Source organism: Coptis chinensis, chromosome 9 (assembly GCF_015680905.1).
Source record: "Coptis chinensis isolate HL-2020 chromosome 9, ASM1568090v1, whole genome shotgun sequence".
Lineage (NCBI taxonomy): Eukaryota > Viridiplantae > Streptophyta > Magnoliopsida > Ranunculales > Ranunculaceae > Coptis > Coptis chinensis.
The window spans coordinates 63,405,018-63,477,106 of record NC_141464.1 but is presented as its reverse complement, the minus strand read 5'-3'; the positions used below and the strand labels follow the sequence as shown (position 1 = coordinate 63,477,106).

The following is a 72,089-nucleotide window of genomic DNA, read 5'->3' as shown; positions in this document are numbered from 1 at the left end:
TACTCACACCCAAACAAGTTAGTTTAGGTCAATTGTCAAATCGTCAGTTACCATTCTAAGCTAGTGATGTTAGTCTTATCAGTGTTCAATTCATCAACCTTTATTAGTTTAATTAATTTGTTTATTTTGAGAGCACTTGTACTTTTACTAGGTTGCAATGATGCAACTCCTTAACTAATTTCTTCTTCTTGTTACTTCCTCGAATTTCATGGGGTCAACTGGTGAAGGCGATTGTCTGTTGACCGATGTCTTTTGAGTTTTGAGCACGTGATAAATTTGGGTTGGAATAGTTTATGGTTTATAGATCCCCAAGTTTGAAAGACCAGAGTCCAAATCTTGCAATTTCAGAAGTTTACAAAATTAATGCTGTGTGCCACGTTGACATGCCGGCTGAGGACAAGTCAATAATTGGCATGAGACTTATGCCATGTCTGTCTGAACCACAGAAATGCCTCGTAGGAAACTTCTGAAAATGCCCTTATTCAGTTTTCGATGACTGTTGACCATTTCTCAAACGATTCCAATCTTCCATGTACCTAAAATGTTTGAAGAAACTTCTGTTTTGGAATTTATTGGACCTACCTACATCTAGAGCTGTCAATGGGTCGGATAATAACCGATATCTAATCCGGTCTGAATCAATAAAAGCGGGTCTATGAGAGGTAGTTAGCATATTAGATCGATTTTGGGTCTTAAAAATCAGAACCAAACTCTTATTAGATTGGTTTTGGATTAAATATGTACAAAACCGTTATAGGCCTGATCCGATTAAAATTTTTAATTTTATTATTCTTAATTTTCCTCCACTATATATTTCTATTACCGCAACATTGCAATATTTAAAGTTTCAAAATAAGATAGGCAAAATACATATGTAATATTACGATATGTTTTTTACATAATAAAAAGATGGTTTTTATCTAAAGGAAAATCCTCCCTTACAAATTTGGATTTCAAATCATTTATTATGCCTTTTGAATTTGTGTATCTTGTTTTTGTGTTTAGCAAAAAAAAAAATTATTTAATATTTATATAACGCAAATTATGATCCAATTATAAAAAAAACTCGGTTTATCGAGTTGAAATTGAGTTTATTGGTTCGAAACGGAACGAATCGGATCCGGAATAAAAAAAAAAATCAGTTCGGTTATGATTCTCTAACTCAAATATCCGTTCGGATCGGGTCCGATTCTGGGTCTGTATTGTTGAAAAGTAGATCGGTTTTGAATTTGTATATATCCGGACCGATCCAACCCATTGCCAACCCTACCTACACCACCCAAAAATGCCTACACCACCCAAAAATGATTCTTGGACTCCGGTCAAGGCAAAAAACGAGATAAGATCAAACGAGGACACTCGCCAAATGTTTGAGCACCAATATTGCGGTGAGTGAATTGAATTACTTTCCTCTCATCTTTTAAAAAAGAAAATTTAACGTTTAATGATAATGTTAAGACTTTGGATTATTATTTTCTTCGGTTATTCTATTCTTACTTATTTTTCCTACTTATCTTTTCTACCTACTTACTTTTGCTATTTTCTTCGGATGTATCATGTATGTCAATGCAAAATTATCGTCATAAAAACAAAGTATGTAGATGGGAAATTGGGTATAGATACCTTCGTGCTTGTTTTGTGCTAAATTGGATAGGAAGCTCTAGTGGATTGTGCCTAACTGCCATACCACCATTTGACTAAACTCTGTACCAATGATGGACCAAGCTATATGGGCTTGGGCCTTTGGTGGATAAGTGCATCTTAGTTGGGCAAACATGTAGGGGGTGTTTGTTTTTCATTACTTGTAAGTTGTAAGTGCTTAGTAGGGCTGTCAATGGATCGGTTTAGATCGGGTTTTGGAAAATCCGAAATCAAACCGATAAGATAATTGGGTACCGAAGTTGAACCGAACCGATAATATTATATTTCATCCGAAATCAAATCGAACCGATAAGATATATTGCAAACCAAATTTGAACCGACCAGAATCGAAAACTATAAAATCAATTAAATCTTAAGTCAAATTGACTAATTTTAGCCACACAATTGATAAAACATATACAAAATTAATCATAAATATTACTAAAATATTATCTTATCGGTTCAGGTTCATATCAGTTTGGTAGAGGGCAAACCCGAAACCAAACAATATCTTATCAGTTCGGTTTCGATTCAATAGAGGACAAACCAAATTACCAAAACTGTAAGACCACAAATTATTTTTACATTATTTCGTAACAATGTTTAGTATTTCAAAATTTGATATTTATTTCCTGGTCAATGTGCTATTAAATGTGGGTTTGACTTTTTGATAGAAAGAGAAAGGAGGGAAAGCAAGATGGTATTTTCAAAATTTTGATTAAAGGAATTTAGTGTTTTGAATTTTAAGTTTTTGTAAAGATTTTTAATATTCGGAAAGTTTTCAAATAAAAGTGAAACAAAATATTAATATAAGGTATATAATAAATATAGTACTTATAATAGAGAAAAATATTCTATAGTTAGGAATATAGATATTTGATAAAAGGATTTTTGACAAAAGTCACCCCTGAACTTGCCCCCGATAACCAGTTACACCCCTAATTAAACTTTTTTCTAAGCGAAAAAAACCCTGAAGTTGCTAATGCCAAACGCAACTGTTAGATTGTTTGACGCCATTAGCAACATATGACGTATTTCATTTTTTAGATGACGTCATATATAATTGTTATAAGGATTTTTGACAAAAGTTACCCCTGAACTTGCCCCCGATAACCAGTTACACCCCTAAACTTTTTTCTTAGCGAAAAAAACCTTGAAGTTGCTAATGGCAAACACAACTATTAGTTTTTAAGTTCATTTTATAATTGTTCTTTGTTTAGTTTGTTGTTTTTAAGTAATCTGAGTGATTTCAATGCAGCATCGTGCCTATGCTCTGCCTTTTTCATGGGTTTCATTAACAATGCGATTTCCTCTAATGATTACACCACCACCATTAGACAAATTCTAAACCTCTACCAGAAGAGCCTCCCAGATAGGTTACCTATGTCGCTCCAACTAAAATGAACGTTCATATATAAATCATTTTATAATTGTTCTTTGTTTAGTTTGTTGTTTACTTTTCAATGTTGTTGTTTTTTGGTTGGAACTTGCAATAAATGGATTATGGATGTGTACCATTTTATACTCTATTAAGTTGTTTCAGTGGTTATGAATCTGGGTTACCCATAAATATCATTTGTATTATTGAAAGATTTTAAAGTTGACATCTAATCCACTTTTCGTTCTTATTGGGTTGTTTGGTTTTGGTTATTTGGAGATCACGTACACCATGCAAAATGTAAGAAATGAACTTAAACTTTCTTGAAATTTTGGTTGTTAATTTCGGGTGTACACGCATGGGTTTGGCATTAGCAACTTAAAAACTAATAGTTGCGTTTGGCATTAGTAACTTCAGGGTTTTTTTCGCTTAGAATAAAGTTTAGAGGTGTAACTGGTTATCGGGGGAAAGTTTAGGGGTGACTTTTGTCAAAAAAACAAAAAATTATATATAACGTCATCTAAAAAATGAAATACGTCATATGTTGCTAACGGCGTTAAGCAAACTAACAGTTGCGTTTGGCATTAACAACTTCAAGGTTTTTTTTCGCTTAGAAAAAAGTTTAAGGGTGTAATTGGTTGTCGGGGGTAAGTTCAGGGGTGACTTTTGTCAAAAATCCTTGGTAAAATAGGAAGTTTCTAAAATGTTAAGCATAATATAAATTTTTTAGAATGGAATAGTTTATCATAAATTTAGGATTATTAAGAAAAATAAGTTTTTGCTTAGAATTAGACAAGTTAACTAAAAGAAAGAAGGAGAAATGATGGATTCATGCATCTTTTAGCTAGCTTGGGATTGGATTTCTGACGTAATATTCTCTATACTATTTTTCGCGATACGAGATACGAGAGGTGAGTAGTTATGTTTTTTCTATTTCACCGAAACGAAGAAAAAAAACTTTACTGTAAGAGTTTTTCTGCTCCGTTTTTGTTCTGCTTATTCTTCTTTCGATATTTCTCTTATACTGCCGAATTGTTAAACTAGTTAAATGTTATATATTGTTTTTCTTAATTATTGAAAATTTTGAAACTGTTGGAACTCTAAAGAAGTTAATGGTTGTGCAAGCCCAGATAACAAAGAAATCGACCTACATATTGTTTGAACCTTTATTATGTTTATAATGTTGTTGTTTTGGGTTGTTGGTTGATGTCGGGGGATTAAGGGATGTTGGTTGTTGGTTGTTGGTTGATTGGGTGGGTGCTGGTGAAGGTTGAAGGAGGCGTTAATGGCGTTGAACGCGATTTGTGAGGAGTGAGGATTTTTGGGTTTTGATTATACCCAAAGGTTTGGTTTTTGATGGGGATCAAAACCCAACCGTTTGGTGGTGGTTGTTGGTTGGCAGAGGTGATGTTGAAGCTCTGAAGACTCGTTAATGGCAGCACGATCGAGTTTTAGAGCAGCGAGGGTTTTGAGTTTTGATTGTATCAAAAGATTGGGTTTTTGGTGAGGGTTAAAACCGATGGGTTTAGAGGGGGCAAATGTGGGTAGTTGATGGTGGCTGATCGGTGGAGGGGTGAGCTGTTGAGGAAGAAGGAGGGGTGGCGATCCTATTTCTTTTTGGTTGGGCTTAGGCCGGAATAGCTTAGTTTGTTTCTTTGGGGCGAAACAAAATTAGTTTGTTTCTTTGGGCCGGTTTCTATTTTTGTTTTGGGCCAGGTCCATATGACTTTAAGTGGGTCAATTTGAGTCTTTAAGTTGTTTAGACTTTTGGGCTTTGGTTTTGGGTTTTGTTTTAGTTAGTTGGATTAGGACCATGGGTTGAAGTGTTTTACATACGGATTTGAGTCAGGACCCGTATGGATGAATACCGGTTTGGGACTATTGGGCTTGACCTGTTGACCAGTCAACCTTTTGACTGTTAACCGTTGACTTTGTTTATATTTTTTTATATATTAAATTTTATGGACTAATCCAATGGTAGAATCCTGTGGAAGTTTGTATAAATTTGGTTGTCATTATTTAAGAAAGATATGACATTGATTTTGTGCAATTTTTGACACGTGACGAGATTGAAATTTTAAGAGACATAATATTCCTAAAACGCTATAAAAATGTTATGCAGTACGTTTGGAGCAATGATGACATTATGTGGTATGTTGAAATTGTTGTTCTGTTAAATGATATGATATGTTAGGATATATATTAAATGAAATATCTTTGAGAAATAAATGTAAATGCTCCATCATTATATATGTGAGATGCTACTATGAGGTATTATAGTATTTGTGGATATTTCCAAAAGGATTGTGGTTTAGTGCAATATATTTTATTTGGCACGTGAAAGAATGAAAATAAAAGGTATTGTGATATTTCCAAATATGGTGGCTTAGTGCAATAATTTATTTGGCACGTGATAGAGTGAAATGGTTATGAGATACTAATGTATGATACCTGAATAAATTACGTAACAAAAATCCAATAACCTAACTACGATAACTCATGTGATTTGGCCCTTATGTAGGGCGTATGTGATATGATTTGGCCCTTGCGTAGGGTGTATGAGATGTTGATTGACCCTTGTGTAGGGCAATATAATCATAGCCGAATAGTAGTTTAATTTTCTCGTTCGCAAAATATATTAGAACGAGACGCGCGATATTTTATGTCGAATAGTGGCAGTACCCACCTAATGACGTTCGTGTGGGGGTTACCTGGTATGTGATATCCCGCTTAGGGTAACTATGCACGAAGTAGTTCATTACGTGAGGGGAGGCATGTGGATGTACATGTTCGGCATAGGAAAGCGATTGTGGTAACCAGGGAAACTAGGTAAAACATAGAGACGACGTGATTCTATAGACACTGGAAGAAACTCTAAACAATAATTGTGATGATATATCAAAGTGTACGTTAAATCTATAATAAATGATTGATTTTGGTGGTGAAATTGGTCATTGAGATTGTTCTTGTTAGTTCAATGAGATATTTGGAATTACGTATATGATATGTTTGTTTTATTGTAATTTATGTTGCATTCACAATGGTTTTGCAGAAGGGTGGGTTGAATTGATTATTTATGCGGGTGTAACCCACTCTGTGATTAGGCCTACACCAATGTAGGTATATAATAAGTTTTAGTTTTGTTATTTTATTATTAGATGTAGTTGATTTAGTACGGTTGGAAGCTAAGGCGCCTCGGGGGAGGAGCTAAATGTCTTATTATTATTGAATGGGAAGCTAAGGCGCCTCAGTGGAGAAACTACCTACCTTAATTATTGTACTTAAGAATATTGTATTATTCGTTGGATGTTAAGGCGCCTCAGTGGAGGAACTAACTGCCTTATTGATTGTGTATATATATGTATAAATATGTTTTTGTATTTTAGGGCTACTCATACCAGCATTGTTTATAATACTGACTCGATTTGCATGTTTGCTTATCGGGTGTGTTCATAAAATGAACATAGTTGATAAGTCTTGACATGATTAGTATTGAAGAAGGTTGGTTGCTGCTTGTGGTTAGCGTCTCATTACATGATATGTTTTGTTTTCCCTTAAGGTGCAATAGATTTTTGTTGAGACCATATGTTGTATTTTCAGTTGTAATTATAATTAAAGAGTTGTTGAAAGGAAATTTGTAACTTAATCATACTTGTGAATTTTTGTAATGAAGATGACTTTTGTTTATTTAAAAATTTTTATTGGTTTCAAATTATTGGAATAATTAAATAGATAATGGGTTTTTTGAAGTTGAGAGTGCATCACACCTCAAAAATCGAAGAGTCGGGAACAAATATTGTTTTTCTGATTCTGTCAAAATTTGGGGTGTGGCAAAAACCCAAATCATTTTTTATCGGTTTGGTTCGAATCGGTTATCGGGTTATCGAAACCCATTGACAACCCTAGTGCTTAGTGCTTACTTACTACTTACTCTTGGGCTAGGAGTGGTGGACCGATCACTTTTTTTAAAGTGTTTGTTTTTCATCTACTTATAAGTGATAGACTATTTATTTGGTATATTTTTGCTACTTATAAGTGCCAAAAATGTAAGGGGGAAAACTTGATTTACATAAACGTATAAGTACCAATAAACACTTATAAGTAGTAAGCAATTATAACTCTTATAAGTTATAAGTAGAGAAAAAAACACCCCTTTGCTTGCACTGATTTATGAGTCACTAGGGTATGCCCGTTTACGCCCCAAGAAGACCTGTATCGTGCTGCTTGCTACCTACGACAACTCGTCACACGCCCGGTTGCAAGGCGTATGTCACACCCCAAATTTCAACAAAATCGGAAAAACAATATTTGTTCCCGACTCTTTGATTTTCAAGGTGTGATGCGCTCTCAACTTCCAAAACTTATTATCCATTTAATTATTCAAATAATTTGAAACCGATAAAGATTTTAAATAAACAAAAGTCCTCTACATTACAAAAATTCACAATTATGATTAAGTTACAAATTTCCTTTCAACAACGCTTTAATTATAATTACAATTGAAAATACAAAATATTGTCTCAACTAAAAATCTATTGCACCTTAAGGGAAAACAAAACATAATATGAGACGCTAACGCAAACCACAAGCCGCAATCAACCTTCTTCAATACTAATCCTGTCAAGACTTATAGACTATGTTTATTTTATGAACACACCCGATAATCAAACATGCAAATCGGGTCAACATTATAAATAATGCTGGTATGAGTAGCCATAAAATACAAATCATACTTATACATATATATACACAATCAATAAGGCAGTTAGTTCCTCCACCGAGGCGCCTTAACTTCCAATGAATAATACAACATTCTTAAATACAATAATTAAGATAGGTAGTTTCTCCACTAAGGCGCCTTAGCTTCAAACCGTACTAGATCAACTGCATCTAATAATAAAATAACAAAACTAAAACTTATTCCATACTTAAACTGATGTAGGCCTGATCACATAGTGGGTCACACCTGCATAAATAATCAATTCAATCCACCCTTCTACAAAACCATTGTGAATGCAAAATAAATTACAATAAAACAAACCTATCATATACATAATTCCAATCATCTTATTGAACTAACAAGAACAATCTCAATGACCAATTTTACAACCATAATAAATCATTTATTATAGATTTAACGTACACTTTGATATATCATCACAATTGTTGTTTAGAGTTTCTTCAAGTGTCTCTAGAATCACGTCGTCTCTATGTTTTACCTAGTTTCCTTGGCTATCACAATCACTTCCCTTCGCTGAACATGTACATCCACATGCCTCCCCTCACATAATGAACCACTCCGTGCGTAATTATCCTAAGCGGGATATCGCATACCAGGTAACCTCATACGAATGCCATTAGGTGAGTACTGCCACTATTCGGCATAAAATATCGCGCGTCTCGTTCTAAATTTTGCAAACGAGATAATCAAGCTACTATTCGGCTACGATTGCCCTACACATGGGTCAATTAGACCATTGTATACTCCCTATACAAGGGTCAATCATATTACGAACGCCCTACACAAGGGCTAATCACATGAGTTGTGGTAGCTAGGTTCTAGGATTTTCGTTACGTAATTTATTCAAATGTCATTCATTTGTATCTCATAACTATTTCACTCTATCAGGTGCATGCCAAATAAATTATTGCACTAAGCCACAATATTTAGAAATATCTCAATACATCTCATAACAATTTTCATTCTTTCACGTGCCAAATAAATCATTGCACTAAACCACAAATCCTTAAGAAATATTGCAAATCTTTATAACCGCTACATAACTTTTAGTAACATCTCAAAAATATAACTGATCATTTATTTAATTATATAATTATCAAACAACAATATAACAGAGAATAATATTTAGTACATAAATTCCAACTTACAACAAAATGTCATAATCACGTCATAAAATATTGCACAATAATTTTATAGCATTTCAACAAGGTCATAATATTTCACCAAAGATATACTTACATTTTGATTCATGGCTAAATAATTTCTAATCCATTCTAAACACTTTTTAAACACCAAATACATGTCTTAACACTTAATACATTTCTCATTACAACATTTCTGCACATATCACGTGCTAACAAAATAAATATCATTTCCCATCCCATACGAAAACAACACCTAATGCATATATTGTAATAAATCTGAAAATCTATCATTTATTCATTTCATCGTTAAAACAAATCAGTTAACTACTACGTACACATTTTTTTTCTTCTCTTATCCTCTATTTTATACTAGCAAGGATGCAATCTTAGAGTATGTCATATAGGTTCAATGAACTGAAACATTTGTAACGAATAAATTAAAATTAACTGTGGTGCACTCAGTAGCTATATGCATCAATTACAATAATAAAATATTTAACTCGTGCATCAAGTCACATTCAAAAAAATTACTTGTCTACATATGGGTAGTTTCTAAATGCTACATGAAGCAAAGTGTTGAGACAACAAAGCCAGCTCCAATTTTCAGATTTTTATCTTACAAGCAATGAACTTCAGCAATTTGAACCTCCGGAAAAAAGTGTCCGCTCCCAAAATCCCAACAGATGTAGTAACTCCATTGCTATCACCTGTTACCTCACTGTATAGAGGACATCAATCTATAAATTGAATTCCATAAAAGTAATTTTGGGCTGTGAATTTGAATGTAGAGTATTCAAAGGCACATTCAACACAACCCCCTATATTGCAAAGAAGCATTTTGATTCCCATTAAAAACATAACTCCGAATTGTTTCAGTAGTCATGTACGTATTATTGCCAAGTTGTTTTGTATGATCTCAAAAAATTTACTCTTCCCTGCTACAGGTAAAACGTCTCATAAGAAGAAACTACTTTATAGGAAAATTACTTGATATCAATCGAGTCCTTTTACCTTGCTTAGGCTCATCCACATCAGCAAATGTGGAGGGTATTCCACTTCCCTTGGAAATTCAAACGGAATCGTAATAGAAGTTGAGTAGTTTCATACAAATGGTAAAATCTGTTACCATCTGAAATAATAATTTAAGTCTTACTGGGGCTATCTCCTATGCAAAGGAACAACCATTTTGAGCAGCAATGCCATGCTCAAAGCTCTGAATTGCATAATCATCCTGTAGGACTAACATATAGAAATGCAATTCAAAAAAATAAAAATCTACATCAAACTCGCCTGATGAACATACTATTGAAAGCAAGGTACCAATATATATGAACATCACTGAGGTCTACACGTACACAAAGCAAACAAAATTAAATATATGAGATATATGGTGCTCTACCTCGCTCAAAATCAAGTCAGTTAAATTAATATAGTTGATCATCATATCCAGTTATGTCCAAGACTCCAAGGTCTCAAATTAAATATGATATCAAGATATGCATTCAAATGCATTGAAATATATGACAAAGTCATCTGAGCTACTCATCTTAGCAAAATCAGTCTATATATTCCTACTTTATCGATACTCAAAATTCATAAGACCATTTCTATTTTATAGTGTACACTAAAGCATTCCATCTTCAACAAAATTCTACTGCAATTGATGCAAGCCCCGAGTTTCCACAGAGAAATAGCTTACTATTGTCGATCATGACTTAAACGAAAATGTTATACGGAGAAGAAAGAGTGAAGTAGTCAATAACTAACAAAAGGGAGATATACTAATATTTTATAAGTCCACAAAAAAAAGTTTAAGATTGATGTCGAGAAGTTGAAAAAGTGAAGGAATTATCCAAAGAAGGGTGAACATATACTGAACCATCAGGGATACTTTAATTCAATAAGAAAAAGTTCAGTCATGTTACCTATATTTCTTTGAACTCCAGCATTAATGGGTATTACGAATGACCTATTAATATACACTGCCCCGATTAAAAAAACAACTCGTAGTCATTCATTCGAAAAAGAACAACACATCAATAACATTCCTAAATATGATGTTTTAACTTGGCTTTGCAATGGGGTATCTAGTTCGTTTTGTTTTAGGTGTAGTAGCCTAAACTATCAATAAACCAAAAATACCTTGTTTGTATAATCACATAGGAATATGAAACTCTACTACTATGATCAAATAATGTAGTTTAAGGCAAAACTAATACTTGCAATCTTCAATAAGTTCTCTGTATGACGCTTACCTGCCAGAAATACAATCAAGACTTTATTTAAATTTGTTATAAGCAGCTCCAAAATTAAATTAAAGTTATAATATAGTCACTCAACATGGGTTTTTTCCTGGCGTAGCTAGAGAACTTTGATGATACATATGGTAGATCTGGACATATATAGTATTCAGTTTGTGTAGGTAGTTATCCGTTCCTTGCAGTGTGCTTAAAGAGACATTATAATAAGCAAAACTTGTATAATAGGAAGTTTAGTTATAACCCGTATGGTTGAACTCAGTCCCTAGCCTTAGCTTTCCCTACATTAGACCAACTAGATTCGGTGGCTATAAGGATAATGAATTTTGTCATGCAATCACACCAAGCACTTCTGGTACACTTTTGAATACCATAACAACATCGGGCTCAAAGCAAAAATGAAAGGAAGGCATATTTCACCTTTTTATTCCCATCACAAAAGCCAGTCTCTACTAAAAATATCTATCATATCATTCAATAACTATGGAATATACATTCCACTTCAAAAAACCATACAAACCATACCCGATTATTACCGTCTCAAACAAATCTTCATACAGATGTGTTTCTAATAGTTGAGAAAGCCCTACAAATGCATATATACCTTAAATTAAAAGAAACAAAAGATTTTGTCAAAACAAATCGTCTAAAGTACAATACAAAACACAAATAGGATTGGATAGAAAAAAAAAAAAAAAAAAAAAAAAAAAAAAAACCCCCCACTGCAAAATGGAGCTTGACCAGAAGCAGTGAGTTGGGACAAAAAAAAATGGCAACACAACCCACACCCTATCTATCTACACTTTGTAGATTCTCCTCAAGTCCAACTTATGCACATTAACTGGTTGTCATCTCACGTGTAATAGCAAATATATTAAATTAAGCTCTGAGGTGTGATCTGACAATGATCCAGAAGTTTCCAAATGCTATAGAAACTTTTAAGGCTCGATCGAGTATGAAATTATATAAAAAGACTTTTGCATATGTTTTTGCATAAGCACATATTCTGATGAGTTGGTTTTCGATATGGGGAAGAAAACGTGAGGAAGAATAGCAAGGCATTGAAGTTGGGGCGTTAATGAAAGAATAAACAATTCGAATAAAATTCTCACCTTAAATTGGTTGCTTTACCCCGACATCACAGTCTTCTTCATCTTGAGTTTGAGTCAAATATCTTTCTGTTTTCATGATTTATGTGTGGTGTATTATCTATGTGTGTTTAAGTTGTTTTATCATACGACCTGAACCAAAATATTTAAAAAAAAAAAAAATGAACAAAGAGAAAGAAGAGATGCGCACCTTGAAGAGATCTTCAATTAAAAATTCTACATAAAGCAATACTTAAAACCCCACTCAAAGAGACCTTCAATTATGATCGATTACCCCCACTCAAAGGTCTTAAGCAATACTATCCAGAGCAAATTAGGAGAGATTTGGGGAAGAGAAATGGGCGCATAAGAAGAAGAGAGAGACGGCTGGTTTCCTTGCATATAATTTCGGTATAAATGGTAATAATTTGGCAATTAATGTGAAGGCTACGTCGGGCGAACAATTGAATAGTGGCGTGTAGTTGATTTTCGACTTGAATTTACACATACATCTTTAAGGTACTATGTAATCTTAAGGGTATAGATTGTAGTAAATTTTGAAATGACGAAATAGTCCTTCTTAAAGGCATTGAATAATTTGTTAGAATATTTTATCAAGGGTATTTAGCGGTAGAAAAAAGGTTGGTCAATGTCCATGTTAATTATGGTGTACTCTACTAATTGAGATTATATAACGGTAGTAAGGACTATGAACTATTAATTATACACTAATCTTTAATATTTCAAGATACACAACATATATTTCTTTGTTTTCTAATTAATTGAATGTAATATATAGGAATCAACAACCAAATAATTGAAATGACTAATTAGTTAGGTCTACTCACTTTTTTTTGTTGTTGCCATCGAAAGAACAATTATAGAAAAGAATCCAGGCCACGTAAAATTCATATCACCAAGTAATATAAATACTCCCTTTATTCATTATATATATTTTTTTCCTTCTCCCTTATTCTTTGAAATCTTCTTTTGATTTCTTTTTCTCTTTTACATTTTTTTTCTTTATGTTTTGTTCTAAATGAAACCATATTCTTTAGATATAAAGAAATAAACTATGACAATTCAATAATTTTAAATTATCTACACATTAGTTTCCTTAACAACTAAAAACTTTCCATTACTTTCATTTGAATAAAAATTAACTTTCCATAACAATAAAATTCTCTACCATATTATCTCACTTTAATAAAGAAATTTTCTTTTTTACCAAATATCTCTATTCATATTCTCTATTAAAAGTACTCTATTTATTATATACATTATATTAACATCTCTTTTGAAAACTTTTCAAATATTAAAAATCTCTATAAAAACTTAAAATTCAAAACACTAAATTCCTTTAATACAAATTTCAAAAATATTCTCTTGTTTTCCCTCCTTTCTCTTTTTATAATAAAAGTCAAAAAAATTTCTAGCATATTGACCATGCATTAAATATCTAATCCAAAATTACTAAATATTGTAAAATATGCACAAAAAAATAGGGGCTATACAGCGTACGAGCGCCTTCGGCGCGAAACAACACGTCGTGTCTTAGGCGCAAGGCCATCCCAATTGCCCATTATCCATAAGTCCAATAACATCAATTGGGCCAGCCAATTATACAGTATCATGTCAAATTTGGAGGCCCAACAGTTTATGGGCTAGCCCAACAGTTTATAAGCCCAGCCGCATTTGTTGACTTTTGGCTGATTTTTGGATAGATCATATAGTATTGATTGCACTTAACAAAATTGGACAAACCCTTCAAACACTTGGATATGCCTAGGGCTGTCAATGGGTCGGGTAAGAACCGATATCCGATCCGGTCCAAACCAATAAAAGCGGGTCTGGGACAGTTAGTTAGCATATTAGATCGGTTTTGGGTCTTGAAAATCAGAACCAGACTCTTATTGGATTGGTTCTGGATTAAATATGTACCGAACCGTTATAGGCCTGATCCGATTAAAATTTTTAATCTTATTCTTCCTAATTTTCCTCCACCATATATTTCTATTACCGCAACATTGCAATATTTAAAGTTCCAAAATAAGATAGGCAAAATACATATGTAATATTACGATATGTTTTTTACATAATAAAAAGATGGTTTCTATCTAAAGGAAAATCCTCCCTTATAAATTTGGATTTCAAATCATTCATTATGCCTTTTGGATTTGTGTACCTTGTTTTTGTGTTTAGCAAAAAAAAATTATTTAATATTTATATAACGCAAATTATGATCAAATTATAAAAACTTCAGTTTATCGGGTTGAAATTGAGTTTATTGGTTCGAAACGGATCGGATCTGGAATCAAAAAAAAGTTTTCGGTTCGGTTTTGGTTCTCTAACTCAAATATCCGTTCGGATCAGGTCCGATTTTGGGTCTGTATTGTTGAAAAGCAGATTAGTTTTGGATTTGCATATATCCGGACCGATCCAATCCATTGCCAGCCCTAAACATGCCAATTCATATTTTGGTGAGAATGATTACCTACCATTGGATGGGGCTTTTTGGGCTCCACACTTCCCACTTTGTTAGATTGATGACAGACAGTCATATTGATTATTGAAAACTTTTCTTTATTGATGAGCGGCATGTAGTTGACTGGTTTGGCTAGTATTGTAAACTAAAACCATATGTACATAATGGTTAGTCTTAAAATTCACAAAACCACTATGTAAAACTAACAAGATATACACAATCTACAAGGAACAACCCCGATTTCACGAGAGGTGATGTTAACAACAAGACCATATAGCTGAGAGTGCTATAAATCTCAACGCCCGAGTTCCATAGAGATTGTTAGGACATTTGCTGAACAATTGCTACACTCAAAGGCATCAGTTTCGGTTGGAGTTCTTCCTGTAGAAAATGAAGCTTTCTTAGGTGTAGGAAGAACAGCTGTCTCACTCCCTAACATGAACACAACAGCATCCATATTTGGCCTGTCAGTCGCATTGTCTTGTACACAAAGTAGCCCCACTTGTATGCATCTTGAGACTTCAGTTGTTTTATAGGACTTCTCCACTGAAGGATCTACTAACTCTAGCATCTTTTCTTCACTCCATAGCTCCCATGCCTGAAATCATTATATATTACATGTGTTCAATGTAAGTAGACTGTTATTAAGCCTGCTATTGCTTGATTGGCTTTTGAATTTGTTACTTACATGTCCTAGAAGATTCAGAGGCTGATCAGGATGGACGAAACCCACGTTCCTTTTACCACTCACAAGCTCAAGTAGTAGTACCCCGAAGCTGAAAACATCGGACTTCGTTGAGAAAAGACCTTCCATGGCATATTCTGGAGCCATATAGCCACTGCATTTCACCAATAAACAAAGCATTAGCGTCAAAATGGAGTTTAGTCATCTCGGTTTAATTGATCCATCCTAGCTAAACTTGTGCGCCTTCTAAGAAAGTTTTTTAAAGTTGCCGTAATTTATTCAAAATATAATGACATTATTACTCTTGTAAATTCCATGGAGATAACTAGATCAGTCTATAAATAGCAGAGTGAAGCTCTCATGGAGATTTAACTGATGGTGGTGTGGTGTGACGTAAAGGAAATAATGAAACTTCATTCATAGATTAACAGGAATACTTGACAGAAGCAGCAAAATTTTTGTAGGGAAGTCCACAAAAGAATGTTTAGTTCATAGCGTGCTAGTGTATGTTAATTTATCTAATGAACTTTTGTTATTTATTGAATATTTTATTTAAACTTACTATGTCCCAACAACTCTCATAGTATTTTCTTGGTTTTGATTGCCTCCAAAAATTCTTGCCATGCCGAAGTCCGAGATTTTTGGGTTCATCTCTTCATCTAATAAGATGTTACTCGCTTTCAAGTCTCTGTGAATTATCCGCAATCGAGAATCTCGATGAAGATATAGAAGGCCTCGAGCAATTCCTTCAATGATACTAAAACGCGTTCCCCAGTCCAGTTCCTTTCGTTTGGTTTCATCTGTTAAATTCATGAACATCACATATATATAGTCAGTAGTGAAAATCGAAAGTATTTTCAAATGGAAATAATTACCAAATTTTTGGCCCGAGAAGGGAGTACCAAATAGAAAAGCATCCAAACTTTTGTTGGGCATATATTCATATATCAATATTTTTTCCTCTTCTTGTATGCAACAGCCCAAAAGTCTAACAAGATTTCGATGTTGGAGTTTGGCAATCAAGATAACCTCATTTTCAAGCTCCAACATTCCTTGTCCAGATCCTTTTGAAAGTCTTTTCACTGCTATTATCTGTCCACTTGCGATCTTCCCCTGATATGCCATTAACCATCACACTGTCAGGATTATTAAGTGTAAAAATCTTTCGATGACATATATTCTATAGGTTGAGGCACGAAATTGCACCTTGTAAACAGGACCAAATCCTCCTTCCCCCAGCTTATTAGCCAGGGAGAAGTCATCTGTCGCTAGCCTAATCATGTCCAAGGCAAATATTGGTAGGTCAGAACCCTTCCCCTTGTTGACACCTTTTTCTAGTTCATTTGCATCTAGATAATGTCTATTAGAATTCTTTTGAGTACCCAAATCTGAGAATCGCAACTCTTCACTTTGCTCCTTTTCCCAAGATACTGAAGGACAGTAAGCTGATCTAGTTAGAAGAAGTGGATTTAAAAAACTAGGATCATATATGCATGATAGAGACAGTAGCTTGCTTACTTCTTTTTCTCCTCACTCTCCACAGTTTACAGAGTGTGAGAAAGGCATACAGAGAAGCCGCCACGAGAGCTAGTCCGATAATTACAAATATCCACAGAAGTTTTCGATTCATACGACCTTCACAATAGACAGTAATTAGATAATTATTTCATCTGTAATCGTATTGTCGCGAAATAATTTCACAATAGAAAGTAATTATTTCATCTGTAATTAAATAATTTATAAACACAAAACAAAAAACACTGTAGCTACATATGGTTACAGAATAATGAGTACTCCAGAATAATATACTTGCCTGGTTCTAATACTGTTCAAAGAGTTACTGATCTCACTTAAAACAGGCTTGGCAAAAAAAAAAAAAAAAAAAAAAACAGAGAATGAGGATGTTTATTTGTGAACAGTATTTATTGTTATTTGAGTGCACCTTTCAAATCTAACTTGTTGAGACGTATGTAAAGATCCTCCCCGTCATTTTCGAACGTCTGAATGTCCACCATATTTTCTTCCCATGTCAAACAACCTAATCCACTCTCATATGAATAAGCAACACAAGAGCAGTTTGACGTACACCTCTCCTCACAGACCTTAATCGCCTCAACTGATAGCACCGATTTTGAATTATCAGGCAATTTCTTATTCTTTATCTTCAAGAATCCATCTTTTGAGAAGTCGTTGCGCACCTTGCATTCCAAATGATTCTTTCTAACACACCCGCTGCTCCAATTTCCTGAACGCCATTCATCCTGCCTCAAAGGTGTGAATCCTGGTAAACAGCTGCAAATGGGATTGCCTTTGTTATTGCAAACTCCATGAGGTCCACACGTCCCATACAGTTGACAGTCATTATTTGGTTGTGCCCAATACAGTTCCCAGCCAGAGGCCATATTGTTCCAATACGACCGCTCCAACTTCCCTTTGGAAGTTAGAACAAAACTTGAAATAATAGATTTGTTTAAGTTATTGTAAGTGCAATATAATTTCCCCGCCTCTGCGTCGCTGATAATATTAAGTCCATAAAGCTGAAAAGACGTCATTTCAGGTACACCAGTGAGCGACTGACCATTCCATTGGCCGCTTCTCCAGTGCATGTTGGAAGAATTCCATATGATGATTTGTACTGTTTTATCTGGGTCGAAGCCTAATGAGAACTCTCCAGGCGCTGGATCATTGGCATTTTTCCATGAAGTTAGAAACATGTTTTCACCGGTCCTGAAGTTCATACCGAATTTCATTCCAGCGAGAAATGTATCTGTAGGATGATCAAAACTTTGCCAATGGACATTTTCCAGTTTACCTGAGTCTCCTCCACGTAATACGAGATTCCCAGTGTCCAGAAGAACTCCGGTCGGACTGGTTGTTGCTAAAGTAGAATTTGAAGACCAAAGAATATTTTCTTTACTATCCGACACTACGAAGTTTCCGTCATTTCCTATCTTGAAAATCCCGGAGAAGTCGTTAAGAGGAGTCTCTCTGTTTGCAACCCAAACAACAGTTTGAATGGTAATTTTCGCAAACCAAATGCCTAGATATCTTTTAGTTGAATTGCCTGGACTGAAGAAGCCCATTTCAAAGCTTCCATCAGGTGATATAATTGTCTCACCATCTCTGAGGTCCTGAGTTGGTGTTAAGTTAACTGCAAGGCTAGATCTTGTAAGAACCAAGAAACAGAGAAAAGTAAGAGCTTTGAGGTTCTCTTTCTTATCCATTGCATCTAGAGGAACTAAAGAAGCTCAAGTTCGTACTTAAAGGCTATGCCACAAGGTAGGAGCAAGCGTACATGTGTGTTGCCAAGTGTTTATCTGTTTTGTGTTTGTAGGATTAAAGGGTGGCAGATTTGTCTTTTGATAATTGGAATGGCTGAAAAACTTAATCGTAAACAATTGTAATGTGCTAACAGTTTTGACTTTTGAGTACTAGTTCAAAGATTAAGCCGTCCTTGCCACGATCCTATGTTTTTTTTTCCTGGACAGTAGACCGGGTAACTGCAACAAGAAATGGAGGATACAGGTTTTTGATTTAGGTGCAAGCTTGGTTCTCTCTAACCATAACAAGTGTAAGGCTTAATCCAGAGACCAAACATCAAATGACAATTTATTAGTTAATACTTTCAGCGCGCATCACTTTCATGAGTAAATAGCATTACGACAAATTCAGGAACATTTTTTTTTTCTTGGCCGAAAATGGCCTAAATTCAGCTCCCTCAGAAGCGACGAGGCTTAAACTGGATTGTTATTCGATTATTCTGCATGAAACTCAACTTGGAAGCATGCTATAGAAAACAAATAAAACATTCTTATTGCGGAGTCAGCATAACATTGATAAGTTTGAACTTTCCGTGATTACGTGGTGAAAACGTGGCAATTTTTGTGTTGTTACTGTCGTTGTCGTCGTTGTTTAGTTGTTATGATTGCTGGCTTCCGGCTATGTGAGCTTTTTACTTGGTCTAATAGTGAGCAGTAAGTCGTTGCCGAAGTCCAGTTGTTGTAATGTGTTAGAACTAGATGCTAATCCAACTTTACGATACATGCCCTAACATCCACATGGATTTAGATTTATTCTTTTAAAATTTTACATGGTGCCGAATGCCAATTTCAGTCAAAATCAATCAGTTTTTTATTTTGACAATCAGAGTTACAATGGCGCTTCTCCGGGAGGTTGCTATCCCCATCGTTTCTTTCGGTCCAGCCACAAAGTCCAGGGGCAATCTATAGTGTGGTCATGCACTAGGCCCAAATGATTTACTATTGGGTCGTCAACATTCATGACTAAAGAAGAGCCCAACAAAAACACAACACAAAAAAGATGGAGTGACAGAGCTCAAATAAGACCTGGAAAAGGTAGTTTTGGGCTTTTGGCGAACGTGAAGGACTGAAGGTGGTTCTCATATCTACCCGTCTACACTGCATCCAAATGGAGGCGGTGGTGGTGATGGAGGCAAGTGGTGTGTGTGGACGTGTGGTGGAATTGAAGAGAAACATGACCCTCGCAGGCTCGCACATAGCTCCTGTGGTAACTATGAATTGTTTTTTCAACTCTATAGCTCATACGTTAAATGCCATGTAGGAAGTAACAAGCCATGCTCGCATTCCATTAATTAATGAAAGTTTGACGGTTTTATGAAGACTGACCAAAGTGTTAAAAATGAGAAGCACACTAGTGTTGGGGTTAATACCGATATCAATCAATCTCCACTACACATATAACTTATACTAGGATTAATAACAACTCCAGACAAATTCTGAACTTGCACTACAACCAATTTAACATGCCCAACTCTCTAAACAACTATTAACAACAAATAATAATGTAAAGAAAATATAAAGCATACCGCAACACTAGATGTAACGTGATTCGGCCAATGATGCCTACTTTTACAAGAGCTAATCCTTTTATAAAGTGGGAAAGACGATTACAATCACTCATTTCAGCTTCTAACCTTACTAGATCACTCCTCTCTCTTTACAGGCTTTTCTCTCTGCAAATGTTATCTCTCAATTTTGATTGTTCTCAAAATTGAGTTTTTTCTCTATTGTGTTGTCTGGTTCGTGTCTTGGCTTTCGCCAAAAACTCAAACTATTTATCATAAACTCGCGGTTCCGCAAAAATAGAAATTCTGATGAAAATAGGCATGGGCGCAGGCGTTCTCTCGGTAAGGCCAATTCCGAGCGCGCGCGCCCTCAAGTGCCTTTTGCGTTGTCTAGTAACATGGGCGCATTTTTGACTAAGACCAAACCGGCCACCGTGGCATCCATTTTTTCGCAAAATTGATTTCTCTTCTTCCTCATTCTCATGTGAGGGATAACTCCAACAATCTCCCCCTCCCGAACAATGAGGGTGGATACTTCCATGCAATTTCCAAATCAACTGGAGGAGTTTGCTACCATTCCGGCGGTAGCACAACAAACATCAAATTTACATTTCGGTAAGACCTTAGTCATCATATCCGACCGGTTCTTGTCGGTATGGATCTTCTTAATGCACAAATACTTGTTTTCGAGTATTTATCTAATCCAATGATAACACACATGTATGTGCTTGGATCTAGAATGAAAACTCAGATTCTTGCTCAAATGGATGGCGCTCTGACTGTCATATAGAACTACAAACTGTTTCTACTTTAGCCCTAATTCATCGAAGATCCTCTTCATCTATAACATCTCTTTGCAACACTCAGTGGCTGCAATATACTCGGCTTATGTATTGGAGAGGGCAACACACTTTTGTAACTTAGGTTGCCAAGAAATTGCTCCCTCTGTAAAAGTAACCAGATAACCGGAGATGGACTTCATCGAGTCAACATCACCTACCATGTCTGCATCAGTGTAGCCTTCAAGTAAGAGCTTACTTCCACTAAAACACAAACATCCTTTAGAAGTGCCTTTGAGATATCTCAATATCCACTTAATACCTTCCCAATGCTCCTTCCCTGAATTTGACAGAAATTGGCTTACAACACCAACGGTGTAAGCAATATTCGGTCTTGTACACACCATTGCATACATGAAACTGCCCACTGTGGATACATAAGGAATCTTTTCCATCTAACTCTGCTCATACTCACCCTTTGGACACATCTCTTTGGTCATACGGAACTGGCCACCAAGCGGACAACTGACTGGCTTCGCTTGATCTATGTTGAATCTCTTCAACATCTTCTCAATGTAGCTTTCTTGAGAAAGCCATAACTTTCCACTCTTTCTGTCAAGAGTGATCCGCATCCCAAGTATCTATTTTGCTTAACCCAAATCTTTCATCTCAAAGGACTTACTCAAGTTTTGGATATCTTATTGATGTTCGGGCCAACTATCAACATATCATCCACATACAACAAGAGCACTATGAAATCCCCATCTGGAAATTTCTGAACAAACACACAATGATCGGAAGCAGACTTCTTGTATATATATCTATGCTTTACCATAAAGGAATCAAACTTTATATACCATTGCCTCGGTGCCTGCTTCAACCCATACAAGCTCTTTATAAGCTTACATACTAGGTGCTCCTTGTCTTTGACCTCAAACCCCTCTGGCTGGTCCATGTAGACATCTTCTTCAAGGTCTCCATGAAAAAAAATATTCTTGACATCTAGTTGTTCAATCTCTAGGTTCATACTTGTGGTCATACCTAACACCACCCTGGTAGAAGTCATTTTGACTACAGGAGAGAAAATCTCATCAAAGTCAATACCTTTTCTTTGACCGCATCCCTTCACAACAAGGTGAGATTTGTGCCTTGGGTGTGGATTATTCTTCTCATGCTTGACTTTGTAGATTCACTTATTCTTGAGAATTTTTCTTCCTTCCGGTTTCTCAACTAACTCATAAGTGTAATTTTTATGCAAAGAATCCATCTCATCATGCATGATATTCAACCACTTCTCTTTGTCTATACCTTCAAGAGCCTCTTGATAGTACATAGGTTCTCCACCATCAGATAGTAAAACATACGTATGTGGTGGATACCTGGTTGAAGCTTGTCTCTATCTGTCTGACTTCCTTGCTACATCTGCTTGTGGCTCAAGAGGATGCACTTTTGCTTGTTCAAGTGGTGGTTCATGCACTTCTTCTGCATCTTTTATATCAATAGGTTCTATCCCATCATGAGCAATATGATTCTTATCATGAGCTTCAAGCCTATGGTTCTCTGCATTCTCAATGCCTTATGCATGTTCCACAGTAGGAACTTCTGGTTCTAAATCAGCAAGATCATTAGTGAAAGCTTGTAGCTTCTCACCCTCCTCAAAATCTGCTATGGTTTGGTCTTCCAAGAACACAACATCTCAACTTCGGATTACCTTCTTGTTAATCGGATCATAGAGTTTGTAGCCAAACTTCTCATCCCCATAACCCAGAAAAATGCACTACTTGGCTTTGTTATCAAGCTTGGATCTCTTATCCTTCGGAATATGCACAAATGCCCTGCACCCAAATACCCTCAAGTATCCATAATCAACATCTCTGCCTGACCATACTCTCTCTGGATAATCACTATTCAGAGGCTTCGACGGCGATAGGTTGATCACATGTACGACTGTGCGTATTGCTTCTACCCAGTAGCTTCTAGGTAACTTAGAGTTAGACAACATACATCTTATCCTCTCTACAATAGTATGATTTATCCTCTCGGCTATACTATTTTGCTGCGGAGTTTTGGGAACGGTCTGCTTATGACGAATCCCATGACTCTGGCAATACTTTTCAAATAGCCATATGTACTCACCCCCATTATCTGAGCGAATACACTTCAAAAGCTTCCCTGTCTCTCTTTCCACCATGCTATGGAAATTTTTAAACACGCCAAGTACTTCATCCTTGGTCTTCAGACTATATGCCCATACCTTCCTTGACGCATTATCAATGAAAGTCACGAAGTATAAAGCTCCCCCGTTGGACTTTACTTTTATAGGACCACATAAATCTGTGTGCACTAGTTCAAGGACAATGTCCTTTCTGTGAGGCAGAAATCTTTGGAAAGACACCCTATGTTGCTTTCCTACCAAACAGTGAGAACATCTATTTAAATGTGTACCTTTGATATCTGGCAAGGCCTTTTGCTTAGCAAGAACTTCCATGCCTTTTTCGCCCATATGACACAGTCTCTTATGCCACAGTTCAGAGGAAGCTTATTCTTTTGCCGCATTTACTTCTGCTTTACACAAACTAGCTTATGTTTTATAAAGAGAGCAAGTTTTCTTTCTTTTGGCTGCTACAATGGAACCTCTGCTCAGTTTCCATACCCCATTACCAAACGAGTTTAGAAAACCATCATGATCTAACTTCCCAGCAGAAGTTAGGCTTAGACGAATGTCAGGGACATGTCTTACATCCTTGAGTGTAAAGGTGTATTCGACATTGGTTTCTATATGAACATCCCCAATGCCTGCAATCTTCGAGACTCCACTGTTACCCATTTGTATCTCACCAAACTCACCACAGCTGTAGGTAGTGAAGAATCTCCTGTGCGGTGTGACGTGATAGGATGCTCCTGTATCTATCACCCACTCTGTATCCTGACATGAGATACTAAGACAACACTCACCATAATCTGACACAATTCCCACTAGACCATCATCGACTAGTGCGGTAGTATCTCTGCCTGAGTTTCCATTCCTCTTTACAATGTCTTCATGTACATAGTTATTTTTCTCATCCCTCTTCAGTGTTCTGCACTCATACATGAAGTGACCCTTGGTGGCACAGTAGTAACATTGCCTCTCTGCCTTAGGAGTTATAGCTTCACCTCTAGATTTGCTTCTATCATCACCTCTAGAATGAGATGGTTTTCTGCTCCTTTCTCTTCCCCACTTCTCTGTGACAAGGATTTCTGAGTGAGAGGAGCTGCTTCTCGAACTCCTTCTAGTCTCCTCATTCAACAAAGATGCGGTAGCCATCTCCATGGAAATGATTCCATCCTTAGCTGATTCGTGTAGAGAAACTGCTAATGTCTCCCAACTTTCGGGTAGAGAGTTTAATAGAAACAAAGCCTCAATTTCGTCTCCCATATTAATCTTCATCAAATGCAACTGATTGATGGTATTTTGTACTTCATTAAGATGCTCAGACATTGAAGAACCTTTTTGGTACTTCGTGTTAGCAAACTTCTTAATGAGCAACACTTTGTTACCGCCCGACTTTCTCTCATAGAGGTCTCCGGGTTTCTTCTACAAGCCAAAAGCTGTAGTCTCTTGGGATACGTGGTGAAAGATACTGTCGTCAATCCATTGTTGAATGTACCAAATTACTTTTCTGTCAAGCTTGCTCCACTCAGCCGCAGACAATTGATTTTGGTTTTTCTCCTCCATTTTCAATGGGTTGTGCCAAGTCCTTACAGTAGAGCAAGTCTTCCATCTTGGCTTTTCCAAATGGTGTAGTTCTTTCTATTTAGACTCGTCATGTGAGTGTTCACGGAATGGTCCATTTCTACAAGTTATTTAAACTCAAATCTTCTCTCAGGAATTTTGTCAAGCACCTTCCGAGCAAAATTCGGATAACACCCTAGGTTAATCTAACTTGGCTCTGATACCACTTGTTGGGGTTAATACTGATACCAATCGATCCCCACTACACAGATAACTTATACTAGGATCAATAACAACTCTAGACAAATTCTAAACTTGCACTACAACCAACCTAACATGCCCAACTCTTTAAACAACTATTAACAACAAATAATAATGCAAAGAAAATATAAAGCATACCACAACACCAGATGTAACGTGGTTCGGCCAATGATGCATACTTTCACAAGAGCTAATCCTTTTATAAAGTGGGAATGTCGATTATAATCACTCCTTTCAGTCTCTCACCTTTACTAGATCACTCCTATCTCTTTACAGGCTTTTCTCTCTGCAAAGGTTATCTCTCAAATTTGATTGCTCTCAAAATTGGGTTTTCTTTCGTTTGTGTTGTCTGGTTCGTGTCTTGGGTTTTGCCAAAAACCCAAACTATTTATCACAAACTCGTAGTTTCGCAAAAATAGAAATTCTGATGAAAATAGGCATGGGTGTGGGGGCGCTCTCGGCAAGGCCAATTCGAGCGCGCGCGCCGTCAAGTGCCTGTTGCGTTGTCCAGTAACATGGGCGTGGGCGTACCTTGGACTAAGACCAATCTGAGTGCGCGTGCGCTCAGACCTTTTCACGCAAAACTGATTTCTCTTCTTCCTCATTCTCGTGTGAGGGATAACTCCAACAACTAGTATATTGTATAGTGTACCTTTTGATGATTAAGCCTATATATAAAAGAAAAATTGCAATAGAGATCAAATATTTTTGCGTGTTATCTTCAGTTCTTCACCTTATAAATAAAAGCTTGTACACATTTCTTCTTTGGCAGATCATGTTTTTCAGTATCTATGTTTATTGAACAGTTAGAAGAAGGTACTTCTAATACAGAGGCCTAAGTTATCCCAATGAAACTTCAGGTGGAATGAAAATGGACAATGTATAAGGTTCTTGAAGGGCTCATGTGTGCAATTTAAGAAGCAGGGGAAACCCGATGCACTTGAGCTTTATTAAGGTGATTCGGAACGATACACATTGGTTTGGATTTTGAGGAAGGTGTTGAGAGAAGTACCTCGCCCCCACCCCCATTTGGAATATATTGACTACCATTGAAGTATAAAGCACAAATAGCTGGAATACCAGTACACTGATTCATTCCGTTACTCGCTTCTCCAATGCCAACAACGAAGTTCCCAGGAGATGGATCATCTTCATTTTTTCATGATGTTAGGACACATCTTTCCTCAACTTTGGTTTTCACCGCAACTTCATGTAAATGTGTGTTTTAGTCATGACCTTACAATTCTATGTAATTGGGGAAGATGGAGGTTTGATGTGGATTTAACTGAACTTCGTTCCATGGAGCTGCCTACGTATCGAGTTCTCTAGTGAACTCGAATCAAGTCGGACGTAGTTCACGAAGGTCGATTTTGTAGATGGAGCTTGTGCCCCTTCCCTTTTACTTGGTCATTAGCACATGACCTTTGGTCAATTCCTTTTAATGTGGGACTTGAATGAGCTTAAATGGAGGATAAATAATCGCATGACTGCTATTATAGAATTGTTGTAACGACTGTCTTTCATTCTCTAAGCGTTACAAGACCTAGCTGAGGTATTGATATAAACGACCTGGTTGAGATCTTGATATGAGCGACCTGGCTGAGGTCTTGCTGTGAGCAACTTGGATGAGGTCTTGATGTAGTTCTGTGATGAGTTGTGTTGGACACGTGTATAATATACATTGGTTGTGTATATTAGTTTCTTACACAACCCCCTCTCATTAGGTCGTTCCTATTTAGTATGGCGGCTTGATGAGAGAGTAATTCCACATGTGGGAAGCACGTGAGGTAGTAACTGAAGATGCAAGTGATGTTGTTTTGAAAACTTGCAGATAGATTTGGAGGGTTTACTTCGTAGTGCTCCTTGCCAGACCATCAGTGGTAATTAGTTTGCACTGAATTGATCATAAAAGTGTAGGTTATCAATTAGTGAGAAGTGTGTAGCTCGTGTGAGCGTTTTGATTTGAATTTTTGTATTGAATTGATACTAGAAATATAAGTCATCAATTAGTGATAATATTGTAGCTCGAGTGAGCGTTCTAGGTTAAATTTCTGCACTGAATTGATCCTAGAAGTATAAGTCCTCTATCAGTGAGAAGATTGTAGTTCAAGAGAGCGTTCTAGTTCGAATTTCTGCACTGAATTGGTCCTAGAAGTATAGGTCATCAATTAGTGAGAAAATTGTAGCTCAAGAGAGCGTTCTGATTTCTGCACTGAATTGATTATAGAAGTATAGGTCCTCAATTAGTGAGAAAATTGTAGCTCAAGAGAGCGTTCTGATTTCTGCACTGAATTGATCCTAAAAGTATAAATCCTCAATTAGTAAGAAGATTGTAGCTCAAGAGAGCGTTCTGATTTGGAGATCGCAGTTGATATATAGCTAGCCTTGAATTGACGTGACTATAGTTGAATCTAACTTGATCCTTAGCAGGGCATCAAACTGATTGGTTGATAGCTAGCCTTTTTGGAGTTTAATTGTCCTGTAAAAATGCAAGTTGGCACCAAAGAGTTAGTACAGATTAACAATAGTAATTCTGGAGATGTGTTGAGCATTGATCTCAAATAATAATTGAATTGAACGTGTTTAGATGACAATAACTAGCCCCAGTTCGGAGATGGTTTTGTCTAGCCCCCAGTTTGGAGCTTGAATGACCTGTACTCGACTGAGCTAATATCCAAAAAATAATTAGTGAAAATCAATGATAATTTTGGATTAAGATTTGCGCTCACAAGATTGGGTTGTATGTATGCATAAGATGGTTATTGCGAGCCCCAGCTTGGCGTGTAACCGACATGTAATAGATCGAGCTGTAGACGTAGAAGTTAGTGGTATATTCGAGGTCCATAATCGAACTCTTGCAAATTTGGGGGCTGATCTTTTTCTTATGTAGGCTGCTCCTTCACAAGACAACAGTGGAAATTCCACTGCTGCTGTTAGTCTAAATGTTCAACAGACCAATAGATCTAAGAGTTAACGCCAAGTGCGTTCTTAATGTTGAGAAAGCAATAAACCATTGTCTCGCCTGGGAAAATACATTGGCGAGCCATTTATAGGGATCCGCCTATCACGAATTTTCAAGTTCGCACCAGATTGATCAGTTCTCCCATCCTAGCGACCCTTAGCGGTATGTTGCTTCGAAGTGTTTTGGGCCTGCATGATAATTGATATATAATAGCAGCAAGCTTACAATCTCCCAGCCACAATTCCATTAGTCAATTGCTTATGTACCACCAAGACATGCATCAGAAAGTTCAGACATTAATCATCTATTTTGGTAACTCCTCCACCTGTTAGAATGTGCAGTTTTGCAATGTATACAAAAAGTTCATATGTTTAGAGTCGTGTAGCCTCTTATGTTGTGTAATTTGAGTGATATTAGTTCAACTGTGGTTCCGAATTGAACTTTTGATCATTTAATTTGCTTCTCCTTCCAAGTAATGTTTCTGCAATTGGTTGAGCCAGAGTTTTACAGCTCCGGTAATCTCTTAATTGTGCTTTGGAACCAGCCCGTCCAAAGTGGCAATAGTGGGAGATAATAGCAAGAGGAATAGCAGGGAAAAAAAAACAAAAAACTTAGTCCCTAAAACCACTTCTTGAAGATTACCCAACAATTGCCTTAACAAACTTCCAGATTGCAATCTTGAAACAAACCCAAGATTAGACTTCTTCCTTAACGATGAAGAAGATATGGTATGTGCAATTCTTTTGAATTTGTTGTTACTCTGCTTTGGTGTCACACTGTTGCTATGATCACCATTTTTCAGAACCCAAGCTTCTATTTGTGACGAAGCCATCATAGCATTAAATAGAAGTAGTAGTAGTCGTAGTTATAACTGTACAACCAAGTGTACTTTCAAACAAGAAACTACTTGTAATTATTCCACAGAAGGAAAATCCGTAGATTTAGTAACAGTGGATTCTCTGCATATATATTTTTTGTTTGGGCAGGTAAGCGCCTTCATATCAGGGCATCCTTGTTTGTTCTAGGATGCTTCCTGAATTCAAGAAATGAAAGTGTCAAAATCTATGGCTGTAATGTTGAAAAATAGTCATAATGGCAATTTTCTAGTAACTAGTGCCTTGCTTAGGCCACTGGTCATGTGCATGAAATCCAAGCTAAGTATTTTGAAGTTGAGCAATTACTAGTATACTACTAAGCAGTGGGGGCGTGAGCGGAGAGGGAGAGGGAGAGGGAGAGGGAGAAAGGGAGAGGGAGAGGGAGGAGTGGTTTGTTGGGGGGGGGTTTCAGACAGACACCAACAAAGTGGATTTTAGGGGGGCTTATGAAACCGACCTCAAGAGTTTGCTACGCTTACGGATTATAATTAAGAAGGTCGGCCGTCAGCCAGAAGTTTGCTAATGCCTCCCCATGAAATTCAATGGAAAATTCAGGTGCACAAAACCTCAAGAGTTCGCTACGCTTACGGATTATAATTAAGAAGGTCGGCCGTCGGCCAGAAGTTTGCTAATGCCTCCCCATGAAATTCAACGGAAAATTCAGGTGCACAAAATCAGAAGCTAATGGAATATGTACACCAGTTAAGATTGATGCCTATTGATGCCTCTTTGTTGGCAACATAAAATTAAAAACAAATGATTCCAAAATTAACTATAAAGGAGTTTTGAAAGGAGTACTTATCTCATTGGTTAGTAGCGACCTGCCATTCATCGATTTGACAGATTATTTTCCTCCAATTGACGCTTTCGATTGATTGACGTTGCAATCTTATGAGCTCCGGTAGATTTTCACTTTGATTACACGCTTCGTGAGCTTAGAAATTGAAATCTTTAGAAAGATTGAGAGTAGAGTAGATGAATTTCCAAGAAATTCTCCCCACAGACGGCGCCAATGTAAATGTGCATTTTAGTCACGACCTTATAATTCTAGGTAATTGGGGAAGATGGAGGTTTGATGTTGATTTGACTGAACTCCGTTTCGTGGAGCTGCCTACGTATCAAGTTCTCTAGTGAACTCGAATAAAGTCGAACATAGTTCGTGAAGGTCGATTTTGGAGATGGAGCTTGTGACATGGTGAAGATGGAGAGTGGAGAAGAAGTATTGAATTCTTTGAATTCTCCCCCCTTTTTACTTGGTCATTCCCTTTTCCTTTATAGCACATGACCTTTGGTCAATCTTTTTTAATGTGGGACTTGAATGAGATTAAATAGAAGATAAATAAGTGCATGATTGCTGTTACAGAATTGTTGTAATGACTGTCTTTCATTCTCTGAGCGTTACAAGACCTAGCTGAGGTATTGATATAAGTGACCTGGTTGAGGTCTTGATGTGAGCAACCTGGCTGAGGTCTTGCTGTGAGCGACCTAGCTGAGGTCTTGATATGAACGACCTGGCTGAGGTCTTGATGTAGTTCTATGATGAGTTGTGCTAGACACGTGTGTAATATACATTGGTTGTGTATATTAGTCTCTCACACTTCATATTTTGCATTTGAATATCCCTTAGGGTAGTCTCACCTCTGCTATAAGTAGTCTCTTTCATTTGCAGTAACTTTTAGAAGAACATGATTTTCTTCATTTGGGAGTAGTGCCACAGAACTATTAGATCCAAAAGAAGCATTTGTCAACCAGAAATACTTGTGTGTTCCATTCAAAAGCACAATATTTCCATCCTTACCTATTTTTAGAACTCCAGAGGAATCTGGAATCCAATAATGGTTTTCCAGACACCCATACAACAGTTACTAGATTGAATTATTAGTATAACTAAAGAAACCTAACTCAGAGATTTCACCACTGGAATCTAGTGTTTATCCATCATTGGTGATTGTTGTTGTCGAGGACACAAACATAAAAGAGAACAAAGATGAAAATAAAGAGTTTATTTCTTGTGTGTTGTGCTTGCGGGTGTGCTTTCTGTGACTATGAGAAAGCGCAACTTCATTGATAAATTAGAGAGAGATTGATTTGAGATAATATTTACTTCATTAATTTCTAGGTCTCATACAATGGTTTATATAAAGATTACAAGTTCCTAAGATTGATATCAATTCTTACTATATACGTGAACAAGAAAATAGAAACAAATAATAAAAGATCTATACAAACGATGCTATTTCTAATACTCCCCCTCAAGTTGGAGAGTGAATGTCAAGAACACCCAACTTGCGAATTAACATGAGGAAGGTGTCCTTGCCGAGAGGTTTAGTGAAGGTGTCAGCAACTTGAGCTGAGGAAGGAACGAACTGAGGAGAGAGTAACTTGGCCTGTATCTTGTCTTGTAAGAAATGATAGTCCAATTCGATGTGCTTCATTCGTTCATAGAAAACTGGATTCTGAGAGATATGGAGGGCAACCTGATTGTCGCAGAACATGGTCATCGGAGAGGGGTGAGAGATGCCTAAGTCATGCATAAGATACTTCAACCATTGAAGTTCACATGCAAGAGTAGCCATGGATCGATATTCGACTTCAGCAAAAGAACGAGATACAATGCTCTGTTTCTTTGTTTTCTAGGAGATAGGGCTAGAACCAAGAAAAGTGCAATAACCACTAGTAGAGCGACGAGTGACAGGGCAGCCAGCCCAATCAGAGTCACATGAGCCAGAGATATGTAAAAAGCTAGTAGCGGATAAGAGAATCCCTTTGTTGATTGAACCTTTAAGGTAGCAGAGTATACGATGAGCAATATCGAGATGTGGAGTCCGTGGGGATTGTATGAAATGGCTGAGATAATTAACATAATAAGTGATATCTGGTCGTGTAACTGTGAGATATAGGAGACGCCTGATAAACACCAATTTACGCAAACTAACTATTTATGCGTAAACACAAATAATTAATCAACTAAACAAGTGCTTAAATCAATATTCCTACTATCAAATAATAATGAAGTAATATAAAGAGTACGGATTCGTTCCACTCTTAATCTATCAAGACTAAATAGAATCCAATTAATCAAACACAAAGAAACAATGGTGAGAGTAATATTGTGTTGAGAGATTTCTATTCTACGATTATACTATGGATTCAAATAAATCTAAATTAACTAAACTAGTAGAAATATGATTTTGATGGAAGAGAAAGTTATAGAGAAGAGTAATCAATCCACCTAATGATTAGTTTCATGCAAGAATCGAATTATTCATTGAAAAGAGATCATCTTTAGGTTTTCACGCAACGATCCAACCTAAAGCCTCAAACTTTATCATCCCTAGCAACAACCTACATCTCTATAGTCATTATTACTAGCATGTATGATTATTACAACCAAGTCTATTGACTTAATTATAATAATCCCAAGTTTAATTCACTATATGCTTATTTTGGAAGTCATACAATAAACCAAACTCATTGAAACACATACACAATTAAATAATTCTATTAAGCAATCTATTTCTCATTAGGCTTCATAATCACTCCCTTTAATGGGGGGATTAGCCTAATATCATTGGATTAATTAAACGAAAGCAATTAAAGGAAGACATAATATAAAGAAGAAGTAATTGAATTGAATAAACTAAAGTTTTTATTGAAAGGTTCTAATGGAGGCTACAAACTAAATCTAAACTAAACTAAAGAGGGAGGGAGAGATAACCCTAATTTAAAACTAAACTAAAGAGGGGAGTAGCCAAGTTTTGTTTTAGCCTTAACCCTCTTTATATAAGAGAGGGTTAGGTTACAATTTCGTGCATGGGTTTTGGATCTGTGTATTGGGATACTAAATAAAGCCCAAAACCTAATTACTTAAGTCTAAAAAGGGTTTCTTTGTGCGAATTTACTGCAACACCCTTTTAGCCAACTTTTACTGCTCTGATTGGATCAAGGCTTGGACCATTAGAAAGCTCTTTCCGAGCCAGTCGTTTGGACATTAAATAGCCTCAATTTTGAGGTCTTAGTCCAAAGATACGACTTGTGGAAGTTCTGTTGACTTTTCTGTTCTTTTTCTACCCGCGTTGACTTTGACTTTTCAGTTTTGACTGGGCTTTAAAAAGACTTTTCTCCTTGAAACTTGGGCTTTAACCATAGAACTTCTTAGCAACCAACTTTTGCTCCTTTCTCTTGCAAAAGTGACATATTTCTTCACATATTTGACTCCAAGACCTGAAATATATAAAAGCACGTAAACAGTACTAACTCTTATTTATTATACACATAATTGGTCTAAATGTAATATTATTAAGGGGTTAAAACTACAGTTTTGGGCTCATATCAAACCACCCCCAAATAGCATTTTGCTTATCCTCAAGCAAATATGAGAAATTAAAATAAGTGTCCAAAAATGGAGTTCTAACTAATCTCGTTTCGCTGAGTGCGATTGCATTTACCATATGTATTAAGGCCTTAAACCACTAGGAATTCCCTAGTGGACGAGTTATATGCTCGTGAGAGTTTTCCAGAAAAGGTACTCACAAACTTCGTCTATATTACAACGACTAAGAAATAAAAATTACTGTTTATTTATTTATTTTCAAATATCTATACATCTCACTAGCAATGAATACAGAATAATCAATTCGAAACTTAAGCTAATACGTGCATAATAATCAATCATCTACGGATAAACATATATATAATGAACTATGCTGTGAAATGCAATAACAGGTTCGTTTATGAAACTTTGGAATATCGTCCTTAAGTAGGTCCTCACATATATGTCAAGACAAAAACACTGATTTTTCCACTTAAGTTTCGCTCACTCTAGTGTGCAGTGGGCACACTTTACCTTACAATCTCAATGGCACACAAGGAAATCGAAGTCGATCAAACACATCTGCCACTTACTATCACACTAACCTATTCCTAATTAAGCTAGAGGTCTTTATTAGGTATTACGGGGATTAGGTGATGGTTTTAAGAAGGAAGGAAATGGATATTCAAAAGGACAAATATGAGATAATAGAGTCTTCAAAATATGTAACTAGAGAAAATCTTGTTCTTACTTTGCTTCTACACTTTGTTTCCATCCTTAGCCATTTTTTTTTTTTTTGGCTTTTGACTCATTTGATTCTATTTTTGGAGTTCTAACTTTTTTATTTTATTTATATATATTTTTTCTTTTCTTTGAATGGAAACTTTCTTTTCTTTTCTTATTTGAAGCAACTAACAAATTCTTGGTTTTCCATAGATCTTTCTCTTTTCTTTTTTTCATTTCATCTCTATTCTCAGACTCATTCAAAAATGGGTAGGCTGATTTTTATTTTGTTTTGTTTTTGTAAAAGGGTAAAAGAATTGTAGTTTATGAAAGGCTTTGAAAGGCTCATAGGGACGACTAACGGAAAATAATTTTATATAAGTTTGAATTTATGGCTATATCAATTTAGAAAGGGTCTAAATTCTCGCTTAGGATATGGTATAATGATTAAGTAAGTGGACGTGTGATTTTTCTATTCAGAATTTACTTCTCCCTTGCATCATTACTCAGATATTTCACTCATATAAGGCTTTTAGGCTATATTCTCGCAGGATTTGTAGAATAAGTACTATAGCCTAGATTTAAGAAACTTACTGCCAATACAAACATAGATGCTCATGCAATATATTTATGGAAAGATGCGATGATTATTACCTACATTTCTATGGAAGTAATATAAAGAGTACGGATTATTACCTACAAACTAAATCTAAACTAAACTAAAGAGGGAGAGAGAGATAACCTTAATTTAAAACTAAACTAAAGAGGGGAGTAGCCAAGTTTTGTTTTAGCCTTAACCCTCTTTATATAGAAGAGGGTTAGGTTATAATTTCGTGCATGGGCTTTGGAGTTGTGTTTTGGGCCACTAAATCAAGCCCAAAACCTAATTACTTAAGTCCAAAAAGGGTTTCTCTATGTGAATTTACTGCAACACCTTTTTCATCTACTTTTACTACTCTGATTGGGTCAAGGCTTAGACCATTAGAAAGCTCTTTCTAAGCTGGTCATTTTGACATATAATAAGCCTAATTCCGAGGTCTGAGTCCAAAGATATGGCCTACGGAAGTTCTATTGACTTTTCTGCTCTTTTTCTACCCGTGTTGATTTTGATTTTTCAGCTTTGACTGGGCTTTAAAAATGCATTTTCTCCTTGAAACTTGGGCTTTAACCATAGAACTTCTTAGCAACCAACCTTTGCTCTATTCTCTTGCAAAAATGACATATTTCTTCACATATTTGACTCAAAGACCCGAAATACACAAAATCACGTAAACAGTACTAACTCTTATTTAGTATACACATAATTGGTCTAAATGTAATATTATTAAGGAGTTAAAACTATAGTTTTGGGCTCTTATTAATGCCCAATAAAGTGACGATAGACAATCGGATCCTGAAGTAACGTGCCATCATTGGTATTGAGGTTGATGTTTTGTTCCATAGGGAACTCAGAAATATGACCACCAGTGGTACCACAATCAGACAGAATGTCCGAAAGACATTTGCAATGTAAAAGAAATAATCCTTCTTTGGATCAAACTACCTCAATACCCAAGAAATATTTAAGACGTCCTAAGTCCTCGATATAGAACTTCGCTTCTAAAAATTGCTTCAAGTTCTGAATGAGAGATGGATTGTTGCCTTTGATAGAATGTCGTCCACATAAACAAGAGCAAATGTAGAATTAGAACCAGGAATATTAGTGACCAGAGAATAATCAGACTTAAACTGAGTGAAGTCGACATTGACAAGAGTGGCATATAGTTTGACAAACCATTACCGAGAAGCCTGCTTGAGTCCATATAAGGACTTATTGAGGCGATAGATCCTGTGCTCCCCTTGTTTGGTGAAGCTAGGAGGTAAGGTCATGTAGACAGTTTCATCCAAATCGCCTTAGAGAAAAGAATTGTGGACATCTAGCTGATGAAGGGACCAATACCTAATAGCAGCAATGGAGAGAAGTAATCGAACAGTGACTAATTTAGCAACAGGTGCAAAAGTGTCATGATAGTCATGTCCTTCAATCTGATTGTAACTCTTGGCAACAAGACAAGCTTTGTAATGCTCAATAGAGCCATCTGTATGATATTTAATCTTGAAAACCCTTTTACAACCAATAGGCTTAAGATGAGGGGGTAACAGAACAAGAGTCCATGTGTTATTCTGTTCCAAAGCTACAATTTCAGCAGCCATAGCAGCTTTCTATTCTAGGATTTTTACCGCTTGAGAAAAAGATGTAGGAACAACTGAAGAAGACACTTTAGACAAAAATTTTTATGACAAGTAGAAAAATTAGTGTCAGAAACATAAGAAGCCATAGGATATGGAGTGGAAGACCGTGTTACCTTAGAGTTTGATTGGATGAGGTTGGCCAAACGAGGGACTATAGGTGCCTTGGTGAGGGTAGGGCAGTAATAATCTTTGATGAGAAGTGGTGGGGGGTTTCGCACTCTAGTAGATCGAGGTGAGGTAGGAGGGTTGAGGTGTGGTGGCTGAGGGACTTCCAAAATTGTAGGTGGCGGAGCTGACTGAGGTGGAAGAGTGTCAGGAGGGAGGGCGCGTGCACGCTCAATTACTAGAGCTACAGGAGAGGATGTAATGTCAAAAGTTTTATTGTCTGGGATGGGTAAGGGATAAACTGGCAGATGTGATAGTGGGGAAGATAAATGTTGATAGGGGAATACATTCTCATGGAAAATCATGTCACAGGAAATATAAATTTTTTTGGAAGATAAATCATAAATGCAATAGCCTTTCTGAGCATAAGGATAACCAATGAAGATATCAGGTTTCCCGCAGTGATCAAACTTATTTTTAATGGAAGTGTTGTGAGCAAAACATAAACAACCAAAAACACGAAGATGGGTGATAAAAACACATATTTACACACGTTTATTGATTTTTAGTTACTTATTTCCTTAAGTCCGAGGTCCACAGTCCAAAGTCCGAGGTCCACAGTCCAAGTCCAAAGTCCAAAGTCCAACGTCCATATAGTTAATGCGTTTTAGTCAAGTTACCTTACTCCGTGGGATTGGTAGGATAGGTCGAGTAAGGGATCGATCGTCCAAACCTTAGGGCTCGGATAGGTTCTGGCCGGAATTACAACTTTAAGTGAGTAGGATTTTAGGTTTCTTTTTAGTTGGTTTTAATTAAATTAGCGGTAATGTAAATTACTACGGTGATTAAATATAGGTAAACAAAATGTAAACAGGGAGAGAGTTAATCATGCTCATGCAAGAATCATTTTTCAACAGTTTTATTACTAAATCACTACATCTCTAGTTAGTCTCGTTTAGGAGGCGGCGTCGAAATATTGATCCCTAGTGCATGCCCACATCTCTAGGTCGCATTTCACTAGCATAAGGAGTTTTAATAATACCTCATCTACGGTATATTATTTCGCTCACGGCACAAGTTCACATCAATTTGGGCCGAATTGGAGAGAATTTATCGACACACCGGAGAGTCGCTGGCGAACATTTTTAGATTCGCTGGCGAGAAATGTCTGGAGCATCGGCCTCCACTTTGTGCTGCGATCCGATCATTTTGGGACGGATGTTAATTATATGCCTAATTCCTAAGTAGTGATTCTAGAATATTAACGAGTCAATCCGGTTTTTTACATGAAGCGGCATAACCACTCCCACGAGGGGGATTAACTCATCATCATAGAAGGAATAATAAAACTTCTTTGTATACATTAAGTAAATAAATAAATCGGGACAAAATTAACAAGAAAAAGAAATGATGTTATTAAGGGTAAAATAACTTCTTATTTAAAATTTCTTTGAAATAAAAATGGCTGAAATGTAAGTACTGAAGAAGAAGAAAATTAAGCGTAGCTAAAGCATTAATATGTTGAAGACCTTATAATGAAGGCGAACCCCTCATATATATAGGCGGATGTCCCTTCACGTGAATTCCTAACAATTAAATCAGGTTTGTTTGTTTCTTATTTGAAGCGTTCAAAACTTTGAGAATCAAAGTTTTGTTTCACCTAAACTTATTTAAAGTTTTGTCCTTTAGTTTGTTTAAGATTTTTTGTTTTGTAGCTTATTTCAATTCAAACCACCCGTTTGAATTGGTACATCTTCTCTCTTGCCGGTGGTATCAAATTTAAACCATCCTTTGCCACCTACCTATCTTTGACTCATCATGCCTTACGGGCCCGCAGAGGTGTCCACTTAGTGTGTCCGATGTAAAGCGCCGATTTTGGCATTTTACGACTTTTGTCCTTAGCGCGAGTTAAATTAAGCCGAATTCGCTATAAGCGAACACTAGCCAACGTCGGCACCTAGATTTATCGATTTGAGCTTGGAAGTTTCACGCCTCTTTATATGTGGGCCGATCTTGCTTGCGGGTTACGTTCTTTTGGAAACTTCGGCTCTAGTCGGGCTTTTGTTGGGCTTCACGAGGGGATTGGCGGGAATTCCAAATATTCCCATTCTTGTACTTGGCGGCTTCACTAGCCAACGTCGGCACCTAGATTTATCGATTTGAGCCGGAAGTTTCACCTTCTTCATATGTGGGCCCGTCCCGCGACCGGTTCTTCTTTTGGAAACTTGACTTCCTTTTGGTCGAGTGGGAAACTCTCGAATATTCCGTATTCACGTACTTTGATGCATGTTTTATCACTATATTCATTTTAATTGCGGAAACCTCAAAAAGTCACGAAAATATAATTATTACATGATTATTAAACACATAATCGACCAAAATGCTATGTCTCTCCGGGTTTTAATATTACAATTTTGGGTGCTTATCACACCACCCCCAAACAGCACTTTGCTTGTCCTCAAGCAAAGAAGAGACATTAAAGCGATAAGTGATCAAAAATGTGTTGTCTAAGCTAAATCTCATTTCGCGAGTCGCGGTTGCATTGACCATATGCAACAAGGCCTTGAACCACTAGGAATTCCCTAGTGGATGAGTTATAGCCTCGTGAGAGTTTTCGAGAGAAGATACTCACAAACTTCATTTATCTTCTGGCGACTTAGTAACAAAGGCTTGTTTCTTTAATTAATCTCGGTATCTAGACATCTCACTAGTAAAGGGAAACAAGGATTTAATTCTTTCGAAATTCAAGTTAATATACATATAATAATCGAAACATCTATTATGAGCATGCATGCGATGATCTAATAATGAAAAGTCTGGCGGGGCCGTTTACGGGATCCTTTGGATAAGCGTCCTTAAGTAGGTTCTCCGCGGTATGTGTCGAAACACAATTTCTCTCTTATTTTTCCACTCAAGCTTTGCTATCTCCGGTGTCGCGGTGGGCACTGCGTTTCCTCACATACTCGATGAGCGGTCGGAGGAGGGCGAGGTAGAAAGTCACAACTACTACTTATTATCACACTATCCTATTCCTAATTGAGCTAGAGGTCTTTATTAGGTGTTATGGGGCTTAGGTGGTAGTGTAGAAGAAAAAAATGGAATGGAAAGTTCAAAAAATGATAAGTATGAGAGAATAAGGTCTTGAGATATTTATACTAGAGAAATCCTTTTTTTTTTTTTTTTCTTCTAACATGGTTTCCATACTTGGATTTTTCAAGCTTTTGTATTCCCTTTTGATTTGATCTTTGGGGAAATTCTAACCTTGATATTTCTTTTGATTTTTGGAAACATATTTCTATTTTCTTTTTCTTTTCTTAAAGCAGTGGCGATTTTGATTTGTGACAAGGTTTTTTCTCTTCATTTTTTCTGCACTTCATCCTATTTCTCATACTCATCATCTAGGTAGGCTTATTTATTTGTGGTTACTAGATGGGTAATGATTTTATTGGTGAAGTAGAAAGGATTAATGAAAGGTTCGATTGGCGACTAAGCGGTAAAAAAAAAATTTGAGTCGCGAATTTTTGGCTATATCGATCCAAAGGAGGCCTAAATTCTACGCCTAGGATTTGGGTAGTGATCAAGTAAGTAGGCGTGTGAACTTCTCTATTAGGAAGAACTACTCCTCTGTGTCATTACTCATATATCATACATTTGAGGCTTTTGGTTAGATTCTTACGGGATATGGAAACTAAGTTGTCTAACCTTGGGTCCCGAAAACTTCTGCTGTTATACATTTAATGATAGTCGATGCATGAATGCTCATGAAAAGATGTAAAACTATTGCATCACGTATTAAATTAAGTTTCTAAGAACAAGTCCTAATTTTTATGCTAGGGTGAGATTTCTAAATATTTTTCATCATAGAAGAAAGCGAGAATTTGTCACTAAATCGTTTATTTAGACATTAAGTAAACAATGCATGCCTAATTTTTGCAAAAGGTTCTCACCACCCCAAAACAGTCGGACAACTTTGTCCTCAAAGTGTTTAGAGGAAGAAAGATTATACGAGAGTCTTTGGGCAAAAATAAAGGCGACATCATCCACAAAATTTATTGTACCACACTATATATTATACATCATAAAAGTAGAAGCCTGCTTTTTAGAGGAGCACCTTTGTTAGGTCACTTATTTATTTCACATCAAAACATAAAACAAATATGTACAAGCATCAACTCACATTGCCCCACCTTGAACTGGGGATAGTCCTTCCTTGCCTCGTCCTGTAGAAATGCCATTCCTTAGCATCCCTGATCTATCATAGCTTTCCGGACTTCACTCCACTTCCTTTTCTTTGCATTGTCTAGATGAGCTATCATTTTATCATCATTAGGGAAAGAACGAACTTTCTTAAGATACCTTGCAGGCGCGTGTCCATGTCGAAAATCGCAAAGGAACAAATTATCTTGTTTGTTGGACACATAAATTCGACCTTTACCCGATCTTGAAAGGTGGCTGCAAAACTTCGAGGAAATATGTCCTCACTATCACGCATCTTTATGGCGGGGGGTGATATAGTCTTGCCGAAAAGACCGAGCCTTCTTAAGATTCTCAATTACTAGTTACGTAATGTCGAAGGTGAAGTGCGTTCTTTGGGCCAATGCATGGAATGTCTTACCGCGGCTTCCTTTGATGCCGTGGAAAAATGCCAATCTCCCATGATGTTGAGAAGAATAAATAACATGGCGGTTCCCACATTCATGGTCATCTTGGCTAGTGGAATAGTGAATTACGGCCATCGGCCGACCGACCGTTCTTTTTGGCGTGGGCAAGGCCATCGCCATAGCGGGCGACAAAATCCTCCCTAGAGTAGTCATTAAGGTCATTCTCTATCATGTATTGGATGGGGAGGTCTGGCTGAAGAGGAGGAAGGTCTAGAGCCATAGCCACTTTGTTGGCTCGTAAAAAGCGTGTCGGGTGTTACCAATCGTAGTGTAAACCCATTCAAAGGGAAACCACGGGCCGGTGGTAGATCTTCCATGTTATCATAAAAATAAAGCGCCAAACACGGGGAGTATATGCGCTCGGGGTGTAGAATGAGAGAGTTCCACCCAACTTGAGTGATGTAGTCTCGAAAAGATGTCCATATCTTGGGAGAATTCAACAATGAATGGAAGGATTGTTCGGAATCATCTTTGGAGCTTCCATTGTGTGAAAAAAATGTGACTGTTTAGACAAGGATAAACAAATATTAGAGCATGATGAGAATAATTAAGTAAAACAATTTACCATCACGAAAATTAAAAACTAAAAAGAAAATGATAAATAATATAAAATTGCAAAATTTAAATGGTTTCATTGGCCCAAATAGCGGCGAGGATCCTGTTGTGGAAGGGATCCGTTTATAAGATTTTCTATGCCGTCAATCCTTGCAACGACTTTGTTGCAACATTTTGCTTTACATGCGGTAAATCTTGGCGTGGTTTTCCATTATGAGAGTGTGATTTGCCAAAGAACTGGTTGTGGTACATGCAAAAATTGTGCTTGTTCCTCTTAGTTTATTGTCCGCAGAGTCCACGAAATTCAAGAAGGCTGGTGATAATAATGTTACGGCGTTTGAATAATGTCATCGAGTCCTTGTTGAATTAAAGCGAAGCCCTTCCATTGGATTAAATCGTTGCATAATGCATTTTCAGTAAAATGTTGTCGGTTGGAACAATCGTCGTTTGGTCTGTCTTGACATGGTTCTTTACAGCGTCGGGGTTCGAGAATCCGTTTCTACATCTTGAGTGAATGGTAAGAATGTTAGGCTGTTGAAGAGGTGTATGAGGAGAACTGCTAGAAAAACCCCAATGTATCATGATAAGTGTTACAATGGTTGGTAAAGGAGCTGCCTTTTTCACGCGTCGCGATCGCATTCGGAGAAATTTAATAATGCAAAAATCATTGCGGTTAGTCTGCAACACCGAAAAAATGGAGGAGTGGTTTGGTTATTTGGAAGTCTTAGATGTGCCTAGGACATTATGAGCTACCCATTGGATCCGCGAGATAATTGGTTCTTTTGTAAAGATCGGCTGATAAACAATACGGTTTTCGGTTGTATTAGCCGTGAAGGATAGTTGCAAACATCGGATGCGGATATTATCGAAGGTGAATCTGAAGGTGTACTCCTTGGTTTGTAATAGGAATTTGAAGTACCTCGAGAGATGATTTCCATAGTTAATTCATGCTTTCGCATCCGTTAGCGGGACAAAAGAATTGTCCGTTTTGGAAATAACCGCTTTTATAAAATAACAAGACCAATTCTCGGAATAAAATGTTTGCTTATGGTGTAAAAAGAGGGTACCATCCTCGGCGTAATATTTCGATGTCAAAAAAAAAGGATGAAAAAAGACCATTTTGAAAATTTTCCATAAAATTTTGCTCGAGGCCTGAAACTTCGGTGAGGGGCATTAAAGATGGAGTGGTGAAAAATTATTTTGGAAAAAGGGAAGTTAAGTTAAATATTTTGAGGTGTCTATCCTTGGTATAAATAGCCACCCATCCGAAAATGTAAAAGATCGTTTGAGGTGTCACGGGGGTAGTTTAGACCCGTGTATCTTCTAAGATATCTTAAAAAAAGTGGATGAAGTGTAGATGAGAAGAATGGGGCATGTGACAAGGAGTGCCCTTTGTTTTTTTTTTTTTTTTTTTTTTTTTTTTTTTTTTTTTTTTTTTTTTTTTTTTTTAAAATAAAGGACAAGGAAAAAATGTAGATATACTATCACAATAGGATGTAGAGCGTTACAATGGTATGGAAACACAACATAATGATCACGATGACTTAACTACAAACCTAAATATTAGATAGAATTATATGCCACATTAACAACATGACTATAACAAAACAACCGAGCATGAAAACTTGAGTAGCATATTCAAGGCTTTGCTTTTTTGCTCAAACTTTTCTAGTGCATCCATGAATCTTGAACTTGGAGTGATCTAAAAGCGTTTTTAGAATAAGAAGTGTAGAGGAAGAATAAGAAATGAGTGAATAGGGAGGAAGAGTTGAACTTATTTATAGGAAGAAAATTTCCGTTTTTCCGTTTTTTTTTTAGATGTGGTTCATGACCGTTTTCGACCGTTTTTTTTTTATGTGGTTCATGACCGTTTTCTACCGTTTTTTAGATCGTTTTCATTATCGGTTTATGAGCGTTTTATAAAAGCGTTAGTTTACGTTAAAATTTGTTGTTTAAGTATGACATTTAAAATATATTTATATATATAATTTATTATTACCAATATATGTTCCTACCTATATACTAAAATATTAGATATAGCTAATATGTTAAGATAAAAATATTTAGGAACCATGTACTATTAAGCTAGAAAATTCAAACACGTAAATAAAATATCTAAATAAAAATATTATACAAGACCGGAATAAAATAAAACTAGCTCTTGATGATCCTCAGTCTTTGTAGCGAGAGTCCTCGAGGGCTGAAGAAGAACCGGGGAGTCTGCGCGACGTCGTGCGTCTGAGCTCCGTGGAGGCTAACTGCTCTGGATATCACCAAGAGTATCCATCACGAGCACGAAATCCCGATCTTTGGCTCGCCATGAACATTCGCTGAAACTGGTTACGGCGAGTAAGCATCTTGTCTGAAAATGTAGTCATGGAGGCTCTCATTTCTGTTGGAATTCACCCATCTTTATCATCATCGACTTCGTGGCGAGTGGTCATATCGGTCCTTAACTTCGCCCAAAGTGCGTCTCATCGATACACGGCGAGTGTACATGTCTCTCGGACCAGCTTTATTCACTTTGCGTAGGGCCTCTATGGGTTGGGTGATCTTACTCATGGCGGTCTCATCAAAGTATGGTGGGTGAGAGGATCCTACGCTAAGCGTGCTTTCGGCAGCCCTAGGTCTTTGTGGGTTCCCAAAGGTCTTGTATGCATTTCTTAAAGACCAGCATATTCTCATATTGTGGTATAGGGAGTAGTGGGGTGGCGACAAAATCCCAGTTAATCATGACTTGCGTTACTAGAGCGGCAAGGGGCTGACCTAAGAGTGGCATGTGTGATAATATCAAAAGAAAAGGTAGCGATCACGAAGTTTACCCTTTAAATCTGGAGGATCGAGAGAAGGTGGAGGAAGGTCTTGTTGATGTCGGAAGGCTTGAGGTGCCAATGGCGTTCATCCGACCATTGAGTCACTGCTAGCTGGTTTTACGTCGCGCGGCGTGTCTGGCGCATTTCCGTCGATGTTGTACTCTCCCTCGATAAAGCGTGTCGAGCATTAGGTAAATAAGTCCGTGGGTACCGCAGATTTCTTGATTTGAAATCGATCCGTGGTTACGACCCGATGGAATGCCGTGATCGGGAGAGCAACACGGTGTGACTTGATCCCGGAGAGCAACACCCTCGGCGGTGATCAAAAATGAAATAAGCCATTAAAGCTTCCATTGTCGTAGAATTTCATCACCAAATCCTTAGAATAAAGCCCTCCATTGGCATATAACAAACTCTCCCATCCTCTAGAGTGAATTTAGGTGATCAAAGAATGGAGCAAACATCCGTTTTCAAACAAATTTCCAAAAAATTTTTCCACACAAATCCGTCTGTTTCCAGCCATTGCTGATCTAAGAGGGGAGGGATGGCTATGGATTATTGATGAGGGGAGAATTGGGATGATCGGCGGAAGGAAATTTTGATCCGGTGTGTGAGGGTCTCGCGAGACTGGTTTTAGTGTGGGCTGTCTCGTGCGAGGCCCGATTCGAGAGGGGCAAGATCCGGTTTTAGGAAGGCGAATCGTGGAATAGTGGCGTGTTATCGGGTTGTTTGGGTTTAAATGGGCGAGAAATCGATATTTGGGTTGGGCCAAAATTTTCGAAGCCCAAATCAAGCCTAAAGCTGATTTAAACCTAAAAATCTAAATCGTACCCATGACTCGTTTGGACTCGAATTGGACCGAATGAGATATCGAAATGATCGGCACGAAAAATTCTATCAATTGTATGAGTCATTCTTGAAAGTCACAATTTTTTTTTTTTTTTTTTTTTTTTTTTTTTAGGTGTTTTTATTTACATACAAAGGGAGATATCGTGAAAAACAACTTTGGATGTCGAGTCACCATCTTAAATCATAGACAAGCTGTCATGTGGCTCTCTGGAAGCGAACCCAATCCAGCCCGGTGTGGCTTCACCTCTATGTATTATGGGGTTAGGGGCGGGGGCGGTACCATCTGGACCGTCTTGGCCTTCTGATCTAATAAAATTGCCCTTTTTACATCACGGCTATCCTCAAACCGCCCCAAGGGACTCAAAGTAACCAATTCTAGGGTTGGTGCGGTGGAATCCATTGCCGTTTGTGTTCCAAGTATGCAACATCTGAGGTTTTGACCACGAATCCCTTGTGCAAAACTTAATGCAAAGGGAAAAGGTAACAAAATAAACATATTTACAAGGTGAGTCTTTTAGCGTCGGATCCTCGAGGCGAATTGAGTCTTTTAATGTCTTTTCGATCTTTTATTGTCGATTCTCAAGGCGAATCCCATCATCTGGGAGAAGCGGTAGCGGCGAAGATTATCTGCTTGCGGGTGGTGTTAGACAAAAGTATACCTTAAAGCGGCTAGTATCGGATAGGAAGTCGGGCCTAGGCGAGAAGAAGGGTGTTTGGCAATGCATACACCAGCCCATCCTTCGCCGCGTCGTTCACGAGCAAAAGAACTCTGACCATTTCCTATTAAGTGATGAGTGAGACTTACACCAAATGATTAGCTGAAGTTCCGCGAGGTAGAGTAGAAAAGGGAAGAAAAGGAAGGAGGTGAAATTTTAGGTACCCATCGTTTACGAAAACGTTTGCTTTCGTGTTGCGAGAATACATTTATACTCCGGATTACGTAAAAGAGTTTTAGTGGACTAAGGTTCGGCTTGCAACCACACACTTCAAAAGAACTTTGGAGATCATAAGATAGAAGATGGCCCGGCTACCAAAATGGCGTACCCTCTATAGAAACAAGATTAGTGCGCCAAAGCGAAACATCTAGTCGATTATATCTTTGGATTACGAAGAAGAGTCGTTCAACATCTCGGTGGTGGCGTAATTAAGTGGTAATGTTTTAGAAGCGTTGTCCATTGACTTGAAATTCACTGTTATCTTTTGGATTAAGCAAAGAGATTGCCCCATAATGTTTCACGGTGACCTGATGAAAGGACCGGACCATCGTGTTTTCAATTTACGGGGAAAGATGTGTAATCACGGGTTATGCTGATAAAACTTTTTGGCCAATTTTGAAATCCTTACGCCAAAATGTGCTTGTCGTGCACTCTTTTCATATTAGCTTTGTAGGATTTGAGATCATATAAGCATCACTCGAATCTCCTCCGGCTCGTTTAATTGCGGTTTTAAACTTCTCACTGCCTCGATGATATTGTAATTGAGGCTTTTGATGGCCCAAAAGGCCGCGATGCTCAAGTTCAACTGGCGGATGACAAGGTTTTCAAAAAACAATGCGGTAAGGAGACATCCCTATAGGTGTCTTAAATCTTTGTTCGGTATGCCCACAAGGCATCCGATAAAGCGAGAGACCGATCCTTTCTTGATGGGTTGGCAGTTTTTCGAGAATAGACTTTATCTCTGTTGGAGACTTCCACTTGGCCCTTTTCGTTTGTGGGTGGTATGGAGTAACAACCTTGTGAGTAACTCCATATTTCTTCATTAAAAACCAAAAATTTTGTTACAAAATGTGTACCCCATCAGCGATGATAGCTTTGGGAACACCAAAGCGAGAAAAATGTTTTCTTTTACAAATCTCCGCGGCGATCTTATGGTCATTTGAAGGCGACATCACGAGTGCCTCAATCCATTTGGACACATAGTCTACAGCGACTAAAATGTATAGAAAACCTTGAGAAATAGGGAAGGGTCCCATAAAATCAATGCCCCAAACATCAAAATTTCCCACAATCAATATAGGATTTAGGGGCATCATATTTTTCGTTTTGGTAATTCGACCTAAGTGTTGACAACGAATGCAAGCTACACAATGTTAGGTGTGCATCGCGAAAAGGGTAGGCCAGTAAAAACCACATTGTAACACCTTGGCGCAGTTTTCTTTCCACTGAAATGACCTCCATAAGATTGTTCATGGCAAAAGGATAAAAGCGTCGGTGTGTTCCCGGTCGGGGAATCACGCGACGAATGAATGATAATCGAACAATACTTAAAGAGGTAGGGTTCATCGAAATAATATTTTACGATGGATAAGAACTTTTTATGATCGGGGCGTGACCAAAAGGAGGGGGACTTCCTCGGTAACTAGGTAGTTAACGATATCCGTACCATGGAGATGAAAAATAGAGTACAAGTATTAGATGCGGGAAGGAGTCACCGATAGCCCGGAATCACTATCGATGTCACCAACCGGTCTTGATAAATGGTTGAAACTCGACATTTTGGTTCCTTTCTTGTCTTTGATTTCGGGGTGAATTCTTGTAAGAGAAGGATCCAGTAAACAATCGTTGTTTTCGTCCTTTTTTTCGCGAGTAAGTACCGAATGCGGCATGAATTCGGTTATATACTATGGTCGATGTTCCAACTAGGTAGGGGCGAAACTTATCAAAGCATAGACAACAGCTAGGAACTCTTTCTCGGTTGTGGTATAATTCGTTGGCGTCGTTAAAGAGTTTTACTAAGCGTAATAAATGACAACGGGTTTGTCGTCGCGTCGTTAGCCTATACGGCACCAATAGCAAAGTCGCTAAGCGTCACACATCGATTCGAATGGTTGAGACCAATCGGGGGTTGAATAATAGGAAGCGGTAGTCGAGGCGGTTTTAGTGTATCAAAAGCTTGTTTGCAATTGAAATTGAAGTCGAATCTGCATCCTTAAAGCGGGGAGATTGGTTAAAGGTCGAGCAACTTTAGAAAAATCTGAATGAATCTCTGTAAAACCAGTGGGCCTAAAAGGCCGCGGATATCGAAGCTATGCGTGGGAAGGGTAGCGAAGAAATTTTAACAATTTTAGCTTTATCAACCTCTATCCGTCTTTTGAAACAATATGACCTAGAACAAGTCCTTTGGTAACCATGAAATGACACTTCTCCCAATTGAGTACCAGATTTTTCTCCTCATGGCGTTAAAGACTTTGGAAAGGTTGGATAAACGATCGTTAAAGGAATTTCCGTAAATGGAAAAGTCGTCCATGAAGACTTCCATATAGCGTTCCACCATATCACTAAAAATGTGAAGCATGCGGCGTTGGAAAGTGCACGGGGCATTACAAAGACCAAAAGGCATTAGATGCGTATGCAAAGGTTCAAAGGGACATGTGAAAGTTGTCTTTTCTTGATGGTGGGGATCGATGACAATTTGGAAGTATCGGAATAGCCATCAAAGAAAACAGCGATAGTAAGCATGACCCGGCTTCGCGTTCTAGCATCTGGTCAATGAATGGGAGAGGAAAATGATCTTTTCACGGGTTACGGCATTAAGTTTGCGATAGTCGATGCAAATTCTCCATTTCAAAGGAATGCGAGTGGAGATGCATTCACCATTTTCATTTTGCACAACTTGAATGCGGACTTTTTTGGGAACAACGTGGGCCGGGACTAACCGATCACTATCGAGATAGGGTATATGATACCAGCATCAAATAAGCGTAGAACTTCCTCTCTCACTACTTCCTTCATGGCGGGATTAAAGGCGGCGTTGTGGTTCTCGTGATGTCTTTGTGCGTCATCAAGATGTATCACGATCGTGCATATGCTAGGGTCTATTCCTTGATATCATCTAAGGACCATCCGATAAGCGGGCGGTGTTCCACGAATGACATGAATCAAAGCGTGTCTCTTAGTGCGTAGTCAAGTGAGCGAGAAATTATTATAGGGTGACTACCATCGGGGATCGAGATATGCGTACTTCAAATCGGGGTAGAGGTTTTAAATCCGGAGTTGGAGGATTGGGGATCAAGGATTAAGTGAGGGATCATCTCTTCAATGGAAAAAAGCGAATCGGTTCTTACGAATTAGTTTGCACGCAAAGCATTAGGGTCAAATAGTGATGCCCGACTCTAATAATGCATGGACATCCCTTATATGCGAGTCATCGTCAAACTCCGGATTATCAAAAAGAAAGAAATTGGTGTATCTCGTGCGGGGAAAAGAGTTTGTGAAATAATCATGTTCGGACTATCAACCAAGCTAATCTAAGCCCTCCATTATAGGATCGGAAAAACTGTTTCATTAATTTGAACCGCGTTGAGTTAAATGAAAAGGTTCGAAAGACAATGTCATTGAACCGTCCGGACAATTTATGAGGCGTTGGCGGTTGCAAAGAAAGGGCGTCCCAAGATGATAGGGATGGAGTCACAAGCTACTTCATTATCTAGAATGACAAAATCAAATAGTAAAATCTTGGACCTTTACTATAGCGTTCTCTACTATGCCTTTTGGGTACTTGATGGAAGCGATCCATGAGAGTTCGCAGAATCATATTGGTAGGTTTCAATTCATGAAGACCTAACTGCTTAAATAAGTAGTAGGGAAGTAGGTTAACAACTGGCACCTAGGTCTAAAAGTGCGATGGCGGTATACTTGTCGCCCTAGCGTGCATGAATACGGTTAATTAGACACGGGTCCTTGTACTTTACCACACCATTGGTAGTGGTAATCGAGGAAGCTGCTCGATGAGGCGCGCTTGTTGAGGTACATTAAATGCGTCGTTTGGTGGTGCACATGTCCTTCAAAACTTGGCATGCTTGGGCAAATGCTTTAAGCATCTAGGAAAGGTAAGTTTATGGTCAAATTTTTGAAGGTTTCCGCGGATCTCATCAAAATGTTAATCATGTTTGTTCTTTACCAAGCGGGCGGGGAGCGGAGCTTTTGGGCCGGAATCGCGTATAAGGATCGATGGTATCTTTTCCTAGGGGCGTAGGTGTAGATTTTGATGGTACAACCGTCCGTTATAGGTTCGAGTAGGAGTTGGAAGGGCGTTAGTCGTGACTTCCGTCGATTCCTCGTCGGCATCACGTATATTATTTGTCGATGGTTCGGCCCGAGCGAGCGAAGAGTGGTAATGGCATTTACCTCACCACGGCTTGGATTACTAGGTCACAGTGCATTGTTGAGTTCAAAGGCGGTGTTTGTAGGCTTAGGGTTTGGAAGCTGCTTGGCGGGGAACCATGCTTTTTGACTTTATCTGAGCTAACGGTGAAGAGGCTGTTGGATAGAAGCTAGGATTTGATTACGTTGATTCATGTATGTCGGGGAAAGTTTCAGCCGTTTTATCGGTATGGATTATACTAAAGGGAAGCGGCGGGAACTAGTTCCGCGGTTATTATTCCGCGGGTTGATTTTGGTAGCCATATCCTTGGTTAAGCGGGAACAAGGTTCGCGGTTGTTTTGGTATCCCATATTTGCGTTGTTGGGAAAATTACTTTGCCCTTGCTGAAATTGTGGAGGATTTCCTTGGCGATAGGAATTGTAGTTAGCGGGTGGTGCGTCTGAGGAGCGTTGTTGCCACACGAAGGAGCTTGTTGTTGGGCGGGGGTGCCCAAGCTAAATTAGGATGTTGTCGCCAAAGGTGCATTAGGGATGTTGAAAGCACAAACCTCTTGAAGGTTGGGGGAGGACACTTCGTATACCAAAGGACAATAAGAATCGGCGTGCTTTCGGGACTTAAGCAAAGAGGGCATGGGGAAGCGTTGGCGGCCATGACTGTTTGGGTTTTGTTCATTTACTTGTACCCGAAAGAGCATCGACCTTTTTGTTTAGGGACTCGATTAGAGTTTTAATTCGGATCGGGTTTGACCTCGAACATAGGCGTAACTTTGGTAGGAGTGTCTTTAGAAGATCTAGAAGAATCGATGTTTCCCCGATGGGTGCCATTGAGAGGCTGTTTCTCAAAAAAGTGTATGCTTGATGGCGCCCTTGTCCATGAAACAACCGCCGTTCATGATATCTAATGTTTCCTTTTGATGGTCGAGAGACCATTAAAGAATGAAACGGACTAATCTGGCGGTGTCGAGTTGATGATGGGGACATTAGAAGTAGATCGATAAATCTGCTCCACGCTTCCGAAAAGGATTCACAGGGTCTTTGGCGAAAAGAATTGAATCTTTTGAAGCATTTCTGTAGTTTTCTTACGAGTATAAAACTTTATCATGAATGCTTGAACAAGTTTGGCCCATGTGTCAATGGATTAGCGGTGCTTTGTCCGTGAGCCAAAGCTGAAGCTTTATCGGCTAAGGTGAAGGGAAACAACCTAAGCAAGACTTGTTAGTTAGTAGCGGTCGGATGGCGAAAAGTGGTGACTACTTGTTGCATCCGGCGAAGATGATTATATGGTTTTCATGGTCTAAACCATGGTAAGCGGGTAACAAACCGAAAATGTTTGGCGGAATCTGAAAATCACCTACAATCGCGTCGAGTTTAATGCGAGGAGCGGAGTCCTTCTGTAAAAGGCGATATAGAAATCGAAGGGGTTTCGGCTTGTGAGATTTTCTTCACCATAATTAAAGGAGATAATGGAAAGCGGAGATGTTTGGCGAGGTTGATTCTGGGAGGAGGAACTATGCCTAGGAGATAACATAAGCAGTTGTTTCTTGTATTTTTTCGGCGATGATATGTAAGTTCTAATTCCTTATGTTTACGGACCGTAGTCTCATACAAATATGAATTTTAATTTAGTGCTCATAAAGAGAGCGAATAATGGCTGGTTTTTTAGAAGTTAGGAAGGAGGAAGTTGAAACCGTCTTCACGGTATTGCTAACTTCGGCGGGGAAGCTAGGATAGCGTGTGAATATTCCGGCAGCCGGTTACGAGAGAATTGAGGGAGGTTGTTAAGTGCTATACGTTCCTTAATTAGGCAACCTCAATTTTTTCAAGTTTCCTAGGCAGCGATGGAATAGGATGATGATTTATGATGGTGTATTATGCGGGGGTGTTATTAAGATGATTTAGATGAAATTTTTTAATTACTATGATTTTTTTTTTTTTTTTTTTTTTTTTTTTTTTTTTTTTTTTTTTTTTTTTTTTTTTTTTTTTTTTTTTTTTTTAATTTTAATTTCGTGATTAGTGTATTATGGAGACTTGATTCACGAAATATGCAATTAAAAGCGATAGATGCCAAAATAGAAACTAACTAACATATACTAGTTTCTGCATGAAAAGTCTACCCATGCAAATCTATATTACCTATCGTGCAACTATGTATAAGTTATCGTGAGTTAGGGGAATGTCAAGAGCGAACTCATGCAATTGAATACGCGTATGTGAATTGATGTAACATACACATACAAAAATATTCTAAGCAAGTGGTTTGGTGCTATATATATCAAAATATATTGAATCATATTAATTGTGTTACGTGAATATGTGATGGCGAACCACCTTTACATGCCGCGAGTTCTCATTCCAACATACAAATATCACGAGGTAAAAAGCGAGGTTATAGCAAATAATATCCTCGACAAAGTTTGAGGAGTTTAAGAGTTTGAAACACGGCGTCCATGATTCCTCGTATAGCGATCGACTACTCCCAAGCTTATGCTTACTAGAAAAAAGCGGGACCAAAAGAGCCCAAAAGTCTTTGAAAGGAAAGTGGCACATGCACGAAAACCGGGTGTTGATACTCGAGGTTAGTTTAAACGTGCTTACTAATTGATCTCGTCCGAGACTCTTTTGTCTGTTTAGTACTTCAAATTCCTCGAATTACTTAGGCGTGCTAATGAAAATAAACAAAACTTGGCTCCACGGTTATTTGTTAGTAGAAAAAAAAAATTACGGTAAAGAGTTAGTATTGTAACAAAATGAAAATTAAAAGATGATGAGGTAAAGGGAGGGTTTTTATGGATGTATTCCGGTTATTACGTTAAGTCGAGTCCTTGGTGCGGTGGCCATTTGATAAAACATACATTTTACACACGTTTATTGGTTTTTAGTTACTTATTTCCTTAAGTCCGGGGTCCACGAGTCAAAGTCCGAGGTCCATCCAATCCAAGTCAAAGTCAAAGTCAAGCGTCCATTATAGTAAAATGCGTTTTAGTCAAGTTACCTTACTCCGTGGGATTGGTAGGATAGGTCGAGTAAAGGGATCGTCAAACCTTAGGGCTCGGATAGGTTCACTGGCCCCGGAATTACAACTTTAAGTGAGTAGGATTTTTAGGTTTCTTTTTAGTTGGTTTTAATTAAAATTAAATTAGCAAATAATGTAAATTACTACGGTGATTAAATATAGGTAAACAAAATGTAGAAAACGAGGGAGAGAGTTAATCATGCTCATGCAAGAATCATTTTCAACGGTTTTTATTACTAAATCACTACATCTCTATTAGGTCTCGTTTGGAGCGGCGTCGATATTGATCCCTAGTGCATGCCCACATCTCTAGGTAGCATTTCACTAGCATAAGGAGTTTAATAATACCTCATCTACGGTATATTATTTCCGCTCTGGCGCGAGTTCATCAATTTGGGCCAAATTGGAGAGTATGCGACACCAGGAGAGTGTAGCGAACATTTTGGATGTAGCGAAGCATCTGAACATCGGCACTCAACTTTATGCTGATCTCGATCATTTTGGGACGGATGTTAATTCTATGCCTAATTCTAAGTAGTGATTCTAGAATATTAGCGAGTCAATCCGGTTTTTTACGGCGGCATAACCACCACTCCCACGAGGGGGATTAAAATCATCATAGAAGGAATAATAAAACTTCTTTGTATACATTAAGTAAATAAATGGGGACAAAAATTAAACAAGAAAAAAAAATAATTATTAAGGGTAAAATAACTTCTTGTATTAAAGGCTTCTTTGAAATAAAAATGGCTGAAATGTAAGTCTTGAAGAAAAAAAAACTAAAAGCGTAGCTAAAGCATTAATATCTTTGAAGACCTTATAATGAAGGCGAACCCTCATATATATAGCGGATGTCCCTTCCGTGAATTCCTAACATTTAAATCGGGTTTGTTTGTTTCTTATTTGAAAAGTTCAAAACTTTGAGAATCAAAGTTTTGTTTCACCGGTTTTAAAGTTTGTCCTTTAAAATTTGTTTAAGATTTTGTTTTTAGCTTATTTCAATTCAAACCACGGGTTTGAATTGAGTGCGATATCTTCTCTTTTGCCGGTGGTATCAAATTTAAACCATCCTTTTGCCACCTGCCTATCTTGACTCATCATGCCTTTTGGGCCTTGAGTGTCGTGTCGAATAGTGTGTCGATGGCGTGGCCCGATTTTGGCGTTTTTACGACTTTTGTCCTTGCGAGTTAAATTAAGCCGGTGTATAAGCGACTTCACTAGCCAACGTCGGCACCTAGATTTATCCGATTTGAGCTTGGGAAGTTTCACGCCTCTTTATATGTGGGCCCGTCTTGCGCGGAGTTACGTTCTTTTGGAAACTTGGCTCTAGTCGGGCTTTTGTTGGGCTTTCACGGGGGATTGGCGGGAATTCCAAATATTCCGTATTCTTGTACTTGGCGGCTTCACTAGCGGCGTCGGCACCTAGATTTATCGATTTGAGCTTCGGAAGTTTTACGCTTCTTCATATGTGGGCCGATTCCATACTTGGTTCTGTTCTTTTGGAAACTTGACTTCCGAGGGTCAGTGGGAAACTCAAATATTCCCGTATTCACGTACTTTGATGCATGTTTTATCACTATATTCATTTTAATCGCGGAAACACAAAAGTAATGCGAAAATATAATTATTACATGATTATTAAACACATGTCGACCAAAATGCTATGTCTCTCGGGTTAAAAATTGTTGCATATTATGGGATATAAATTCGGATCCATTGTCGGATCGAAGGACTTCATGAAAATGAAAATGGTTTCATGAAAATGGCCATCAATGTTGCTATGGCGGATATGAGTGAATGTATTGTAGAATGAAATTGAGTATGAACCATGACAAAAAGATTGTAAATGCATGGCGGTTTCAGATTTGGCGGTCATAAAATAAATCCATATCCCATATAGTAAGACTAAAATCATCGACAATAGTTAAGAAAAAAATGAGCATTGGAATAAGATGGTAAATGAAAAAGAACCCCAAATATCACAATGAATCATTTGAAAAGGTCTAATAGTTTTTATGGAACTATGAGAAAAAGATAAACATGTTTACTTAACTTGGGACAAACATTGCAAGTAATATTATTGGAACTAGAAATGAAAGGAAAGCTGCTTAGCTAAAATCTGCAAAGGAGTGGAATAGAGATGTCCTAAAAGCTATTATGCCATAAATTATTGGTGGTGGAGTTGTGGGATGAGCAAGCGAAAGCTAGTTGGAGATGGTAGAGTCCCCATTAAGCCATCCCAATCCAATCTTCTTCTTCGATAGGCTGGTTCGAAAAAGGCAAGAATCATTAGTGAGCGTGATAGAGAGGGTGAGACTTAACTAGTTCACTAATGGAAAGCAAGTTAAAATGAAAAGTGGGAACAAAAGCGAGCGTTGTCAAGGCCTTGATAGAGTAGAGAATAACATTACTAACATGAGATGTAATGATGAAAGTTTAAAGAGTAGAATGTGTTAAACAAGTATGATAATGAGAAAATAGATGTAATGATGAACAAACATGATTGGTAGCACCAAGTCAATGATCCATATGGATTTAGAAAAACATGAGAGAAAAATACCTGTCAGGTTTGCTTATGAAAAGTTGGTTGTGTTGTTCTGTAGAGAAAACAGGAGAATTGGAGTCCGTAGCAACTGAATTGTCTTGAGTAGGCTTGGGGGATAACCGTGCAATTTGTAACATGTACCAATATGATATACAACTTCGATTCTGATGATTGCAAAATGGATGGCGTCGTCGCGGCATCTTTTGCCTTGGATCACGAGGGCACGCATATACGCTCTAGGCTGACTGCGAACCGTGTTGTCTTCGCGGAGATTTAAAACGGGCCTAATTTGAAGAAGAAGCCCGATTGGGCTTATGAAAGTGGTAGCTCGAGAACCAACAAACGTCTGAAGAGAAGGAATAGAGAGTGCATGAATCTTTTGTTGCTTCTCTTCTGTCCGGATTAATGAATAAATCTTGGGCGTCTGAGGAAAATGATCCATTAAGAGAATTTGACTGCGAATGGATTAAAACGAGCATCTAGGCCTTGCATGAATTTCATAGAGCGACCGTCTTCAATCTCTTTGGCAAAAATTGATGCATGACCACAAAGTACAAGCAGGCATAGTAGACAATGAACTTAATTCATCCCATAAAGATTTTAGCAAAGTGAAGTAAAGCGAATACAGGGAGCACGATTGTCTTGTTTGAGAAAGAGTGCGGAATCCTTGGTTGAAAGACCTTGGGTGCATTAGTTTGTGAAAAATGGTCACCTAGATCTTTCCAGTTTTGGATCTGAGTTGGCATAGAGGATGCTTCCACGAATATTTAGATAACAAATTGAGAATCCATGAAACAGCGAGGTCATCACATCACGACCACTTGGATTTTTCTTTGGGAGTAGTGGGATGTGTAACAAAGTCATCGACAAAACCAAACTTATTTTTTGCTTGAAGGGCTCTAGAGATAGACTGTAACCAAGTCAGATAATTGTCATCGGATAACGAGAGGAGGAGAGATGAGAATAGCCGTGGGACTATTTGAGTGGTGTACAAAAAAAGGATCATCGAAACCTGGAGGAGATTCACTATTAGTGTTTGAGGCGCCCGACCATTGAGAATTAAGAGGAGGCGAAAGTTTAGAGAGGTTAGGGTTAGGGTTTGGATCGAAATTAGGCTGATACCATGATAAATTAGAAAGAGAGATTGATTTGAGAGAATATTTACTTGATTGATTTCTAGGTCTCATACAATGGTTTATATAGAGATTACAAGTTCCTAAGATTGATATCAATCCTTACTATATACGTGAACAAGAAAATAGAAACAAATAATAAAAGATTTGTACAAACGAAGCTATTTATAATATTCATCTTAGGAAAGATCATCCTAAGATAGTTAAGCAACTGAAGGCTAGAAAGTAGGAGATCAAATGAGACGATTCCTATGAATACTTGCTTGTGGTATGTGTAATGATTAATCTCATTTTTGTGAGGGCTTCATGCACATTATAGTCTTTGTATGCTCTCTTTAATGATCACGGGTCAAAAGCGGGCACAATACCGTAAAGTGGATTATGTATTGGCCTTCTTGTGATGTTTAGGATATCTTTGGGTTTCATGGTTCATCATCTTAATTTGTTAAAGCTCTTCATGTCAGAACTATGGTCCATGTTGATTTTTTACACTTAACAGTGAGTTTCAATAGGTTGCCTTGGTGGTATTTGCTCTCTATCTTTGTTTGGGGCTTGTGGTTTGAAGGCAGACGGTCGTTTTATTTTTTCAGCATTGAGAGCTCAGACTATGGTTGATGGGGTTGCTGATTGTGGCTTTCTTGCCAGTGTTTGTTCCTTCGAGAATGTACGTGTAGGGAGAAATCCCAAGTGCTTTAGGTTTGATACTCTTATAGAGGGTATGTAATGTTTCCTTATGTGCAAAAAACAGGTGGGGTATGCCTTAACCCCAGCAAAGTTTTCAAAAAAAAAAAAAGAGTTTATTTCCTGTCTCTTGTGCCCATTTGCATCAATGTATCATGTTTTGAACGAATAGAGTGGTTTGTGAGCGAAGCTGTTTGGCTTATAAGGTTCGGTTATTTGAACCGGTTCATACACTTGATGACCATGACAATTTTGAATTTTTAAAAGCGATTTGCGAGTAAATGTGTTATGTGCGTGTATGCACATGTTGTTTTAAGTAATTCTTAGTAGTGGGAGTTAGTAATGGGTGAGTAGAAGTTACATTAGAATAGGAAGTGGTCTATCGGTTGGAGGAGTGGGTGGTTATTTGAAGAGAGTCCATGTTAGTCTTAGGTGATAAGTGTTTCCTTATTTTCAGTATTTCGGTCGTACTTCCCACCTATTTAAAAGGTGAAGAGTTATCAATAAAGGGAGAAGATAAATAGTTAAGTAGACTTGTGTGTAAGATAAATAGTTAAAGTAGACTTGTGTGTTGTAGAGGTCAAAGGTTCCTCCATCACTTTAATTCTTGTTTCTATCATTTTATTTGTTGCATCACACAATTGGTACTAAGAGTGCGTACTAAAGTGGTATCGAACCCGGTTGGTTTTGGATTGGGAACATCATTAAAATCATTTTCATTGAACAAAAGAAACATGAATTTGCATGAAGATGTAATGGAGATAAAAATATGTTGGCAAGTTTGAAGAAATCCATTGAAGACTATTGTGCCAAATCGAGGAAAAGGTAACTGCGCTAGATTGCATAAGCAACAATTTTGGTATATGTCTGATTTCTTGACATCTTTGAAGAAAAGGCGAAGAGATTTGTACTAAACTTGAAGTTTTTCAACTTATGATATCGTGACTTTTTCTCAATTTTTGAGGAGGAAGTTGCAAATACTTTTGATCTTGGGTCAAATTTTGAATTATCTTTCAAACATAATTCATTGTTCTTGACATTTGATGAGAATGGGGTGGATCATTTATGCCGGACAAGGAGGAATTTTAGTCTTTAGCGACTACATGGAATTACTTGGCATTGCAATTTGTATTACCTATTTGTAACTTTTATATTTTAATCTCTCATTATTTATTGAAGTTATGAAGACAAAGGAAAAAGGGGGCTACTACAACCTTGAGGACAAGGTTGTTTTCTAAAAGGGGGAGTTGTTATGTGCGTGTATGCACATGTTGTTTTCAGAGTAATTCTTAGTAGTGGGAGTTAGTAATGGGTGAGTAGATGTTCTTTTAGAATAGGAAGTGGTCTATCGGTTAGAGTGGGTGGTTATTTGAAGAGAGTCCATGTTAGTCGTAGGTGATAAGTATTTCCTTATTTTTAGTATTTCAGTTCTACTTCCCACCTATTTAAAAGGGTGAAGAGTTATCAATAAAGGGAGAAGATAAATAGTTAAAGCGGACTTGTGTCTTTGTAGAGGTCAAAGGCTCCTCCATCAACCTTAATTATTATTTACGTCATTTTATTTGTTGCATCACACAATTGGTACTAAGGGTATGTACCAAAATGTAGACTTGAAGCTATAATCGAGAACAATTTTTTTTTTTTTAAATTGTTAGTGAACAAGCATCGAGTCCTATTTCTTGAGGAAAAAAAATGCGATGACTTAGTTTTAGGAATTAAAGCGGGAAACACACTGAAAAAAATAAGGATAGGTCTATCAAAAAACATGAACTCAACTCTTATGTAGAACTAGAAGGCAAATGCACTACTCAAAAAACATATGTGGCAGTTGGACATGTGCTAGAATATCTTGGCATTTCGGCTAGAATATGATTGAATTGCGTGGAGGTGGGGTTCTGTAATTTGTTTTGATTGATAATCAAACATTATTAGTGGGAGATGAGTGTTGGGTGGCATGAGAGTAGCAATTGAAACCTGTCTATAATAATTTCACATGGGGATTTTGATCTCTAGTAATCAGGCATGTTTTCATAACAAATTAATGGAATAAGCTCTTTAGGTCAATTATGCCAAAGCCCAAATACTAGATCCTTACTTTCGTCTTTATTTTTTTTTTTTTTTTTTGATAAATTCTTCATTTCAGTAATCTAAAAGATAACATATGGAAATGAGTATCCATCATACACACACAGATCACTAAGTCCCCTGTCTTTTGACCAAATTGCTAGTCCATTAGCCTTACTATTACAAGCATTAGTCGTACTTCTAAAAAGACAAGATTCACTTTCTTTTCTCATTATTGTTGTTAATCTTGTATATTCCCCTATTTCTCTTTTGAATCCTTTATGTTAGTTAATCATGTAAAAGCATTCCAAGCTTTTGAAGTGGTGAAGCGATCGAGTATGACTTCATAAATTACATTCAAAATGAACCCGAACTTCAAATAAGTTTGAACTTTAAGAAGATGTTCGAACAAAGCTTAAATACACAAGTTAAACGAGAAATAAACTCCATATACAAAATGCAAGTCGGTGAGTAGGAGGAATATGGGAAACAATGTGTTTATATGGGCGGGAGGTCAATCGAATCGAATGTAACTAATGTATGATTAAGAGCGTTAGCTACATAACAATCCAAATATCTCTCCTTTAACTAAGAAAAGATATTAATTAATCACTCTCGATCAAGAGTTGATTGAACAAAGTTTAATAATCAAAGTGTTTTTAAAACCCTACAATTAGCCTAATATAGGCAACCAAAAACAGACACAAAACTAAAGCCCAAAAAGTCCCAAAAACGAATGAAGGGAAAAACCACGTAACAAAACCACTAGACCTTTGCCCTTGCGATCCGCGGCGTTCATAAAACCATTTGCTAGAGTTTATCTTGCATCATTCCCCACGGATAGAAGAAATTTGTCCTTGAATTTGAGTCATCCTCATCGTCGAAGAGTCACTAAAAGAATGGAAGGAGATGCTTGGCGTTGAAAACATCCAAGTATGGATTTGGTTGGTAAAGGAAGGCGATAGGCATTAGAGTTAATCTTTTCAACCACTTCAACAGGACCAATCTTGCGATGTTTCAACTTATTATAGTCACCAAAAAAGGGAAAAGCGGTCTTTAGTAAGCACATCCCGGACAAAATCACCCACCTCAAAATGAACATCACAACGATGGCGTCAACAAGTAGCCTTGTACTTGCATTTAACTCTAATAAGTTCTTACAAACGGTAGCATGAGTTTCACGAAGGTCTTGAGCAATCTCGAAGTAGTAGAATGAATAGGTTATAATCCGAGGGAATAGGAGCAAGATCAGGCTACTGCGCGAGGATTAAAACCATAGAGAACCTAGAAGGGACTATACCCGAAACTCCGATTAACCCGAGCGGTTAAATGCAAACTTCTGCTTAGGCAAGATGAGAATCCCATTGCTTGATCTTAGTACCCACCAAAGAACTTAACAGATTACCCGAGGGGGTTAACAACCTGCAATGCGCCATCGGTCGAGGATGATTAGGCGATACTAAATTTCAACTTCGGTTATGCATCATCTTCCATAAACAGCGCCAAAAATGACTAAGGAAAACGAGTATCCGTCCGAAAAACAAATAGATCACGGGTAAACCATGTAACCGGTAAACATTTGAAAGAACAACTATCAACAACGGCCGACATCGATGGTTTTCTTGCAAGCAATGAAATCGCCATCTTAGAGAACCGATCCACCACCACAAAAATAGAGTCGAAACCTGGTTGAGTATGAGGAAGACCAAGAACAAAATCCATCGCGATATCACACCATGGATGACTTCGGAACAGATAAAGGCATATATAACCACGCATTAGTAGCATGGCCCTTGAGACTTAGCAAAATCGACAATGAGCAACAAACTTGTGAACATCAATGTGCTAAGACCGGCCAAAATAAGGCTCGGTCTGAGCCGTAGTGTCTTAATCACGCCCAAAGTGACCCTCATTATACAATTCGGTGAGGAGGCGGAGGCGAAGGCTACATATAGGAACAGGCGCGCTTACCGCTTAAACAAAACCCATCCTGTAGAAACTTCGGATAAGCGGCCCCTCCAGTATAGCGGTCGAGAATAAGCGAAGAATAAGGATCACTAGTGTACATATTAGGAAAAGTGTCAAACCCAAAATAGTAGGATACCAAAACAAAAAGAGCGCTGCTAAGAACATCCACCACCACGATTTTGAACCCTAGATTTGTGGAGCAAGACAATGGTAAAATCCTGCAAATAACTAGACCCGGTCACGGTTGTCGAAAGACTTGACATTATCTTGGTTACCAATATGCTTAAGTGCTTCATGGTCAGAATAAAGGATTAACTCGAATGAATCAAATAATGGCCTTGATGTTTAAGGAGTGCGAACAATGACATAAAATTCTAACTTCATAAGCTTTTGTAGTTCTATTTCACACTTGAGTTTCTCCTTAAAATAAGGCGACGGGGTGAGTATCTTGACTAAAACAGCCCAATCTGGACTTTAAGAAGCATCGGTACACAAGCTTCAAGGGAGAGGAAAAATCCGGCGGTTTAAGAATTGGTGCGAAATAAAAACAGTCTTGAAACTGAAAACTCTCTTTAGGTGCACGAGACCAAAGAAACTTACTACCACAAAGCGGTTACTAATAGGAGGCGGTGATAGTACTAAAGTGAGGAACAAAACAATGATAAAGAGAAGCAAACCCATGAAAACTACGTGCTTCAATTAATGTCATCGATTTAGGCGAGGAAAGAACATTATCGACCTTAGACATATCCACCGAGAGATACCTTCTGCGAAACCACATAACCGGAAAGCGGTCTGAGTCGGTCTGAGCAACCCACGGCAAAAGATTTGAGCTTGGCGTAAAACGGAACACACCAATTGGAGATCACGGAGATGAGGCCGGGTGTCCCTGCTATAAATTAAGATGTCGTGAAGTAAACCACCACCACCCACTTGCCCAAAATGGCTTCACACTTTGGTTCATGACTTCGCGTGAAAGTCTTGGAGTGCATTAGAGGCGAATGGTGATAATAGTATAAGCAGTTTCTATCCTATAGATAATTATTTATGCATAGGAATAAGAAAACTAGAATTTCCGCGTTAGATCAAAGTTTCTACTCTCCCGATTATCATGCAATAAAATAGAGCAAAAATTAAGTTCCAACTCCTAGTTATTTAGGCGTAATAATTTCAATAACTTTAATAATTCTACTAAATCAATGAGGGTAATGTTTTAATTATACTAATATGTTGGAAATTAATATTAAGATAACTAATTTATACTTATTGCAATTTAATATGGATATTTAATGGGAAGAAAGGAATTAGGGAGATTTGAATTCCTTGAATAAATTCCTAACATGCTAGTATAGATTATTGCAACTAACCAATAATAATTAAATGTTTGATCCTAACTATTCATGACATCTCTAACCAAATAATAATTAGTATGAGAGAAGTTTAACCCCATTCTCATGGAGAATAAACTAAACTATAGATTGATAAACTATTTAACAACAATATTCTAACTAACCGCATCAAGTCTTCATCAAAAACTTCATTAAACCCTTCTAATGGAGGTTTAGCTAAGATTCATTAGACTATCATAAACATAATAATAAATAAAGACATAATGAAACTAATACTTGGAAATTAAGATGAACTTGAATTGTATTAATGGATACTAGGGTTTAGAAACATAAATTAGGTTTAACTAGAAAGAGAAAAAGATTAAACTAAGTAGGAGAGGAGAAGTTTTAGTTTTCCCTATACCTTTTATATAGGAGAGGTTAGGTTTATAATTTTCGTGCATGGGCTTTGGAGCCATGTTTGGGAGTCAATAAATCAAGCCGAAACCTAATTACTTAAGTCAAAGGGTTTCTCTGCTAGAAATTACTGCAGCAACATTTTCATCCACTTCTACTCCTTTGATTGGGTCAAAGCATGATCTATTAAAGCTCTTTTTTGAGCCCGGTCGTTTTGATGTATAATAGGCCTAGTCGGGGTCTGAATCAAAGATCTGACTCTGAAAAGTCTTCTACAGACTTTTATGCTCTATTTCTGCCCGTGTTGACTTTTTGACTTTTCCCGGCTTTGGCCAGGGCTTTAAAAGGCTTTTCTCCTTGAATCTTGGGCTTTAACCATAGAACTTCTAAGCAACCAACCTTTGCTCATTTCTCTTTTACAAAGTGGCGTATTTCTTCACATATTTGATTCAAAGACACGAAATACACAAAACATGTAAACAATACTAACTCTTCATTATTATAAACATAATTAGTTTAAATGTAATGTTCTTAAGGGGTTAAAACTACTATTTTGGGCTCTTATCAAACCACCCCAAACAGACATTTTGCTTGTCCTCAAGCAAAGATGAGAAAATTAACATAAGTGACCAAAAATGGAGTTAACTAGTCTCGTTTAGAGAGTCGTTATTGATTGACCATATCTGATAAGGCGCTTAAACCACTAGGAATTCCCTGGTTGTGAGTTATAGCCTCATTGGGAGTTTTCTAGAGAAGATATTAGCAAACTTTATTTATGCTACAAGCGACTAAAGAAATAAAATGAAGCGTTTCTTATTTTATTTCTAAGATATATATACATTTCACTAGCATTGAAGAAATAATAATCAATCGAAAACCTAAGCTACTACGTGCATAATAATCAATCATCATGGATAAACATATATATAATAAACTATGCTTATGAAATGCAATACCGAGATATGTTTACGAAACTTTGGAATAGCGTTCTTAAGTAGGTCCCTCACAAATATGTCCCGAAAAATATTCTAATTTTTTCATTTCGAGTTTCACTAACTCCGATTCTTTGCAGTGGGCACACTTTAACTTCAAACTCAATGGCCTTTCACAAAGGAAGCGGAAGTCGTCGAACACATCTGTCACTTACTATCACTAACCTATTCCTAATTGGGCTAGAGGTCTTTATTAGGTAATGCGGGGGATGGGTGATGGTTTAAGAATGAAGAAAATGGATATTTAAAAGGCAGTCACGAGAAAATAAAGGTCTTCATATTATGTAACTAGAAACCTTGTTTTCTTTATGCTTCAACATTTTGTTTCCATCCTTAGCATATATATATATATTTTTTATTTTTTTTTGGCTTTTTAACTCCTTTGATTATGTTTTTTGGAGTTCTAACTTTTCTTTTATTTATTTATTTTTTTCTTTGGATGAAACTTTCTTTCTTTTCTTATTTGAAGCAACTAACACATTCTTTGTTTTTCCACAGTCTTTCTCTTTTCTATATTTCATCTACTTCGGACTCTCATTCGAATTTGGGTAGGCTGATATTATTTTTATTTTGTGTTTATAAAAGGGTAAAGTTTGTGGTTTATGAAAAGGCTAAAGAAAAGCTTAAAGGGGCGACTAGCGGAAAATAATTTCATATAGGTTTGAAATTCTGGCTATATCGATCCAAAATGGGCCTAAATTCTCGCTTAGGATATGTTATAGTGATCAAGCAAGTGGGCGTGTGATTTCTCTATTCATAATTTTTCTTCTCCCTTGTCATTACTCGGATATCACTCATATAAGGCTTTTTTTAGGCTATATTCTCATAGGATTTGTAGAATAAGTATACTAGCCTAGGTTTTAGAAACTTTCTTTGCTAAAAGAAACATAGATGCTCATCTGATATATTTATGGAAAGATGCAATGATTATTACTACATATTAACCTAAGTTTCTAAAACTATTCTAATTCAAGAGCTAGCGTGGAAACTTCTAGCATCCGCGAAATAGAAACAATACCAATATTCTTAAGTGCATAGTATAAATACTTTTTATAATTTTTTTTTTAAAATTTACTAGAAAACAAGTGCATATTATACATATATTGATAATGTTATATACTAAAAGCATTACTTTTATATTAACTATAATTCTTTATATTTTGAATGAGAATCATATGGGCAAATGTTATGCATATTATATAAGTTATTAGTTATATGCATGTGTCTAATATTTTATGTTGTAGATGATATGGTGTGAACACACAGAAGATCATATCATCAGTACCTTATAATGTATAAGTAATCGTTCACAATCTAGATGGATTTGGACAAACCATTGAATGCGGTTGTAGTATAATCACGGTATTAGTCTATCTTGGCTATAAGATTACACTAGTACACTGTGTGTATTGAACATGACTAAGTGAGGTTGTTTCTCTTTATCTTGACTATATAAGAGAACAAAGCGCCTCTGTTATTAATGGATGCTTGTCCTCTTAATGGATATAATAGCGAACACTACGTGCATTGTACATTACTTTAAATCATCAATGGTGAGATTCATTTGTGAATCAACAAACTTCGATGGATTAGGTAATGACATTGTATGTAAGGTGTATTTGATGATTATAGAAAAGAATCCGTGACCATGAAGTCGGGTTGATGATGTCCCCGCAGGGAGCTCAAAAGATTGTCATGTAAACCACTAGCGAGGTGGATTTATTCCGACAAGACAATGAGGTTGAGTGGTCTTACTCGAGGACATAAGAAGGAGATTGATTAATGTAGTTATCGGTAACTTGGCTTAATCCAGCGGACATTGATATCTTAAACAGGGGAGATCAAGCGACATATAATATAGGAGCCCATGTGTGACCGTAATTTGGGATTAGAGGTAGTAGTCAACAATGATCTTTAGTGGAATAAGCCGTTTGTTGGCCAGTTTGGGCGTGTGTTGCAGGCGAACATGGGAAGCCAATCCGGTCGGGAGGCCCGACCCTAATTTCTCTTCATGGTCCACTGTTGTAGCCTTTATAAATAGAATCTTTTTCTCTTGGCCAAAATATTACTATTCAGCTGGATTAAAAGAGAGGCAAGGAAAGATAGATCAAAATTAGATCTAGCTTTATGAGAAGAAGAAGGGTTGGTAGATCGTTGCCCACCTGGCGTCAATCTATTCTAAAGGAATCAACATAAGATCAAGGGTTGATTGTTGATTCGGTTCATAGCTATTGGATTCTCATAATTATCACTAAAACCGGTTTATAGGTATGTTTTCCATTCCAAAATCGTGAGAACCATTAATTCCATTTGCTCATATGGTTTTCCGCGGTTTGTTGAAATTTGCGATTCTGAAATAGCGGTTCATATATATATATATCATAATAGGTGCTTTAAATTATCGTGTTTCTATGCCCCCCCCAACAAAAACAAGCTTTGTCACCAAAGTATAGAAATAACGGGGATAGAAAGTACCATGGAAGCGCGTGAAATTTGGAGAACACCTACAAAACAAATTCATAACATACTAATATAGGGAAAGAAAGCGGACACAACTCTATATGAGTTCCACTTCGTTATGGGGATAACAATAAATAAATTGCTTGGGACATAGCGGACACTAACAAAAATAAAACTTATCTCATATCCGACATTTAAAAGCGTCTTCCTCCTCTTACATAGGGCGAGGCTCTTTTGCATCCACCCTCTCCATAATAATCTGCCAAACTGGCCATTTATCATCAACCCGTGCTAACCTTTTTAAGCGTTACTTTCGGTCTGAGGGGTGAAAAGAACAACTTGATGAGGTTGTACCCTCCATCGACCAAGTCGTAACCACGAAAGTCACGAACAAGCCTTGATTGGTGGGTCTCATAATTTCCACCCTACTTAATCCGTGTAGCGGTTATAGAAATCGGAAAAGAAACAATGCATGATGCGGCAAACCAAAACATGCATAAGAAGGTACCCATACCTCATACTATGAGCTCTTGTTAAACTAAACACTAAAATCCGGGAATGTCATATAGGAAGCGTCCCTATTTCGAAGCAAGGAAAAGCGTCACCAGTGGTGTTATTATGAAGAAAAATCGCCACTCCACTAAGATATTCATCAGAATAAAGAACATGTTAGTGCCTACATTTAGGGACAGGCCAAGAGCTATGTTATATTGCCCTTGGTCCTCTACCTGAAAAACCCTGCCCGTAAAGTCTGTTGAAAATACTCGTAGTTATAAAGGTATACATTATTAGACATGTATCCCGGTTGAGTTTGTAGAAACATGCATAGCCATTCCTGACAAAGGCACCAAAACTTATTGAAATCCATTTATGCGTTATCATTAACTATGGCGAAGAGAACACTTGTTGTCCATCTGGTTGATAAAAGAACTTAGAATTATTATATAAATATTCAGTAAGTTTAGGTGAATCACGATCGTCGGGACTTACGATGGAATTACGCCATCACGGGTGCCGCGATCCTTTCGAAACCATCCTCCATAGGTCTACGCTCCCAAGCAAATCTTGAAGGACTTGCTCGGTATGATTATAGGAGAATCCATATCAAATAATTACAACAACGGACTCCTTGAAGTGACCACGGAAAATCGAAAAAAATAAAAGCGGAGGTTTTATTTTTTTATTTTTATTATAGGTGAGAGTGCGAGAGCACTCGGGAATAGCTTATGGAAGGCGCGGCAACTCGACTCTGCGTTCGAGCGCAGGTGCTTGGTAGCTTTGCTAAAAAGAAGCAAAGAAGTGTGTACTCCGTCTTGAATGTGGTATGAAGTGAGAGATGAATTTGTGAGGTCTTGGTGGGAAGTTTTAGAGCATCCCATATATTTATAGAACCCGATTTTCCTAAATCCTAAGGTCTTCCAAGGTTCCTAATTAATTGGATGGAATCACGAAAAAAGAGTCTAAAACCAAAATAGAAACAAGCTCCAAAATCGAACCTATAGCATTTGGAACATTTAAAATAGCAATCATCAATTTTCTAATCCTAATGGTTGCCTGAACCCAAGATTAGCTACTTCTGGCTACACCATATTAGCAACATGCTCCATAAACTGATCGATAATTATCAAGTAGAGGCAATAATATTTTGAAAGAATCGTGGATATGATAAAGACATTGCTAAATAAACAATTCCACCCGAACAAGTTGGAAGGGTGGGATTCATGATAAAACATAACAATTTAGAAGCAACCAGGCTTTAAATTTAAATAACTAACAAATCACAGGATTCAATATTAACTACTTAACTACAACTCGAGGAATAAAATAAACTAAAACAACAAAACCCCGTAAACAACCATGATCCCATAAAAATTAGCCCAGGATGATGATGGGCGAGCCATCCGTCCTATCTTGACGGCAACTCATGCCTTCGAGTCAATAGAAGAAGAATCCTCACGAGGTGGCGTCGTAGCACTTCTACTTGAAAAGTCGTTGTTGCTCCATAAACACATTCATGGCTGTTTAGCATTATTACTCTGGGCCGAGGGCTTCATACTTGTTGTGGAGAGTTCGAGGCCTGATAAAACAAGAGGCGAAGCTACATCGTAATACTTTCCGTAACCGCATCAAAACATGGCGTGTCTTCCTTATAGTCCTCATCGGGTGGGTACTTAAAACCCTAACCTCCGACGTGAAGACCTTTGAATACATTCCCGATAACTCCATGCACTTTCATGCAGCAACAACACCTACCGGTCTTGGAACACATCCCGATACAACATCACCTTCATAATTAAAATAGGAAACTGTGTAAATTCACCATTGCTCTAATCTCACTTAACAAAAGTGAGGATGCAAAACCCATACCTCTTTTCTTTGAAGAGTATAGAGAATGTCGGAGACATTTCAAATTTAATGGCTTATTTTTCTTGATGGCCATAATATTCCTACGATTCAATGAGCCCACAACAAAACTATGGATTTCATCTTAGAAGGCGCTTTATGCTTCCAATCACGGTCCCCGATTGTAAACTCCTTCACAATACGGGGCTCCAATAAAGGCTTCACCAAAGTGAGACTCTGCATTGTGACCTCACGATATCCGCGTTGTAATGCCCGTGTCTCCGGACAATGCGGTTGTAGTCAATTCTCTCCGGCGACCATTCGCTTTACAAAATCCTGCTCCCGTAATCTCTATTTTGGTATGAAGGTGATGTTGTATTGAGGATGTGTTCCGAAGACTGGTAGGGTCAAGTTGAAGTTGCATGAAAGATGCGTAGGTTATCGAAATGTATTCAAGGTCTTCTCATTTAACCGGAACCAAAAATTGAAAATACCAGTCAAGAGAACACGTCATCGGTAAATGCAGAAAGCTGAAAGAGCTACTGATAACCAACCCGTCGTTCTTTATTAGGGAAAGATCTTGTGGAGTTTCTCTTCGGTAAATAAGTCACGTGCAAGCCATGAACTAATAGATTTAAAAAGTTGGCCCAAGCTCGAAACAGAATGTAATGCCCATCAGGATCCTTGCCTCGTGAACTTAAGAAAGTGCGATCGTACGACGGTGGCTGATATCATCAACATGGCGTATGCAATATGATCGATATAAGATTTTGTGGATTTGACATATTGAAGAGGGGTTATGAATCAAGTAGTGTGAATGACATGATTATGCTGGAAACTAGTTAGATATTTAAATTTAAGATTGGTGCGCCGAAATCGTTATGTTTATCGTAGTCCAGCCCTCAACATTTAAGTCAGAGTGTTTGTTGCAATGTGTGGAAGCTTAATCACGTATTCTTTCAAAATATTATTATACTAAGCGACAATTAAACAATGGGTTATGACATAACGATATAATTATCTTGGTGGCGTAAACAAAGTTAGAAAATTTTATGATTATTTTTAATTCGACAAACTAACCGTTTGATTTTGAGCTTTCTTTCTAACTTTCTTTATCCATGAATAAGGAACGCGAAAATTTGGTGCTGAAAGTTCTAAATACGGTAAGGGATAACTGGCCGCTTTTCTCACTCGCTTCAAGTTGGAAAGGTGAATGAGCCTAGTTTGCCTTTTATGGCGCCATACTGGCGCTTTAACAGCGGTCGAAATTGGCTCGTGTAAGCTATTGCATTCGCACCCTCTATAATAAAAATAAATGAAAAATAAAAGTTTCGATTTTGTTTTCTTGGTCGTGTTGATCCCCGTGTTATATTATTTGATATGGATATACTCAATCGCGGGGCCGATCTGGCGTGGGCGGCTATCTAGAATGTTCAATTTAAAGAAGATAGATCGCGTCGATGGCGATCGCTGACGAAGTCACGATTACCGTATTCGCCTAAACTGCGAAGATATTGCCTATAATATATTTGGATGAAATCGAACGGATAACGGCTGAAAGTGGTTTAGTCACGTTGCAATGAATTTCAAGAAGTTCTTGGTTGCTGTTCGATGGGGTGGTATGTGTGGTATTCTAGATAGCTGTGAGGATGCATGTCGATGCGCTTTATAGCCTTGATGTTTTCGCGGCATTTGAGACATACCAATAACTGATACCATCAGTCAGGCAACATGTTCTAGAATTACGATGAATATCTTGGGAGGAGAAGTCCCGTTACTACGCGTTTTGCCGTGTAGCAAACGGTTTCTATATGACGTTCACGGTTTTGAAGTCGTTTATTAGCGAAGGCTCGCCAGTAAAAGGGCATAGATAAGCTTCTTGCACGGTTGCGCTGACCAGAACTCTATAACGCTACTGGTGAGCGAAGGCGAGACCGCTAATTAGTTGTTCTGAGATGTTGCTGTTTGGCAGTGAATGCCGACCTTCGACCAATGTTCACCACTAGGTCGGCAGTTCTATGAAAAATGGCGAAGAATGGCGATTGTTTGGTGGCGATGAAAAGGCTGCAAACTCAAAACGCAGAAGAGGAGGAAGGCGATTTCTTTGATGTGAGGATGAAGTTGTAATTAAACTAGTGTCTTGCTTGTGTCTGACTTTGGTATTGTTAGTCTCCCCTGGCAGTGGTTTCGTATGAGAAGGTAATTGACTTTTCTTTTGACTATTAACCATGTTGTAATTTGTTAGCAACAGGTGTTCCTCCAATTTCGTGGCGTTTAGTAATTTTCTTTATCCTGTTATTTCTATAGCACTGAGGACAAAACTTGTTTGTTTGAAGTAATATAAATTGTACTGTTAAAAGGTTAACAATATGATATGCTATATAGGCGTTGTTATTTTGATAAGTAGGAAGGGGTTGAAGTCATCTTGAATAAATTGGTTACACGCTAGTGTGGAGATGGAAAAACCAATAATATTAAATATTTGATCAATTATGAAAGTCGACCAATAACAGTCGAATCGGCAATGAACGATCTTTATCGATGGCTATTCGCTGGGAATTTTGGAAACTTCGCTCTAGTCGCTTTTTGGGCTTTACGGGATTGAGCGGAATTCCAAATATTCCTCAGATTCTTGTAATTTGGTACTTCACTAGCCAACGCCGGGCACCTAGATTTATCCGATTTGAGCTCGGAAGTTTCCTCGCTTTTCATATATGTGGGCCGTCCCCGACTGGTTCGTTTCTTTTGGAAACTTCGGCTTCACGGGTCGAGTGGGAAACTCCAAATATTCCTTATTTCTCGTACTTTGATGCATGTTTTATCACTATATTTATTTTAATCATGAAACCCGCAGAAAAGCACGTAAAATATAATTATTACATGATTATTAAACACATAATCCACCAAAATGCTATGCCCTCGGGTTTAATATTACAATTTGGGTGCTTATCACAC

The 72,089-nt window shown here is 37.6% G+C and overlaps 1 protein-coding gene across 2 annotated transcripts; it reads right to left on the bottom strand.

Moving 5' to 3' along the window:
- Positions 1 to 14,817: 14,817 nt before the first annotated feature.
- LOC147477281 (G-type lectin S-receptor-like serine/threonine-protein kinase B120) lies at positions 14,818 to 18,666 on the bottom strand. Of its 2 annotated transcripts, XM_086582526.1 has the most exons (7): positions 17,364 to 18,663; positions 16,940 to 17,056; positions 16,628 to 16,851; positions 16,324 to 16,534; positions 15,984 to 16,221; positions 15,425 to 15,575; positions 14,818 to 15,334 (listed from the first exon to the last, which is right to left on the bottom strand). In XM_086582526.1, exons 1-7 carry the CDS (start codon positions 18,643 to 18,645, stop codon positions 15,032 to 15,034), a joined length of 2,526 nt encoding a protein of 841 aa, XP_086438652.1. In that variant the 5' UTR covers positions 18,646 to 18,663; the 3' UTR covers positions 14,818 to 15,031. The 2 variants fall into 2 exon arrangements, with proteins under 2 accessions (XP_086438652.1, XP_086438651.1); XM_086582525.1 differs by having other exon boundaries at positions 15,984 to 16,534; positions 17,364 to 18,666.
- Positions 18,667 to 72,089: the final 53,423 nt, after the last annotated feature.

Excerpts from the sequence above, each read along its gene's own strand:
- LOC147477281 (XM_086582525.1), bottom strand. The coding sequence starts at position 18,645 with ATGGATAAGAAAGAGAACCTCAAAGCTCTTACTTTTCTCTGTTTCTTG. Across the intron at positions 15,576-15,983 it reads ATGAGAGTTGTTGGGACATA|TGGCTATATGGCTCCAGAAT; the intron begins GTAAGTTTAAAT and ends GGTGAAATGCAG. Across the intron at positions 15,335-15,424 it reads CTCTGAATCTTCTAGGACAT|GCATGGGAGCTATGGAGTGA; the intron begins GTAAGTAACAAA and ends TAATGATTTCAG.